The sequence below is a fragment of the Daucus carota genome, chromosome 3 (genome assembly GCF_001625215.2).
Source record: "Daucus carota subsp. sativus chromosome 3, DH1 v3.0, whole genome shotgun sequence".
Taxonomy (NCBI): Eukaryota; Viridiplantae; Streptophyta; class Magnoliopsida; order Apiales; family Apiaceae; genus Daucus; species Daucus carota.
The window spans coordinates 36401032-36473120 of NC_030383.2; the positions used below are offsets into that span (position 1 = coordinate 36401032).

The 72089-nt window shown below is 35.0% G+C and overlaps 4 protein-coding genes and 1 long non-coding RNA gene across 5 annotated transcripts; 3 read left to right on the forward strand and 2 right to left on the reverse strand.

Annotated features, from left to right (window-relative positions):
* Positions 1-13182: 13182 nt before the first annotated feature.
* On the forward strand, positions 13183-37759 carry LOC108214547 (uncharacterized). Its single transcript, XM_017386609.2, has 11 exons — positions 13183-13338; positions 13548-13922; positions 14518-14732; positions 14891-15220; positions 15426-15630; positions 16017-16109; positions 16212-16303; positions 16496-16613; positions 16719-16804; positions 36911-36962; positions 37092-37759. The coding sequence occupies exons 1-11, from the start codon at positions 13330-13332 to the stop codon at positions 37605-37607; spliced, it is 2091 nt and encodes a 696-aa protein (XP_017242098.1). The 5' UTR covers positions 13183-13329; the 3' UTR covers positions 37608-37759.
* Positions 20389-25788, forward strand: LOC135151099 (uncharacterized). Its single transcript, XR_010289608.1, has 2 exons — positions 20389-21362; positions 22708-25788. It is a non-coding gene; the product is annotated as an uncharacterized LOC135151099 (long non-coding RNA).
* Positions 37760-38024: 265 nt separating the features above from the next.
* LOC108213882 (uncharacterized) lies at positions 38025-39544 on the reverse strand. The gene is made up of 3 exons (XM_017385671.2): positions 39406-39544; positions 38396-38549; positions 38025-38315 (listed from the first exon to the last, which is right to left on the reverse strand). Exons 2-3 carry the CDS (start codon positions 38546-38548, stop codon positions 38268-38270), a joined length of 201 nt encoding a protein of 66 aa, XP_017241160.1. The 5' UTR covers position 38549; positions 39406-39544; the 3' UTR covers positions 38025-38267.
* A 1584-nt stretch (positions 39545-41128) lies between these two features.
* Positions 41129-42530, forward strand: LOC108213432 (uncharacterized). The gene is made up of 4 exons (XM_017385223.2): positions 41129-41452; positions 41702-41812; positions 41889-41969; positions 42057-42530. The coding sequence occupies exons 1-4, from the start codon at positions 41243-41245 to the stop codon at positions 42129-42131; spliced, it is 477 nt and encodes a 158-aa protein (XP_017240712.1). The 5' UTR covers positions 41129-41242; the 3' UTR covers positions 42132-42530.
* A 935-nt stretch (positions 42531-43465) lies between these two features.
* LOC108212411 (uncharacterized) lies at positions 43466-44362 on the reverse strand. Its single transcript, XM_017384137.1, has one exon. The coding sequence runs from the start codon at positions 44360-44362 to the stop codon at positions 43466-43468; it is 897 nt and encodes a 298-aa protein (XP_017239626.1).
* Positions 44363-72089: the final 27727 nt, after the last annotated feature.

The window sequence follows — 72089 nt, forward strand, 5'->3', positions numbered from 1 at the left end:
CAGAATCTCTCATCTTTGATCTACCTCAGCTGAAACTGCTCAATTTATTCTTGAAATTATGTATCATCTCTGTCCAGCTACTTCTCCCCCTGCCGTGCACTCGATGCGTCGCCCACTTTCTTCTTTTGACAAGGGCTAATCTGTATCCCCCCCTTAAAGGTACAAATTCATGTCACTCTATGTATCACTTCTGTGCTTATCTTCGTGGCAAAGTGTATGGTTGTGTTCTGTAACAAATTTGTAGGATTCAATTCCATGGACTTGTAAAAGTAATTGCAAATTTTAGGTTTCAGGACATGGAGCTCATTTGTAAACCCTGGCTTTGGATCTCTTTAGAGCCGCTAGAGCGTTTGATTTGTTTCTGGTGCCTTCGTTTCCAACAATGTACGGACGCGTCAGCGCGCTTCTGTTCGGATCAGTGCTCCCGTCAACTTTATGTGTGCTGCTCATAAGGTATTAACGAATGTGTTTTTGAGTGTGTGTGTTTGTTTTTACACAGGTGTACCTAATTTAAAGTATCAGTATTAGTTTATTTGAACAATTACGAAAATCTTAAGTTCTCGATAATGTGACTCTTGTGTGTTGTAATGTTTATTATATTGTGTGCTTGTACATGTAAGTTGCTTTGTTTTAGAACATTTTAGCGTATGATCTTGGGATATAGCTGGCCATATATCAGTAGGTTAATTGAAATATATAATGAATGTGTGATTATTATATGAATTAGAATAGATTTTGAGTTCTCATTGATCTCGATATACAGTACAATGAGTAGAGTAACTAAAGTAATTAATGTACTTATGATATAAATTTTGAATTTTGAAATATGGATTTTTGAGTTCTCGGTGTTCCCGCTAGAGTGGTACTATGTGTAATCTATATAAAATGGATAGTGAAGTTTGCCTCATTCCCCTGCTTATGCAGTGAGATGTATTTGGAGGATTTTTTGGTAGTCCTATACTTGTAATTTGTGTTTTTGTTAGTTTCTCACTTTCTCTGTGTGATTGGTCCACTATTATTTTTTGCTGAGGTACTGACCTGCCTTTTAGCACATCTATTGTTTCATTCCGTACGATTGATCCTTTAAAATTATGTGTATAGTTATTCTTGTCCATGTTTTTAAATTAATTATAGGCTTTCTTTTAGAATTATGACTATTTAAGTATGCATTTTCAGGTAAAGTATATGCAGTTTATGTTATTTATTCCATCTTTTATACTGGTCATTATTCTTACATCAAATATAGTGTTACAAAAAGTGACATGGTGATTAACCTGTGTTGCAGAGCCTATGTTGAGTGGCGAAATAGAACCTGGCTCAAGTTTGAGATTTTCGAAGTCATAACTTACATATATGTCAAAACCATCTGTAGTAGTGTCTGTAATGAACCAACTCAACCACAAGCACAAATTACTGGAATACTAATTAATTGAAACGATAGAGACGATGTTTAGGACTCAATGGTACGGAATACAAACTGGGACATTCGAGAGGCCCTCTCTCCTTAACTAACTTTTGCACCCAAAACAGATAACCCTCACATCTTTTCCTCTCACTACATATTACCACTACTGGGATACAATTCCCTTAATTGCCCTTTGACTCCCTATACTTCCATTCCTTGACTTTTCTCTTGTTACATTTACTCTTTCGCCCCTGCTATTCCTTTGTTGCTCTGTTCTTGTTCCTCGCATATGTTAACACCTTTGGTGGCCCCTTGTCCAGCATTACAGTACCCCCGCCCCAAAAAGTCACCTTGTCCTCAAGGTGGAAAATGGGAAATGAATTGGCCACCACTGACACATCCTCCCATGTGGCTTCAAACACAGGCAGGCCCTTCCACTTGAACAAGGCCTCCTGTCGAACTGCATTTCCAAGCTTAACCTGGCGAACTTCTAGCAACTCCTCCGGCTCAGTTACCATTTCCAACTCAGAAGACAACTGGGGGGGGAATAGATGGAGATACTTGAATACCCAACACGGTCCGTTTCAGCTGAGAGACATGGAACACCGGATGTATTTTGGTGGATTCAGGGAGCTGTAGGCGATAAGCAACCTTGCCTATTTTCTGCAGTATACGAAAAGGTCCATAATACCTGGTAGCCAACTTCTCAAATGGCCTGCGTGCCAAGGATTTCTGTCGATAAGGTTGCAGTCTCAAGTAAACCCAGTCATTGATTTCAAAAGATTCATCTCGGCGTTTTGAATCAGCTGTAGTTTTCATCACCTGTTGAGCTTTGAGCAACTGGAAGCGAAGGTCATCCAAGATTGCGTCTCTCTCTTGTAACAGTTCATCCAGACTACCAACAGGAGTATCCCCCTTGTTGAATTTCAGCAATGCAGGTGGATCTCGTCCATACACAGCCTTGAAAGGGCTGATTTTAGTAGCCGTGTGGGGAGAAGTGTTATACGAATACTCTGCCCAATGCAGCCAACTCGCCCACAACCGCGGTTTCCCTCCAATGAAACATCTGAGGTAAGTCTCCAACCCCTTGTTCACAATTTCCGATTGGCCGTCGGTTTGGGGATGATAAGAGGTACTCCGCTTCAGTTCAGTGCCATGAAGTTTGAACAGTTCTCGCCAGAAAGTACTCATAAAGATCTTGTCCCGGTCCGAAATTATCGAGGCTGGAAAACCATGTAATTTGACAATCTCCTTCAGAAACACCTCTGCCACCTTAAACGCATCAAATGGGTGTCTCAATCCCAGAAAATGAGCGTATTTGGACAAACGATCTACCACCACCAAGACTGTATTATACCCTTTCGATAGTGGAAGGCCTTCCACAAAATCCATTGTTACATCATTCCAAATCTGCAACGGAATGGGTAAAGGCTGCAAAAGCCCAGCCGGAGATAATTGCTGCAGTTTGTTCTGTTGGCATACATTACAATTTTTAACATACTCCGAAACTTCTTTTCTCATGCCCAACCAATACCATTCGGTTGCTAAACGAAGATAAGTTTTTAATTCTCCTGCATGTCCTCTAGTAACCGAATCATGGAATTCCTTGAGTAACTTACTACGGAACAGTGATTGGCGAGGGATGACAACCCGGCCCTTGTACAACAGTCTGCCTTCAACCATATTAAACCCAGGGTGCTCTCTTTCTTGGGTGAGTAAATCGTGGCGAAGGGTCTGTAACACCCCATCACGTGAAATTTCCTCATCCAACTCTGCCCAAGAAATGAGTGGTGTGGACAGCATTTCACTCAGTACTACTTCACCTTCCTGTTTTCGAGACAAAGCATCAGCAACTCGGTTCGATGCTCCAGCCTTGTACATAATTTCGAAGTCAAAACCCAGCAGCTTCGTGACCCATTTCTGATAATCATGATTGACCTACCGCTGTTGGGTGAGGAACTTGAGACTCTGCTGATCACTCCTGACTATAAAATGTCGGCCCAGTAAGTATGGTTTCCACTTCAGAATTGCAAGACATATAGCAATGAGCTCTTTCTCATACACTGATTTGTGTTGAGCCCGTGTACCCAGTAACTTGCTAAAATAGGCTACGGGCCTTTCATTTTGTAGCAGCACCGCACCAATACCGAACCCTGATGCGTCGGTCTCAATAACAAAAGGCTGGCTGAAATTGGGCATAGCTAACACGGGCGGTTTTGTCATTGCTTCCTTGAGGCGTTCAAAAGCTGCACCTGCCTCGGGACTCCACCCAAACTTGTCTTTTTTGAGTTGCTCAGTCAAGGGACGGGCGATTTGTGCATAGCCAGCTACGAATTTCCTGTAATAACCCGTTAATCCGAGGAACCCACGCAGATCACGTAGATTCTGGGGTTGAGGCCAGTCTAACATGTTTGTCACCTTAGCCGCATCAACAGCAACCCCTTGAGCCGAAATCACATGGCCCAAATACCCTATCACTGTCTTGCCAAATTCGCATTTCTTCTTGTTCAAAAACAGCTGATTCGCGGTCAGTGTGCTTAAAACCAAATCTAAATGCTGCTGGTGTGCATCAGGGGTAGGACTGTATATTAAAATGTCGTCAAAGAACACTAAAACAAACTTCCGTAAGAAGGTTCGGAATATGTCATTCATTAGAGATTGGAAGGTGGCTTGGGCGTTCATTAACCCGAATGGCATTACTAGAAACTCGTAATGGCCATCGTGGGTTCTAATAGCGGTCTTATGCACGTCTTCTGGCTTCACTAGTATTTGGTGATAACCCGAACGTAAGTCCAGTTTGGAAAACACAGCGGCCCCGTGAAGCTCATCCAACAATTCCTCTATAACAGGAATTGGGTACTTGTCGGGCACGGTCTCCTTGTTCAAGGCTCTATAATCCACACAAAAACGCCATGAACCATCCTTTTTCTTAACCAATAAAACGAGACTGGAAAACGCACTAGTGGATGGTTGGATAATCCCTGCGGCTAACATTTCCTCAATCAACCGTTCGATTTCGTCTTTCTGATGTTGGGGGTACCTGTACGGGCGAACCCCCACTGGGTTACTATCAGCCTTCATTTTAATCGCATGCTCATGGCCTCGCACAGGGGGTAGACCCGAGGGCATATCAAACACTTGTTTGTATTTCTCAAGGACAGGAGCCACACTTTCTGGAATGGACTCAGTCACTGGAACTTCTGTGGTGACACCCGAAGCACTGCACTCCACTAGAAATCCACCCCCCTGTTTCCGTAACACTCGCCTCATAGCTTTGAGTGATATCTGTGCGTGAACCAAGGAAGGGTCGCCCACCAGAGTAATGGGTTCACCCTTTACTTCGAACTTCATTACCTGTTGTTTCCAATCTGTCAAAACCATACCCAGCTTCTCCAACCAAGCCACGCCCAAAATCAAATCGGAACTGCCCAAGGTCAGTGGAAAAAAATCTTCTACTACTTCCAGCCCTCCATCCAATTGCACCCGAACCCCACGACATATACCTTCACCCTTAATTGCATCCCCGTTACCTAGAGATACTCCAAACCCAACTGAGTTCTCCACCAGCAAACCAGTACTTGCAACAGTCCCCAACGAAATAAAATTGTGGGTTGCGCCTGGGTCTATCATGACCACCACGACCTGATCCCCTATTATGCCCTTCAACTTCATTGTCTTTGGGTTCGAAATGCCCACTACGAGTTGAGTGACACCTCCGGAACCAGTTCGGTAGGGGAGGGTGGCCCTTCACTGTAGTCACCTTCGCCTTCCTCCTCCTCCTCTGCAATTAACATCACACTTAGCTCTTTCTTCTTACATCGATGACCTATGGCCCACTTCGCATCACAACGGTAACACAGCCCCTTGGCTCGCTTCTCTTGTAATTCCGTCTCACTCAACCGTTTAACCTCAGAGTGAGGCTGGTTTATAGGGCTGGAAGCCACACTAGAGGTCGCCGACACATGTGAGCTCCATTGACGAGAGCCCGTAGGACTCGTAGGGGCTCCACTGGAAAATGACCCCATGGACAGAGATCCCTTGTTGACCTGAGAGTACCCTCCAACCCGGTTGATGGTCCAACCCGTCTTACGCTGCCCCAATACGCGTATTTTTTCTTCAATACGCAAGGCTTGCTCCATAGCCTGTTCGAGACACATTGGGTTCAAGAGATGAACCTCTGCCTTAATATCTTCCTTTAACCCATTAATAAAATACCCCATTAACCCTCCGAAACTCGCTCCAACGGCCCAGCAGTTTCGATGAACTTACGCCGATAATCAGTCACCGATGTCACCTGAGTAGTGGACAACCACTGCTCATATAAGGATCCCCCGTTCACCGCCCTAAACTGACGAAGGATAAACCCTTTCAGATCAGTCCAACGACGCACCGGATGGCGTTTATGTTCCCATTGGTACCATCTCAGCGCGTCCCCTTCCATAGCAACAACCACCGCCTCCAACATTTCTTCTTCAATTAAGCGGTAGAACGAAAAATAGCGCTCAACCCGCATAATCCAGCCATCCGGGTCGGTGCCGTCAAAGATGGGCATGTCGAGCTTACGATATCTCCAATTCCCGGGTCCTGGACCCTGACCCGACCCAGCAAAAACCCGGTCCACCCCCATCACGACCGACTTTGCTCCGAGACCCCCTATACCAGATTCTGGGTGTGCAAACAACGAATCGCTCCGAAATACACTGCCCTCCCCCTTCTCTGTGCCTGAGTTCGGGATCGAATGTAACCCTGTGAGAGATGATCTGATCTCGGTTTGAAACTTCAATTGGTCGTTGCGGATTGTGTTAATTAGGGTTTCGTGGAACTCGCGACTGCAATTGACGCGCCCATCGAGCCGAGTGGCTAGGGTTTCAAATTCCGTCCCCATCTTCTGCGTCGCGAGGGTTTGACCTTCCAGTAAGACCTCTGTCAAAGAGTGGCGCATAGCCTCCATGGCTTTCTCGACCGTCGTCATCACCATCTCCTTCAAGGATGTCTCCATATCGTGCAATTTCTCCTCGATTAGATCCACTCGTTGGGCGACTGTCGGCGGACCCATCGGATCTGGTGCTCTGATACCACTTTGTAATAAACCAACTCAACCACAAGCACAAATTACTGGAATACTAATTAATTGAAACGATAGAGACGATGTTTAGGACTCAATGGTACGGAATACAAACTGGGACATTCGAGAGGCCCTCTCTCCTTAACTAACTTTTGCACCCAAAATAGATAACCCTCACATCTTTTCCTCTCACTACATATTACCACTACTGGGATACAATTCCCTTAATTGCCCTTTGACTCCCTATACTTCCATTCCTTGACTTTTCTCTTGTTACATTTACTCTTTCGCCCCTGCTATTCCTTTGTTGCTCTGTTCTTGTTCCTCGCATATGTTAACACCTTTGGTGGCCCCTTGTCCAGCATTATAGTGTTATTGGGTAAAAGTTAATGCATTCCTATATTCCTGTACCCGAAATCTACTATATCTATTATACGAGAACAGGTTTTTTACCGGAGCAAATTTATTCATCATAAAATTACATAATCACCCCTCCAAACCAGCACCACTTTTGCTCCAACATATTCATTTGTTATCAAAAAGACTTAATTACCCGTCCAAACCTGCTAGACCTGGCTCCCTGGTAAAATCTCTTTGCTCCTATCTTCAGTCCCCGTCTCAGTGTCTCTCCTCTTCGTCTACTGAAATGAGTGAAACTGCTCAAATCTTCTACTCCAGTTATATATATTTAAGCAGGATCCGGTACAAAATATGCCATGAAATTGAATGTGAGATAACCTATAGACCCCTGGCAACCATCAACTTATAAGCATGCCATCATTCATCGTGTTTTGTCCTGCTGCAGCCTCTTTTTTATTCCATCTTGCAATGACGCATGAAAAGAAGCTCCATGGAGAGATCACATGATTGAAAGCGGCATAGATGTATTGGGTTCAATTCTGATTTGGTTTTGCTCCAGTTTGTGAGTGGAGTCAGGGGTTCGACTTTTATTATAAATAGGTAAAAGAAGTTGAAGGGAGTGACAAATCTGTTGGAGACAGGTATTGTGATCTTCTCTTTTTATCTGTCTCTGAATATGTGCCATTTGTTAGTTACTATGCTATGATGTGATGTTTGTGCTGCCGATTCCCCATGGTTGATTAGCTGTTCCGTGTTATTCAATGTTTGATAAAAGTTCTCTTAGAGTTATCCGCGTTAGGTTGTTGTTTTCTGGCTTTATACTCAGGTAAACTGTAAATATGCTTCTAAAACCACTAAAAGAAACTTGTTTAGTGAGCAGGATAGTGAAGAAGTTCCAACTCTGGGAATGTTTGAAATGCATAATCATGTATCAGCATATTGTTCAGGCTTTAATAGTGCCTCTTCTTTACACACAAATAAATGTCCATTTAATAGTATTCTCGCTTATATATCACTCCACTTCAGAATCAATCCTATATACAACAATAATGTGAATTTCCTGCTTATCTGTAACTTTTATAGTAGGAGCTTATCGTGGGAGGAAGTGTTGTGCTTTTTTCATTGTGTTTGTCGTGTACTTGCTCAGTTCTGCTCCATGCAACTTTAGTAACTTTTTAACCCTCTTTTTTCTTTATCTCAAATATTTAAACTTTTAGAATATAGTATAAGATCAGGAGTGTCAATGAGTGCTCCAACATATAGTATTTAGGAGTTAAAATTTGAATTGAATTAAGGTATGCAGGTTGAATAATTCATTTGATCAAATAATTATTTATGCTTTATAAAATTTCATGTTTATAATATAAACTTTTTTGATGTTTCATGAGAAACACAGGTTGGAATAGAAAATAAATTATATTGGAGATTTAGAGTCACGCTAGCATTGGACTTAACACAGTGTCTTCTGTAATAAACTCACTAGAATTTGGAGATGCTCTAATTTTAATGTATAAATAGAATTTGGAGATGCTCTAATTTTAATGTATAAATATTTAATTATAGAATATTACAAACATTCTATTTCTTTATTTTATTATAAATTGCATTTATACTCCTGGAACGTTTTTTTAATATTAAAACATTAAATAAAAAATATTTCGATATTGTTTTAGATGCACTACCTATCTATTACTCTATTACTATATGTTAAACTGCGACGAGGGGCAAAATGTGCCGGTTTATTACTCACGAAAGTACTCATTAACCTTATTTTACTGGTAATAAAAGGAATGCCCCTGCTACTATTTATGACACGGTGTGCTCATTCCATTAAACAATTTCTTGCTCAATTTCATCGGCGGTCCGAGCACAATTAATGCCTCAGCTTACAAATTTGGTGATTTTCTGTTTAGGTTCATATGATGATGCAATTGTTATTGTCATCGGAGAACGATGGATTCCTTTGTCCTATTCCACAGTACCACTTGTATTCTGCTTCAATAACCCTCCATGGAGGCACTCTTGTATGTTTTACTTCTTTTGAGATAAATTTGATGCTATGGAGTAGGTGTAGAAACTTGGAGACTTGTAGTTAGCATTTAGCTGATAAGCTTCAAGTTCAACCGGGGAATGAACTTTGTGATGTTCTGCAATAGCACACAATATGAAATGAAAACTGTATTTATGGGTTAATATGTTGATTCTGATTCCTTCCCTCATTCCAATCTTACTTTCTTGACAATCTAAACTAAAGATCAAATCAGCAATTGGAGAAGGAATGTTCCATTCTTCTATCAAGTCATTTTTCTTACAAACTCTATCATAGAAAATTTGCATACTCATTTTGGTCCACTCTTCCCTCTGACATCCTTTCTTTTTTCCTTAAATTTGGACCACAATATTTCTTTACATTTCCTTGATCGGATAGAGCATAACTGCATAAGTTAAAGCTTTTAATATGACAGTAAGTTGATATATACAGGTGCCTTATTATCTTGATGAAGCAACAGGCTGGGGACTAGAGATGTCTGAGCTCAAAAAGCAACTGGAGGATGCTAAGTCCAAGGGAATTACTGTCAAGGCATTGATTTTTATAAATCCGAGCAACGCAACTGGGCAGGTAACCGCTGGTTGCTATTTATAAGAGCAGTCAAGTACATAATTGTATTTTAAGAGCTGAAGAGTGCTTTGTAAAATCATAGAATAATATTTCAATCCTACATCAGGATGTAAATTTGTTATATAATAGTCATCATAAATCTTTACATGTTCTTTCTGAGGAAAACCAGCGGGACATAGTGAAGTTCTGCAAGAACGAGGGCTTGGTTCTTCTGGCAGATGAGGTATGTGATTTAACTTAGCCCTGCAGCCTCTGCTGCCTATCACTGCCATTCGAGATTCGAATAGCCCAGAGTCCATTACATATAAAATAATATTAGACTGTCATCGTATGTCTACTCAGTTTCAACATTGTCTTCCACCTGTTTATTTACAGGTACATCAGGGAAATGTTTACGTTCCTGAAAAAGAAATTCACTCTTTCAAGTTTCAAGAAAGTTGCCAGGTCGATGAGTTACAGAGGGACTGATATTCCAGTAGTATCTTTCCAGTCTGTTTCAAAGGGTATGTTATCTTATACACATTTGTTCTTCTTTCTGGAAAGCTGTTATCATATTTATTAGTGACCTATGGTATGTAAGTTATAAAATGTGAACTTATAAAGCTTTACCGTGGATAAATTCTATTTTCTCAGGCCTTGTTAGAGCCCTGAGAGTGTGGAGCACAATAGCAGATCTTATTTAGTGTGAGGGCTTGGGTTTCAAACATGTTGTGGCCTAAATTTATTATCCTTGTTTTTATGGATAATAATATTTGTGGACCTCCTTGATTTTATAAAAGAATAACTTTTTCTTTGTTAATTACATGTTGAGTAGTATCTTCTTCTATTTCTATCATTGCTAGAGTGTGTTAGTTTTTTAGTTGACTTGTGCATCACGATAACTTGACAGACCAATAGATTATAGTTGTGCTTGCTATTACCCTTTCTTCGTCAACTCCTAAGAGCAAATGTATAGAGTTCTAGTGTAATCAATTGTGAAAATGGTAAATGAGAAGTTTTGTCTATCCGAAGCTTATGATATTGTGAAAATGGTAAATGAGAAGTTTTGTCTATTCTAAGCTTATGATATATATACTTGCACATGTCATATAACAATTTCTTTTCCTTTTGCAAGCGTAAAGGACTTGACAATAAAGGCTTGAGGGGTTCGTTACCACATGACATGTCTCGGCTGCATATTTACAAAATATACAAGTGCTTCACTTTCGACCATGAATACCTCTGTTATAGGCTATAGGCCCCCGTAAATGGATACATCTAGCGGTGATTGCTATAGAGTCTAAAAGACTGCACCTTTTTAAGATTTGCAATTGTTGCCTTTAATTCTAGCATCAACATGACGAGTGGACTTGCTATCAGCCGATTTCATTCTATTCACTTTGTCAGTAGCCTTTTTGTTATTTAATTATTATTCTTTATATTGTTTCATGATTATAGCTCAACTCTGGTTCATTTTTGTGGAAATATTGGAGTGCCAAACAAATGGTCAAGTAATAATTTGTCACAGAAGAGTGTTGCGTTCTTTGGTAGACACTGAATAAGCGTCTTGTTCTTATTCCGAATGGTATGTCGGACATGCTTTGTGATGCTAACAACGATTGTAGCAATACTTTTGTGGCGCTAACAACGAGCGTACCAATTCCGTTGCATTTCTTCATTGATGTTACACTAATAGGAGCCATGGGATTTTGGTTTATATTTGTTGGAAGCAGATTTAGGAAATGGAATGGATCATTGGCTTAATCTTAAGTTGCTATGCTTGCTATTTTATTGTCTCTATAGCCCAGATATAAGATTCAGAAAATATGATTTATATCGAGATCACGCAGGCACGGGCCTTAATGCTAGCAATGAAGATGAGAAAAAAAATTGTATCACAGGACTCGACCTCTTAACTTGAGGCATGTTTGGATGTGCTTTTTTTTTAAGCACTTCTGGGCTTATAAGTCAAGAGCCAACAGAAGTGTAATGCTAAGTTTTTTTGGGTTCTTTTGTGATTTGTATTTTTTATGAAGTTTTTAAATTTTGAATGGGTAATAAACTTTTATTTATTAATAAAGTTTCTTGTATTCTAATAATTTGATTTTCTTTTTCCCCTTAATTTATAGATTTAAATTGTCAAAAAATCATTTGACTTGTAAGCAAAATCATCTAAACACATTATTTATAAGTCAAATTAATAATCTAATAAGCGGTGCTTGAAAGGTATATACTAGATTCAAACTAGGCCCGTGCCTTGCACGTGCACTGATGCTAGTTAGCTTAAAAAAACCTAAAAATCACCAAGTACACTCCCAATTTTGCTTTGAGCACTCCATAATTGCTAATTACACTCAACTCCATTTTTGTATTTTTTATTTTTTTTAATTTCTGGGAGACCCACCGCTGACGTGGCAACATGCCTGGTGCTAGCGTGGCGGGACTGCTGACGTGGCAGGTGCCACGTCAGCACTTGCTGACGTGGCAGCGACGTAATGCTGACGTGGCATTTTGGGGTGACCCCAGTGCCGACGTGGCTCCCTGGGTGGCCTTAGTGCTGACATGGCGGCCTGGGTGGACCCCTACTACTTATGTGGCAGTGACATGGCGCCTGGGTGGGGTCTCATTGCTGACATGGCATTTGGGCAGAAAGTGTAAATTTTTGGAAATCGATGACAAAACTAGGGCGTGTATATTGTAAATTTTGAAAAGTTTGAAAAGTTATTTGATCATTTTAAACTAGTTTTTAGGTTTTTGGGTTAATAGTGGTTTGTATCTGAGTATATCGAATTTCTATTGAGTTTCTAATTCTAGCCTTGTTTGGATCAATATTCAGATTGATCTAATACAGCCCATAACAGATAAAAAATGAAGAATTAAGCTTGGTATTGGTTCAAAAAATTTAAGATTTAAATCTAAATCCGAATTCTTTCGAATCTAAAATCTAAGATCCGATTATTCGAAAATTTTTAAGAACATATTTGTCTTTTATCGTGTCGAATATAATTTACATCCTTGAAAGATGTAATTATTAAATATTCATGATAATATGAAAGCTTGTAATTGGAAATAATTTGTAATGTTTAAAATATTAATATTGTGAATTTTTTAAGAAAGATAAATTATTTATAATGAATTTTTTATATTTGTATCATCCAACTAATAATATTATACTGTATAAATATCTTACCACCATATTAGTGATTAATTTATTTTAACATAGAAGATTAGGATACTTAAAAACTTATTTCATATTTGATAATATTAGTTATAAAAATAAATTTAATTATATTAATCATGAACTCAATTTATGAGACTTGTAAACTATAATATATGAAAAATATCAATATAAAATTAAAGCTAGATTGTAAAGAGTTCGCATTGAAGTTTCGATCATAGTTTTTTAATTTAATTAGAAATGATTTCTTTGATTAACCACACACACATATATAAATTGTTATTTATAAGTAGTCGTAAAAATAACTATCGATTAATCATTAACATATTCTACTTTAACGATCACGGAAATCATTTATCTGCTATGTGTTATATTGTTCAACATAATATTCTACGATTTATAAAAATAATTATTCTATCTTTTGATTACAACAATTATGTGGTAAAATGGATTGTCAGATGTTTAAATATTGTAGAATGTAGAATAAAAAATAAAAATAAACGATTAGATTTTATTTTTTTCAATTTCAAACTCTACTACTATAATATTATTTTGTGGATTGTGGATTTCTGTCCCCTTTTTTTGTTTTTTTTGAAAGAATGGATTTCCGTCCCTGATAATAATGTCATGAAAATCCTTTTTATACTGATCCCCGCCCAACGGGTTGTGACAAACCCTAGCTCTCCAATTCTTGCTTTCTTGAATCCATCTACAGATCATTCATGAAATTTGTAAGTATGTAACTACAATAAATCTCCTGTATCTATTTATCATATATTATCTCTGCAGTAAAGAGCTGTGCTTTCTTGTTCAATTTGTGTAAATATATTGTTGAAATTCGTCCAATTAACTTAAAAAATTTGTAAATGTATGATGTGTGTGTGTGTGTGTGTGTGTTTAGAATATATAAATATTATGTTAATTTGAAATTTGAATGCAGACAAGTTTGAGCCAAGGCAAGGGATTCTATTTCCCTCCATGCCAAATACTTAATATTTGCGGCCTTCGGGTATTATTTGATTGCCCCTTGGACCTTTCCGGGCTCTCGATATTCTCCCCAATTGGTTTTGATGAGGAAGAATATAAAGTTAGTTCGTGTAACGAGCTTAGGGAATCTGAGTGTTTGGATAGAAAGAGGCAGAAAGTCGAGAAACCCCTTGATGCAAGTAATTTGATACATTCTGAACCATATTATAAAACAGTCAATGATTTGCATTTGTGGAATGCTTCGTTCATAGATGTTGTGGTGATTTCGAGTTATATGGGTATGCTTGGTTTGCCGTTTCTTACTCGACAAAAAGGATTTTCTGCCAAGGTAAGAACTAGTTATGCTCTTGTCCTGTTGTTCGAGTTCCATTTTTCTCACTGTTCCTTTTTAAGAAAATTTATACATGTAAAACTCAATGGGTTTATTGATTTATAGTTACGTAATTGGTTTGAACTTAATTATGCTCCGTTTGGTTGGAGAGTAGGATATAGAGGTAATGAATGCATTAGACACGAAAGAAGGATGGATGGCATGGTTTGTGATAATTTCATGAAAATGCTGTTGGAGAATATGAACATGAGAGAGAGGATTAAGCATTCATCAGTAAAGTGTAAAACTTGAAGTACAATTTAAAATCGTGGAATGGGGTGGAGGAAGGAATGAAACTTATGCCTAAATGACTACAACATGGTTTGAAATTTACTTCTGTGTAACCCCATTGTAGTCCTTCTCACCTTACAGAGTATTAAAAAATATCAATTTTTGAAATTTAGGAGTTCCTTTATTCAACAAATAAAAATAATGGGTCCATTTATGTGGAACAAGGAACATTGATAGCATGTGTGTCCAGTAAAAACATCTTTAACTTAATATTCTCAGTTGGAGTTACTTAATGTATCTGAATCTTTTATGAACTGCATAGATTTATGCAACTGAAGCAACAGCAAGACTTGGAAAGCTGATGATGGAGGATCTAGTTGCAATGCATGCAGAATTTAGGCAGTTATATGGACCTGGGGAGTCTGGTTGCACACAGTGGATGAAATGGGAAGAACTTGACATGCTTTCATCTGTAATAAAAGACATTGTCATCGGCAAAGATGGGACAGAGCTAGGTAGTTGGATGCCATTGTACAGGTACTTCAGTATTGCTTAATTTATTTAATCTTTTGTAAAACCTAACTGCTACTGAGTGTCATGCATTTTGGATCCTCAAAATAACAGTTTTGCGGTTCACTTTCTATATTCCATTAGAAAACTCTTTTTCATTCAAGTTAATAATGGATGCCTCTTAGTGCAGCAGACGTGATGGATTGCATGCAGAAGGTTCAGGCTCTTAAGTATGCGGAAGAGGCCTGCTATAATGGGACATTGCTCATAATGGCATTGAGCTCTGGTTTGGAAATTGGCACATGTAATTGGACCATATGCGGCCCAAAAGGAACTGTATCTTACCTTTCAAGCTCTTGCTTTGTCTCTTCAACGTCAATGGATTTTGATTATCATGGTTTTCAAGGAAGTGATATGATTATCTATTCTGATTTTACCACTTGGAAAAGTGGGAACGATGTTGATGATTACAGTAGTTACTCAGCTCCATCTACTTCCAAGCTTTCAGATTTCAGGTGTGGCATGGTTCCTTTCATGGTTCTTATACACACACACACACTAACTTTCTAATATGAACTTGAGCTTTGTGTTGCTTTTGCTGAATGAGCATCGTGTTTTAGTGCTGCCTAAAGATATATAAGGGGTCTCTGTTTTTTCCCTGGCTTGTTTCAATTTTGTCTATGATGAATGACATGGTTTACTAATATTTGAAAATAATAGCGAGGATGATTGGAAAGTGAGAGCTGAATCCTTGCTGAAACTAGACGAAGGCGAAGAGGAGGTAGAGAAATTGAGTTTTCTATGCACGTGTTGCATCGATTCTATCAAATCTGGAGGTTCTGTCGTCATACCCATAGGACGTCTCGGAATCATCCTGCAGCTTCTTGAGCAGATAGCAGATTCCCTAGAGGCATCAAATATAAAGGTGAGTAGAGCTGCAGTGCCACTATTAAATTCAGTCATTTTCTATGCACTTGCACATAAAAAATGACACATGGGACTGAAGCTTAGACATTGCGAAACAGAAAGCTATAGTTTAATGATCCCATGTTACTCTGATTTATATAGAAATTACATTAGCAACAAAACAATCTAAATTTTTATATATATTATGATATTATGATATAGTGTTTCTCATATTATGCAGTTGCCACATGTTTCATGTCCTACATGAGTATTGGATAATTTTACATTTATACTATTAATCTCTTTAGGATCTTTTTACTGAAATCCTCAACTTAGTTTTTCTCTCTCTAAAGACTTACTCCTTTTTTCACTTCATTAAACTTTCATATTTCTGTAATTGTGTAGGCCCCAATATTTGTTATATCTTATGTAGCAGACGAGTTATTGGCATACACCAATATCATTCCAGAATGGTTATGCAAGCAACGGCAAGAAAGGGTACATACAATATTATGATAAATTATCATGGCCAATTCTAATCAAAATCGTGATATATAGTTTTTAGCAACTATAGCCTTTTGGTTACTATATACTTTGCAGATGTATTCCGGTCAATCTCTCTTTGGTCATGTTGATCTTCTGAAGAATAAAAGGCTTCGACTCTTTCCTACTCTTCATTCACTTGAGTTACTGTAAGCTATCTCCTTCCTTTCAGATTTCATAGGGGATATGTCATGTTTCTGAAGTTGTCAAGTGGCATCCTAGATACATTGACGAGCTAATTCAAGTATAAAAATAATAAAAAAAAAGAACTCTGCAGCTGCAAATTACATAATTTTTGAGATTTTCATTATTTATCTTTTTGCTAAATCTGGTTTTCTTAGAAAGAGTTGGGAGGAACCATGCGTAGTCTTTTGTCCTCATTGGAGTATGCGACTTGGCCCTGCTGTTCACTTGCTTCGGCGGTGGTGTGGGGACCCAAACTCTTTACTAATTATGGAGGTATAACAATTCAAGTGGTTATTGTAGTGACTATTCTTGTATCTGCTAATTTCAATTGGGATATTCAGTTGTACTTGAGTTGCATATTTACTATAACATGTGCAGGATGGAGAAGATACTGAATTGGCATTCTTACCTTTCAAACCTATGACAATAAAGGTCCTTCAATGTTCTTTTCTCTCCGGAATAAAGTAAGTGATTGCTACCTGCTAGTCTCTAATAGAAGAGTACAATTTTCTGCCATTTCTTGTCCATATTTATTGCTGGGAGATATAGGCAGAGCTGGAAAGGATAAGCTGCTTTGTATTGATAATTTTACATTTATCCTGACCATGTTCACATGGGCCAGTGTAAATATTAATTTCAATGAGGTAGGAAGTTTTTCTGCAAAGTTTTAAACGACCAAAGGGCAGCAATTTACCTTTCTGTTCAAAAGATCCTTATTGCCTCTCAGGTCGGATAACAACCTCAACTTCCAGTTAGAACTTGGAAACTCTTTTTATCTCTCTCCGTGTCTCCCGTATGCTGTTTATATTGTTCTATGTTAGAATTAGGGATGGCAACGGGTTGGATCGGTTCGGATATTTGAGATATCCAAATCCAAATCCAAATTATTTTTAAAATCCAAATCCAAATCCAAATCCAATCGGGTTTCACATATCAAATCCAAATCCAAATCCACGGGTTTCGGATCGGGTTCGGGTTTGTTCGGGTTTATCCAAAACCTGAATTCCGAAATTTATATAGTATTGTAAAAATATTATTTTTGATTTTTTCGCCCTTAAATTTCATTATATTTAAAGCTAAACTACTTTAATAATAAAGTATTACACATTAATAAAATCTTGAAGCGTATTTAATAATTTCTAAACACAAATCTTCACTATATGGAGTATGAAATTTTAAAGTAACTCATTAGTTAAACAAAAAAAGTCACTATAACCTAAGAATATACACATTCACAGTCTACCTATATATATATATAAACAAAATTTAGTAGATTTAAAATTGAAAAAAAAATATATTAATATACATATACATATACATACATACACACACACAGATATATATATATATATATATATATATATATATAGGGGAGGGTTCTGGTACAAACTTACAAACTTACAAACTTTTTTTGTTCAACGCATATATAACTTGAGTTCAACATTTTTTCAACATTTTTTGTTGAACATTGACTAAAATAGTGGTGGAGAAGTACATAAACCAATTTTTAAATGTAAGAACTAAGGTAAACATGTTATATAACTAATATTTATGTTTCTAGACCCTACCCAAACCCTAGAGGTATAGTTTAAACATATTTTTAGATATATTCAACACAATGATAATTAGTGTTCAACACCCGATGTTGAACCCCAGTTATAAATGTGTTGAAAACGCGATTTATTTATGCGTTATTTTTAAAAATTGTGATGTTTTTTGAAAAATTTTCAACATGGATACTTTATATAACTAAGGATTAACACGATAGGAGAATAAAAAAAAGTTTGTAAGTTTGTAACTTAAAAAAGTTTTTATTTGATCCTATCCCTATATATATATATATATATATATATATATATAATTTCAAACATTCTTAAACTCATAATCTATATTCTCTCATAATCTATTTTATTGCATATATATTGCTATTTTATTGTTGCTGCGTAGTTGGTATCAGAGCGAGGTTGGAAGAAAGGTACATAATCTTTCTTTAAATTTACATTATATTAATGTATAGCTAAACTGCAGTTGTGGTTAGTAAGATAATGTTCTAGAATCAGAGGGAAAAAAAAAAGAAAGTAAAAATTGAATAATTTGAAATGCTTTTAGTGCCTTCCTGAAAGTATCATCTTTTTAAAGCCGTAAAGAAGAAAAGGCGATTTGTTTGATGAGAAATATAGGAATGTTTTTGCTAAAAGTATTTTATTCATCTTTGTTTTCGTTGGATTTTTTCCTGTCTATCCCGTTAGGTTGATAGTGAAAACAAAGAAAACCAAAAAGATTTAAATTTTATGTTTTTCTTAATAAGTCTTGATTCTAGAAACAGTTAGCTTACTACCACAACGCTTTTATATTTTGGGATATATGTCTCAAGGTGACTGGGATGATAATGATCATCAAAATGATTCTGTAAAAAATGCAGAATTAATTGAATATCCAAAGAATTTGGATAAACTAAACAAGTGGGTAATACCCTCAGTTGCTCCTAATAAGATTTATGAAATAGGATTTCTAGATTTAAAAGCAAGATTTGCTATTAAGACTTTAGAGCAAACTATCAGAATATCTGATAGTTCTCAGACAATTAGGTTATTAACTAAAAAGGATTTAGCTCCTTTTAAACAACACAGATTTATCCATATTGGATTAATCCAAGTAGCTTTTAAGCCCTAACACTGTTAGGAGTAAACTCTAGTATCATGGCATACATAAGAGATGGTAGATGTAGAGACTTTAAACCCTCTCTAGCTGCTTTAATAGAAACCAGCTTATGTCACGGACCCGTCTATTTTGACGTATCTCCAAACTTAACCCTATCTTTAACAGATAGTAATTTGTTAGATGCTATGCAACTATCAATTCATACCAATGGTTATAATTTTAAACCAGGTAGTGAAATAATAGCTATATGCTATAGAGTATATTATAAGGTTCTACAAACTTTGAACCCTAATATCAATAAAAAGATATTAGCCCTTCCAGGAACTACAACTGTAGTTCAAACTAATTTGTTAACTTCAAACATAGCCACTAATAGATTGATTAAGTGGAATGAAATCAATTTCCCTGAGACTTGGAATCTTCCTCAAGAATTAGAACCCAAGCCGATAATAAATCAAGAAATAGATCAAATTGTTGAGACATCAGAAGGAGATGTCGAAGTAAGATTTGGTTCTCAAAAAACATTAAGACTTCCTAGGACTACATCCTCTAGGTATTCCACTCACTCTATTCCTAGTGAGTATTATTCGGTCCCTAACCTACGGAATAAATATTAATTATTCCGATTTAACCTACGGACAACTAATTGTTAGTTGTATTAATGAAGGATTAGCTTTATGTAATGACATTAAGCTAAAAAACCAATTAAAAAAGCAGAAGTTATCAGAAAAACATCAACTTGGTGAATTACCAAGGGGGGTAAGGGGATCGGCAAAAGGGGATCGGCTGTTCACAAGTCTTGCACTAAAGAACAGGCTTAATAGTAAATATAGTATAATAACAAACCTTTTATTTTTCTGGTATTTTACAGATTGAGAGAGTAGTATTTGAGATGAGTTCTCGATGCTGCAACTCTATGAATTACACACTTATTTATAGCTAAGAAATCAATAATTCCGGGTGCTCATTAGGCCCCATCGACGAATTATTAAGATTCCTCCACTATCTTTTGATAACGCGTATAAGCGTTGAGTCATACAAAGGACAAGCTATTAAGACTGAGTGGGCTAATAATTCATCCCACTTTTACAAACTGACAAGCATCTTTCTGAAAAGTAAATATTCTTATCCCAACTTTTGGAAAAGTAAGATAAGAATCTTGAAACCGGCCGACATACTTTAACAGAGGACGTGTGCTTTATTGACACGGTTCATACTACTTGCATTATTATTACCACCCGTGAGTGCGGTCCTTCAGAATCTCAACTTGATCCATGATAAAGCTTATTTTATCCACGTGTTCTGTACGCGTAGGTAAAATATCTCTACTGGAATTATTGCTTCCTCCGGATTTGTACCAGGTGTACTGTTCCTTTTGGCCCGGTGGTTCAATATTCTAGCCCAAAAGGAACAGTACACCTGGTACAAATCCGGAGGAAGCAATAATTCGAGTAGAGATATTTTACCTACGCGTACAGAACACGTGGATAAAATAAGCTTTATCATGGATCAAGTTGAGATTCTGAAGGACCGCACTCACAGGTGGTAATAATAATGCAAGTAGTATGAACCGTGTCAATAAAGCAGACGTCCTCTGTTAAAGTATGTCGGCCGGTTTCAAGATTCTTATCTTACTTTTCCAAAAGTTGGGATAAGAATATTTACTTTTCAGAAAGATGCTTGTCAGTTTGTAAAAGTGGGATGAATTATTAGCCCACTCAGTCTTAATAGCTTGTCCTTTGTATGACTCAACGCTTATACGCGTTATCAAAAGATAGTGGAGGAATCTTAATAATTCGTCGATGGGGCCCAATGAGCACCCAGAATTATTGATTTCTTGGCTATAAATAAGTGTGTAATTCATAGAGTTGCAGCATCGAGAACTCATCTCAAATACTACTCTCTCAATCTGTAAAATACCAGAAAAATAAAAGGTTTGTTATATACTATATTTACTATTAAGCCTGTTCTTTAGTGCAAGACTTGTGAACAGCCGATCCCCTTTTGCCGATCCCCTTACCCCCCTTGGTATCAGAGCGAGGTTCATCAATCAAGATAATGGCTGCCTAAGCCACCCTTAAGGAGGCTGGCACTCTAAGTATTCATAATCACTTGGCTACTGCAGCAGTCCAACTCATCCTAAAAAGACGATCAACGGTAGAAGAAATAAAGAAGCACAGTAAATCCAGCAGTTCAGGGAGAAGTCAAAACAAAAGGGCAGACCCAATTAGTAAGGCAGAGGAGAGTAAGACCTGAAGTGGGTGCATGAGTCAGACAAGCTCTAGGAAGCAGGATAAGCTGGTGCCTATTTATGCCAAGCTGCTGAATGTCTCAAAGGTTCGAGGAGGCTATTAAGAAGTGGTATGATACTAGACCCAGTCCCCTTAATTATTTAAACCTTGAATTTCCAAAGCCAATATTATTTAGTAGAGACAAGGAGTTTCAGCTTTATTGTTTCACAAACCAAAAACACCAAAAACATGAAGCACATACAGACAATAAACAATTAAACCTTATAGTTGACCAAAACCATCAAACCCTTTATAATTGTGAGGTTATTTGGGATCGACTCTCGATCCTAAGTAACGTAACCCTTAAAAATTTCCATAAAATCCTAGAATTTCAGCAACAACAAGGTGACCAGTTGGAAAAAGTAAAGACGCAAGTTCATAAGTTGTCTAAACACCTAGCCAGCCTAGATCTAGCAGTCACAAACCATCAACCCTTAACCAAGACAGAAGTCAAGGACCTTGTCTTAGAAATTGCTGAACAACCCAAGTTAGTAGAAAAGGAGGCTTTACTACTAACTGAGGAACTCAAGAAGCAGGTGCTAGAAGTAAAGCACGCTGTTTCTGACTTGAAGAAGTTCATAGCTTCATGAGTAGCTGGACCCAGACAGTAGAAAATCCAGATTACCAAGACGCACTTAGAGCCACAGAAGGACTAGAATCCCCAGCTCAAGGATTCATCAGGCCCTCAAAAGTCCAAGGAGGCCCTACTTCATTATCTGCGGTAATTCTGAAGCAGAACAACACAATCATACAACTCCTAGTTAAAGCCTGCGAAAAACTAGAAGATTGTAACACAGAAATCAAATCCCTCAAGGAAAAAGCTCGAAAAGCGAAGGAAGAAGACCTTGAAGACTCTATTCAAGGGCTAACAAAGAAACTAGAGCAGATATCTCTGGGATCAAGTTCCAAAGAGCCAGTAAAGAAAGCTAAAGGTTCCTTTTTCGTGTTTGAAGATCCATTAAAGATCTACGAAAGGGAGAAGAAAAAGGCTCAACAATGATGAACCCAGCAAGACCGAGCATATCTGAAGGCTCAAGCCAGACTCTGCCAACACAACAAGATCAAATCCGTGACTATCGATTTGCGAGCAGAATAAGGCATGATGTTCAAAGGAGGCTTCCTCAATCACTAAGAGGAAGATACAAAAGAACTCTGGAAAGACAGCTAAATCCAGAGGAAGAACTCAGGCTATCAAGAAATAGGCAAGCCAATTTGGTACATGCTGAAACCTTGTATGAGGATAACTGGAATACCTCAAGAACAAGAAGAGTCTATCAACAATATATGGAGGAAAGAATCCTCTGTATAGATGGAAGCAAATGGAATCGGGATTACTGTTCACTTCGAGCACATTGATGGGCTTAACAATGTCCTAGCAGACTCTTTATCTAGACTAACTAGTTTCTGTTGTGCAGATAAGGAATGTCAAGCGGACCGGAATATGAAACAGAGTTTGATACTAATAGACGAGGCTATGGAGGAGTTACGAGACCAAACTGGAAGCCCAGTTTCGAAAGCCCATTTAGACGAAATATCCCTTATGGCCCAGAAGTTGTCATGGACCCTAATGTCAACAACCATCTATCCAGCCTCAGGCAAACATTCAGAAGCCCAGTATCCATTCAAGTCAGAGATCAATTGGAGGAACAAGCCTGAGAAGCAGAGCAAAAAGCAGCCCAAGAAGCCCAAAAGGCTTTGGCCCGGTAGTTCAATATTCTAGCCCAAAAGGAACAGTACACCTGGTACAAATCCGGAGGAAGCAATAATTCGAGTAGAGATATTTTACCTACGCGTACAGAACACGTGGATAAAATAAGCTTTATCATGGATCAAGTTGAGATTCTGAAGGACCGCACTCACAGGTGGTAATAATAATGCAAGTAGTATGAACCGTGTCAATAAAGCAGACGTCCTCTGTTAAAGTATGTCGGCCGGTTTCAAGATTCTTATCTTACTTTTCCTAAAGTTGGGATAAGAATATTTACTTTTCAGAAAGATGCTTGTCAGTTTGTAAAAGTGGGATGAATTATTAGCCCACTCAGTCTTAATAGCTTGTCCTTTGTATGACTCAACGCTTATACGCGTTATCAAAAGATAGTGGAGGAATCTTAATAATTCGTCAATGGGGCCCAATGAGCACCCGGAATTATTGATTTCTTAGCTATAAATAAGTGTGTAATTCATAGAGTTGCAGCATCGAGAACTCATCTCAAATACTACTCTCTCAATCTGTAAAATACCAGAAAAATAAAAGGTTTGTTATATACTATATTTACTATTAAGCCTGTTCTTTAGTGCAAGACTTGTGAACAGCCGATCCCCTTTTGCCGATCCCCTTACCCCCCTTGGTATCAGAGCGAGGTTCATCAATCAAGATAATGGCTGCCTAAGCCACCCTTAAGGAGGCTGGCACTCTAAGTATTCATAATCACTTGGCTACTGCAGCAGTCCAACTCATCCTAAAAAGACGATCAACGGTAGAAGAAATAAAGAAGCACAGTAAATCCAGCAGTTCAGGGAGAAGTCAAAACAAAAGGGCAGACCCAATTAGTAAGGCAGAGGAGAGTAAGACCTGAAGTGGGTGCATGAGTCAGACAAGCTCTTGCAATACTGTATTCTAGACTAAAGAAAAATCCTCAGCCATGGACTGAAGAACATTCTCTAGCAGTAAGGAGAATAAAAGCAAAGGTAAAATGTTTACCTTGTTTATCTTTGGCAAATCCAAAGTATTTTAAAATTGTTGAAACAGATGCTTCTAATATAGGCTATGGTGGAATTTTAAAACAAATAAATCCAAACACTTCAAAAGAAGAGCTTGTTAGATTTACTTGGGGAAAATGGAATTTCACTCAGTCAAAATACTCGACTATTAAGAAAGAAATGCTTTCTATTATCAAGTGCATCTCTAAATTTCAGGATGACTTATTAAATAAAAAATTCTTGCTTAGAATTGATTGTAGTTCTGCAAAATCTATAATAGAAAAGGATGTCAAGAATCTTGTATCCAAGCAAATATTTGCAGGCTGGCAAGCTCAGCTTTCAGTCTTTGAATTTGATATTCAATACATCAAAGGAGAAAATAATTCTCTTGCTGATTATCTAACCCGCGAATTTTTACAGGGTGAATGAGTACCCCTAATAGGGGCAGAGGCCGCGGCTATGGCCGAGGGCGAGGACGTGGGAGTAACAATTTGCTACCCCATACAGAATCAACTGTTCCTCTAATTGGAGACTGGACAGTATACCGAAATAATCGGGTAAGAAATGTGCAACAATTGCCTGCACCTCCTAAAAAGGAAGATATACCTTCCTCATCATCAAAAACAATGACTTTTAAAGAGGCAGCAATTACTGAAACTCCTCCAGATCAAGAATACTTTGAAAATCCGATTACAAAAAATATTCTGTATCTTGAAGAAGAAGATATTCTTATGACTCCAAATGATGGATGGTCATTGAAAACCAGGTACCTTGAAAATAGAGGGTATGCTGCTTTGCAAAATCAGCCCAGATTATATCTGGAAATTCTGTTGACAATTACCGAATCGGTAACAATTGTTCATCATTATCAGAATAATAACCCTGAAAGTTTTATAAACTTCAGCAAATGCCACATCAACAAGGTATTAACTCCCAGAGAATGGGGATTGAATCCTAATGAAGGTAAAGCAATAAAAATTGCTGAAGGTAAATATATTTATTTTAATTACTGGGATTATATCCAAGCTTAGTCTAAAGCATTTTATTATCAAAATCCCAAGAATAAACATTCTTGGTTTTTCTCAGTAAACCCTGAAGTGCTTAATAAGCACATACCAAATTGGTTTTATGAATGGTGGTCAAAATTTGGCCCTTCTCTTGAAATTCTACCAGAAAAAATTATGAATTTATATAACTCCTGGTGTGATAACAGCCCTCTGGTAACACGCATTAAATCTAAAAGATTAATTTTTGGACAATGTCCTTTCATATTTTTCTCAAAATTTCAAATTCCTTGGATTTGGAGATGGACAATTTCTATCGATAAAGACAAGCTAGGAATTCCTCTGCTACAAAGGAATTTCTTCTATAAATGGTGGACGAAGATGAGTTCTGAAGATATTCAGAAGATAGAGTCCAACATCAAGATGGTAATAAACCATGATGAAAAACAAATCCATGATGGACAAAGTTCACAGCAGACTCCAATGGAGGACCTGAAAACTTATTTTCAGAAAAAGTTCCCTAATGAATCAGATCAAAAGATCATGAAGAGGGTTTTAGACCATATGAAGAATCAATGCTTCAGTACATTTTCATTTCCTAATGAAGATCAGTCAATGAAAACGGCATCATCACCAGGATCAATGGATTCTTATAATTCTTTTAATGTTTTAGCAGGTGAATCTCAGGAAGAAGAATATACTCCTACTCCTGAAGATTTCTGGGATGGTCTAATTGCATCCCTTACAACTTCAAATTTTAAGGGGAAAGGAAAGGATCCAGAATTATAATGATACCTTTTGCCAGAGAATTCAAAGAGATAAAGAGATTAGACTGGGAAATTCTCAGAATCAATGCTGAAAAGGATAATATCTATAAAATATACAGTCAAGCCACCCCAGAGGAAAAGGCTAAAAGAACAGTCAGAGAAATCCAAGAAGATTTCGAAAATTACAAGAGTCATTACCTCAATCTAAGGAATATTAAACTCTTGAGAGACTTCTTAGACGATCGAATTCTAGAAGGAAAAAATATCACAGGGTAAAAATTATTGCCAACGAGATGAAAACCTCAATCCAAAAAGATTTCAGCCAGCAATAATACTTGCTTTATTAAAGTTACTTTAGTAAAGTTGTTTGTTATTGCAATATGTATAATCAATTCTTTAGTAAAGTTATTTTATATATGTATAAAAGGCTGAAAGTTTAGTAAACAACTTTAGTAACTTTGTACATATTTATAATCAATGTACATATGTACTAAAGCCTTTATATATGTACTAAAGTTGTTTACTAAAGTTTATTACAAATATGTACTAAAGTTGTTTTAGTACAAAGTTACTAAAGTTGTTTACTAAAGTTACTTTAGTACATATTTGTACTAAAGTAACTTTAGTAAAGTTACTAAAGTTACTAAAGTTTGTACATATATAAAGGCTTTATATATTTGTACATATACATTAGTACATATATAAAGGCTTTAGTACATATGTACAAAGTTGTTTACTAAAGTTACTTTAGTACATATTTGTACTAAAGTAACTTTAGTAAAGTTGTTTGTTATTGCAATATGTATAATCAATTCTAATTATACTTGCTTTATTAAAGTTACTTTACTAAAGTTCACAACTTTAGTAAAGTTGTTTGTTCACTTTGGGCCCCATCGTCACATCTCATAATGTTCACTTTGTACAAAGAAACAAACAGCTTTACTAAAGTAACTTTAATAAAGCAAGTATTATTGCTGGCTGAAATCTTTTTGGATTGAGGTTTTCATCTCGCTGACAATAATTTTTACCCTGTGATATTTTTTCCTTCTAGAATTCGATCGTCTAAGAAGTCTCTCAAGAGTTTAATATTCCTTAGATTGAGGTAATGACTCTTGTAATTTTCGAAATCTTCTTGGATTTCTCTGACTGTTCTTTTAGCCTTTTCCTCTGGGGTGGCTTGACTGTATTTTTTATAAATATTATCCTTTTCAACATTGATTCTGAGAATTTCCCAGTCTAATCTCTTTATCTGTTTGAATTCTCTGGCAAAAGGTATCATTATAATTCTGGATCCTTTCCTTTCCCCTTAAAATTTGAAGTTGTAAGGGATGCAATTAGACCATCCCAGAAATCTTCAGGAGTAGTAGTATATTCTTCTTCCTGAGATTCACCTGCTAAAACATTAAAAGAATTATTAGAATCCATTGATCCTGGTGATGATGCCGTTTTCATTGACTGATCTTCATTAGGAAATGAAAATGTACTGAAGAATTGATTCTTCATATGGTCTAAAACCCTCTTCATGATCTTTTGATCTGATTCATTAGGGAACTTTTTCTGAAAATAAGTTTTCAGGTCCTCCATTGGAGTCTGCTGTGAACTTTGTCCATCATGGATTTGTTTTTCATCATGGTTTATTACCATCTTGATGTTGGACTCTATCTTCTGAATATCTTCAGAACTCATCTTCGTCCACCATTTATAGAAGAAATTCCTTTGTAGCAGAGGAATTCCTAGCTTGTCTTTATCGATAGAAATTGTCCATCTCCAAATCCAAGGAATTTGAAATTTTGAGAAAAATATGAAAGGACATTGTCCAAAAATTAATCTTTTAGATTTAATGCGTGTTACCAGAGGGCTGTTATCACACCAGGAGTTATATAAATTCATAATTTTTTCTGGTAGAATTTCAAGAGAAGGGCCAAATTTTGACCACCATTCATTAAACCAATTTGGTATGTGCTTATTAAGCACTTCAGGGTTTACTGAGAAAAACCAAGAATGTTTATTCTTGGGATTTTGATAATAAAATGCTTTAGACTAAGCTTGGATATAATCCCAGTAATTAAAATAAATATATTTACCCTGAAGAATAATACTTGCTTTATTAAAGTTACTTTAGTAAAGTTGTTTGTTATTGCAATATGTATAATCAATTCTTTAGTAAAGTTATTTTATATATGTATAAAAGGCTGAAAGTTTAGTAAACAACTTTAGTAACTTTGTACATATTTATAATCAATGTACATATGTACTAAAGCCTTTATATATGTACTAAAGTTGTTTACTAAAGTTTATTACAAATATGTACTAAAGTTGTTTTAGTACAAAGTTACTAAAGTTGTTTACTAAAGTTACTTTAGTACATATTTGTACTAAAGTAACTTTAGTAAAGTTACTAAAGTTACTAAAGTTTGTACATATATAAAGGCTTTATATATTTGTACATATACATTAGTACATATATAAAGGCTTTAGTACATATGTACAAAGTTGTTTACTAAAGTTACTTTAGTACATATTTGTACTAAAGTAACTTTAGTAAAGTTGTTTGTTATTGCAATATGTATAATCAATTCTAATTATACTTGCTTTATTAAAGTTACTTTACTAAAGTTCACAACTTTAGTAAAGTTGTTTGTTCACTTTGGGCCCCATCGTCACATCTCATAATGTTCACTTTGTACAAAGAAACAAACAGCTTTACTAAAGTAACTTTAATAAAGCAAGTATTATTGCTGGCTGAAATCTTTTTGGATTGAGGTTTTCATCTCGCTGACAATAATTTTTACCCTGTGATATTTTTTCCTTCTAGAATTCGATCGTCTAAGAAGTCTCTCAAGAGTTTAATATTCCTTAGATTGAGGTAATGACTCTTGTAATTTTCGAAATCTTCTTGGATTTCTCTGACTGTTCTTTTAGCCTTTTCCTCTGGGGTGGCTTGACTGTATTTTTTATATATATTATCCTTTTCAGCATTGATTCTGAGAATTTCCCAGTCTAATCTCTTTATCTTTTTGAATTCTCTGGCAAAAGGTATCATTATAATTCTGGATCCTTTCCTTTCCCCTTAAAATTTGAAGTTGTAAGGGATGCAATTAGACCATCCCAGAAATCTTCAGGAGTAGTAGTATATTCTTCTTCCTGAGATTCACCTGCTAAAACATTAAAAGAATTATTAGAATCCATTGATCCTGGTGATGATGCCGTTTTCATTGACTGATCTTCATTAGGAAATGAAAATGTACTGAAGAATTGATTCTTCATATGGTCTAAAACCCTCTTCATGATCTTTTGATCTGATTCATTAGGGAACTTTTTCTGAAAATAAGTTTTCAGGTCCTCCATTGGAGTCTGCTGTGAACTTTGTCCATCATGGATTTGTTTTTCATCATGGTTTATTACCATCTTGATGTTGGACTCTATCTTCTGAATATCTTCAGAACTCATCTTCGTCCACCATTTATAGAAGAAATTCCTTTGTAGCAGAGGAATTCCTAGCTTGTCTTTATCGATAGAAATTGTCCATCTCCAAATCCAAGGAATTTGAAATTTTGAGAAAAATATGAAAGGACATTGTCCAAAAATTAATCTTTTAGATTTAATGCGTGTTACCAGAGGGCTGTTATCACACCAGGAGTTATATAAATTCATAATTTTTTCTGGTAGAATTTCAAGAGAAGGGCCAAATTTTGACCACCATTCATTAAACCAATTTGGTATGTGCTTATTAAGCACTTCAGGGTTTACTGAGAAAAACCAAGAATGTTTATTCTTGGGATTTTGATAATAAAATGCTTTAGACTAAGCTTGGATATAATCCCAGTAATTAAAATAAATATATTTACCTTCAGCAATTTTTATTGCTTTACCTTCATTAGGATTCAATCCCCATTCTCTGGGAGTTAATACCTTGTTGATGTGGCATTTGCTGAAGTTTATAAAACTTTCAGGGTTATTATTCTGATAATGATGAACAATTGTTACCGATTCGGTAATTGTCAACAGAATTTCCAGATATAATCTGGGCTGATTTTGCAAAGCAGCATACCCTCTATTTTCAAGGTACCTGGTTTTCAATGACCATCCATCATTTGGAGTCATAAGAATATCTTCTTCTTCAAGATACAGAATATTTTTTGTAATCGGATTTTCAAAGTATTCTTGATCTGGAGGAGTTTCAGTAATTGCTGCCTCTTTAAAAGTCATTGTTTTTGATGATGAGGAAGGTATATCTTCCTTTTTAGGAGGTGCAGGCAATTGTTGCACATTTCTTACCCGATTATTTCGGTATACTGTCCAGTCTCCAATTAGAGGAACAGTTGATTCTGTATGGGGTAGCAAATTGTTACTCCCACGTCCTCGCCCTCGGCCATAGCCGCGGCCTCTGCCCCTATTAGGGGTACTCATTCACCCTGTAAAAATTCGCGGGTTAGATAATCAGCAAGAGAATTATTTTCTCCTTTGATGTATTGAATATCAAATTCAAAGACTGAAAGCTGAGCTTGCCAGCCTGCAAATATTTGCTTGGATACAAGATTCTTGACATCCTTTTCTATTATAGATTTTGCAGAACTACAATCAATTCTAAGCAAGAATTTTTTATTTAATAAGTCATCCTGAAATTTAGAGATGCACTTGATAATAGAAAGCATTTCTTTCTTAATAGTCGAGTATTTTGACTGAGTGAAATTCCATTTTCCCGAAGTAAATCTAACAAGCTCTTCTTTTGAAGTGTTTGGATTTATTTGTTTTAAAATTCCACCATAGCCTATATTAGAAGCATCTGTTTCAACAATTTTAAAATACTTTGGATTTGCCAAAGATAAACAAGGTAAACATTTTACCTTTGCTTTTATTCTCCTTACTGCTAGAGAATGTTCTTCAGTCCATGGCTGAGGATTTTTCTTTAGTCTAGAATACAGTATTGCTGTATCTTTAGCTAGGTCTTTATAATAGTCTGAAACATAGTTCAAACTTCCTAGAAACCTTTGCAACTGTTTTGTATCTAGAATATTATCAGGAAACTTAGAAGCAAATTCTATACTTCTTTCAATTGGAATAATCTTTCCTTGACTAATCATATGCCCTAAGAATCTGACTTGGACTTGAAAAAGTTTCATTTTTGGGGCAGATATTACTAACCCATTTTTTTTAATTAAATCCTTAAAAATTTTTAAGTGTTTTATATGTTGATCTAATGTTTTAGAAAATACTAAAACATCATCAATATACACAATTATAAATTCGGTGTAAGGGTTGAATATATCATTCATAATATTCTGAAAATCAGAAGGTGCATTTTTTAAGCCAAAAGGTAGGACATTCCATTCATACTGACCAAATGGAACTGTAAATGCAGTTTTATATTTATCAGATTCATTTATTTGAATCTGCCAATATCCAGACTTCATATCGAATTTAGAGAAAATTAAAGCATTATTTAATCTATCTAATAAATCTTTTTTATTAGGAATTGGGTATCTCACCCATTTCAATACCTTATTAAGGGGTTTATAGTTTATAACTAACCTGGGAACACCTCGTTCCTTTTCTTCAGCATTATTAACATAGAATGCTGTACAACTCCAAGGGGATTTAGATTTTCTAATTAATCCCTTTTCTAAAAGAGAATTTATCTCCTTTTTACACAGCTCTAAATATTCATTATTCATTTGAGCTGGTCTAGCTTTAGTAGGAATTTGGTTTTCACTAAAACCATCTATGTAAGGAAGAGAAACGACATGTTGTTTTCTATTCCAAAAAGCATCTGGTAAGTCATTGCATACTTCACTAAGGAATTGCTTTTCAATAGTTTTAATTTTTTTTTTTAACTTCGCTTTTATTAAGCTGTTCTTTAATACTTAAAATATTAATTTCTTCTTTAAGAAAAATTTAATTGTTTTTCTTTATTAAGAACATCTTTTACCTCATTAAGCATTTGCGTCTGGGGGTCTGTTATGAAGTTAAATTTAACTTCTTTTCCATTTATGGTAGCTAGAATTCCTTTAGTGTCGATTTTATTAATTGGCATTAGCATATGCAAAAAAGGAGTTCCTAATATTATCCTATGAGTAATATTTTTTACAAGGATAAAAAATGCGGGTAAACAAACATCTTTGTTACACACATACGCATTAGATAATTTATAATTTATATCTAACTTACTTCCTCCTGCTGCTGTAAGCGATCGGGTAGTTTTTTCAAAATACTTAGTAGGAATTATTCCTTCTTTTATGCAGTTTAAATCCGCACCACTATCAATTAAAGCAATTTCATCTTTTAAAATGAAATTTTTATCAATTACTAAAGTAATTTTTACAAACCATTTTTGTGAAGTTACTTGATTTAAAAGATGTAAGTATTCTTCATTTGAAGTACTTTCTTCTATTAGGTTTTTATCTTTTATTAAATTTTTATCTTTATCAGAGGATTTTGTCTCTAATAAAGTTAATCTTCTTAATAGATTAGAATTATTTTGTTTTATATCAGAAATTTCTGATTTTAAGAAATTAACTTCTCTTTTGAGATCACTAATAGAAACTGGAGTTTCTTTAGTGTTAGATTGTTGAAATCTATTTAAAACCTCACTTAATTGGTAAGGTGCCTCAATTATTTTAGGTGTTTCTGAGTTATCTCTTATTAAGGCTTCGATTAATTTTCTTTTTAATTCGGAGTCCTTAATTAACTCTAAAGCTTTTAAGACTTTATCTTGATCTTATGAAAGAACATTTAATCCATTCATTTCAACTATTGATTTCCAATAGTTTATTTCGTTACATTAACAATCATTATTGTCAGAATCAGAGGAAGATTGCTCAGCTAACTCTAAATTATCTTCTTCAGAAGATCTTTCTGAATCAGAATTAAGAAGAACTTTCTCTAATTGCAACCTTAGTTGCTCATCCTTAATCTCATTAAGGGCTTTCTTAGTCCAACATTGGTTGGCATAGTGACCAACTTTGCCACATTTATGGCAAGTTATGTCAAGCTTTTTAGCTTTTCTTTTTCCTGGCTTAGGCATAAAAGATTTTTCTTTTGGCCTAGACTTATTATAAAATTTTCTTTTATAATTCTTTTTATTAGAATTGTCATTTTTAAACTTATTTTTATGTGGTTTATATTTTTTAGAAACTATTTTCCTTTTATTATCTATCCTAGGAGGTTTTCCTAAGTCGAAAGCGAATTGTTCACAAAATTCACCAAGTTGATGTTTTTCTGATAACTTCTGCTTTTTTAATTGGTTTTTTAGCTTAATGTCATTACATAAAGCTAATCCTTCATTAATACAACTAACAATTAGTTGTCCGTAGGTTAAATCGGAATAATTAATATTTATTCCATCGTTCTTATTTCTAAGTTGTTGCCGAACCTTTTCAGCAAAAAGATGAGGTAATCCGTCTATAAATTTAGACTTCCAATGAATTGAATTAGGGTTTCTTAACTGATAAACCCTTGATAAAAAAGTGTCTTTATACCATCTAAAATGAGTTAAAGATGGACATCTAAGGTTTTGTAAAAGAGTTTGAATTTTCTCTCCTATTGGGGTTGTAGTTCCTACAAAATGTTGTAGAATAGCTAGACACAGTGTATAAACCGCATCTTCTTCCCCAGTAGTAGTTATACTACTACTAGCATTGTTAGGTTCTATTTTTATTAATTTCTTATGATTAAGAATTTCTTCTTTTTGGATATCATTTAAGTAATGATCCCACCATCCTCTTAACTGGCCTATGAAGCCAGTGGCTATAAAGGATGCTATAGTGCTATCACTATTTCCATGTTGTTTACAAACGGTAGAATACATAATAATTCTATGTATTACATCAACTATCTGTTTATCATTCAAGCCATCAATGTTCCATTCATAGATAGCTTTTCCTGAATAAGAATTTTGAAAAGATTCAGGTTCTTCAAATAGAAGATCCTGCGGGGAAGGTCTCTTGTAATAATATTTTTCAAGAGGTTTTGGAGTATAAATAGGATTTATACTTTCATAATTTAAATTCTGATTTCCAAACATTTCAATTAATTGATTGGCATCGCCTATTTGGCTGTCATTCTCAGAGGCTTCTGTTCCATTAGAAGATTCTACTTCTGACTGTTCCTCTTCAGAAACAGTTCTAAGACTCGTTTCTTTGAGTTTTTGTTCAAGAATTTGAACAAAATTATCTTGATTTGTTTCCATCTTAAATCCCTGTATGGAAACAGGAGGTTGAATCATGGGAGTTTCTTCTTTCGAAGAACATGACTCTTCTTTCTTCTCCTCAGTTTTACTAATTTTTTCTAAGATTAATTTTTGTTGCTCAATTTGAGTCTTAATGAGTTTTTGAAGATTACAAACTTCTTGCTCAACAGAGATTAACTGATCTCCTAAGCAATTCAAATAAGTATTAGTATAGTTTTGTGACCTAATAATCGAATTTAATTCTTTTAGGGTCACTTGAGCATTCTCAACCTTTTGTAAATTTAAATAGGCTGTAGCCTCAGTATTAGTATTTAAAAAAATTGTTTTTTCTGGAGGAAACCTGGATATGGTTTCTCCTTGATTAGTCTTCCAAGTTTTTTGTAAGACTAATATTTCACCTTTAAGGTTATTAATATAATTATTAATAAACCATCTGACAAAAAATATAATATCATTAGTTTTTGTCATATAATCATAATATTGATTTTTAAAATTTTTTAATTCTTCAGGATTGTATTTATTAAAATACCAATCCCTAAATTGTATATTATCTTCTCCTAGAAATTCTCTATTGAGAATTTTTCTAAACTCACTTCCTGGGTTTAAATTAATCATTTAAATGGAAGCTCATTTCAGATTGAGTAGGCGACTGTCTACTCTGATTATAAATTCCTTCTGGAATTTTATTTTGACTTATTCGTATTGTTTCTACAGATCCTGTTTCTTCTCTTATTTGAGAAGTAGAAGTCCTAGCTGATTCGTTAGGGACCGAATAATACTCACTAGGAATAGAGTGAGTGGAATACCTAGAGGATGTAGTCCTAGGAAGTCTTAATGTTTTTTGAGAACCAAATCTTACTTCGACATCTCCTTCTGATGTCTCAACAATTTGATCTATTTCTTGATTTATTATCGGCTTGGGTTCTAATTCTTGAGGAAGATTCCAAGTCTCAGGGAAATTGATTTCATTCCACTTAATCAATCTATTAGTGGCTATGTTTGAAGTTAACAAATTAGTCTGAACTACAGTTGTAGTTCCTGGAAGGGCTAATATCTTTTTATTGATATTAGGGTTCAAAGTTTGTAGAACCTTATAATATACTCTATAGCATATAGCTATTATTTCACTACCTGGTTTAAAATTATAACCATTGGTATGGATTGATAGTTGCATAGCATCTAACAAATTACTATCTGTTAAAGATAGGGTTAAGTTTGGAGATACGTCAAAATAGACGGGTCCGTGACATAAGCTGGTTTCTATTAAAGCAGCTAGAGAGGGTTTAAAGTCTCTACATCTACCATCTCTTATGTATGCCATGATACTAGAGTTTACTCCTAACAGTGTTAGGGCTTAAAAGCTACTTGGATTAATCCAATATGGATAAATCTGTGTTGTTTAAAAGGAGCTAAATCCTTTTTAGTTAATAACCTAATTGTCTGAGAACTATCAGATATTCTGATAGTTTGCTCTAAAGTCTTAATAGCAAATCTTGCTTTTAAATCTAGAAATCCTATTTCATAAATCTTATTAGGAGCAACTGAGGGTATTACCCACTTGTTTAGTTTATCCAAATTCTTTGGATATTCAATTAATTCTGCATTTTTTACAGAATCATTTTGATGATCATTATCATCCCAGTCACCTTGAGACATATATCCCAAAATATAAAAGCGTTGTGGTAGTAAGCTAACTGTTTCTAGAATCAAGACTTATTAAGAAAAACATAAAATTTAAATCTTTTTGGTTTTCTTTGTTTTCACTATCAACCTAACGGGATAGACAGGAAAAAATCCAACGAAAACAAAGATGAATAAAATACTTTTAGCAAAAACATTATATATATATATATATATATATATATATATATGGATTTTTTTTCGGGTTTCAGGTTTGGATCGGGTTTGGATTGGATTCGGATTTCGGGTCGGGTTTCGATACGGAATACCTAGTATCCAAATCCAAATCCAAACTTGTTCGGGTCTAAAAATCAAATCCAAATCCAAATCCAAAATATCGGGTTCGGTAAGATCCATTCGGGTCGAAACGGTCGGGTATACATTCGGATCGGTTTTTTCTGCCATCCCTAGTTAGAATGCACTGTGGCGCTACATCCCAACTTCCTAACTTATATAATTTAATGATTAAAGAAAATGATAGATGTATAATATATATGAGAAGTGTTTCTTCAAAATAGAAACAACTGTTTGTTTTTGTGTATGACAGTGATTCAATGTTGTTAGATGAGTTTATCTCAGATTACTAGATATTAGGTCCAGGGTTTTAGATTTTACCAAATTATTATGCATATCTTTATATTTTGTGATGATTCACTTATTTTATGTTTGGTTGGGGAATGAATGGAATGGGTTGGAATGAAGGAAGATTGTGAAATAAAAAATGAGAGTGCAAACTTTGTATTGGGAAGAGAATGGGTATGAGGGAGGGAAGCATTTGTTTTGAAAATGGAAGGTTTGAGCTGTAGTTTGGATTTTTAGGATCAGATTGGAGGATGGTAAGAATTTTTTAACATTTTACCAATATGTAGCTCAAGCCTCAAATCATTCCATTCCCTCCCATTTCATCATACCAACCGAACACAACATTACATCCTGAAAACTAAAAAATTCAGCAGGATCCGGGGTTTGAAAATAAAAATCTGGTCTTGGCTCACACTATTATTTAACTTTTAGGGAATTAGTAACAGTGTTATGTACCTCAGTTAACATGAGGAAAGGTGATCTGGACTATGGGCTGAGCATAGCATGGGTGTGGAAAAATACTCTGCTCAATAGTTAATGAGCGTTATATATGTGGAGAGAAAAGTGAATAGTCGTCTATATTGGGTAACATTAGAGTTTAATTAACACTTGATTGTATATTATGGCATGCAACAAGATAGTACTGATTTTTTTACATTGACAAGACATAGTTTCTTACACATTTCATGTTTTGTAGGTTGCAGAATATTCAACCTTTGTTAGATATATTGCAGCCAAAAGTTCTTATGGTAAGTTAATTGCACTACTGTTTGTGTTTCCTAGTGGTTTTTATATTTTATCAAGCTTTTAAGGCTTATCATGTTTATGCTGAGATCAGTCTCATCTAACTACTGATATTCTATTTTGTAATCTGACAGATCCCTGAAAATTCAAGGCAATATATACCAACATTCAACACATCTATTTCATTGAAATATTTCCCTGAAAAGGAAACGTTGTGCATACCAAAAGTGAAGACTGCCTCCGAATTAAACATTGCTGCAGACTTGACTATGCAAATCCTATCGAAGAATTTGAAACATAAAGAAACAAGTATAGCAAGATTGAAGGGAAGCCTTTTGTTGGAGCATGGCAAGCAACATCTAATATTTCAGAAGAATCAAGAAGCTTCTTCGCAGACCAAGTCATTGCTGCACTGGGGCAAGCTTGATCCTAAAGATCTTTTAGTGTCATTGCAGAAAATGGGCATAAATGGATATGTAGAGCAAGAAAACAGTGACACTGAATCAGAAAGTCTCACTATCATGCATATATCAGAGCCGAGGAAAGCATTGATAGAGATGAAAGGGACAAATACAGTTATTAGCACTGATGATGAAGATATGACGGCCCTGATATGCGAAGCCATAAGTAGCAATTTGGATTGTATCTGAAACTGGTTATACCAGATACACATGTAAATAAATTGAATAGAATGTAAATACATCTTTTGCTTGCATCGGTTCTTTAAGAAACATCAAAACTGTTCTCAAGTTCTATTTTGGGAAGAAATAGTTATTTTCTTATATATAATTTAACACACTCATGCACCCGACTTGTTTTTATAACATTCGAAACTTCAATCTCCGGGTAAATGGTCCTGCCCTAATACCTTGATGTTCATCATCATTCCCTTACCCTAGCCAGACCGTGGTTCACATCCCTTTTAGATGAAATATTAGCATTTAGAAGTAAGCATAATTTTACTATGTAGTATTATGAAGACACCAAGCTTGTGGATAATTTGTCACAAATTCATTACCCCTAACCAGAGATATACGATTAGCACTAAATCAAAACAAATAACAGGCTCAAAAAAATGTCAACAGGTAAACTGTGCTCTTCACACTCCGCCATGATTCTAAGCAATAGCGAAAACAGTAAAAACAGGCTAGTGCCACATTGTTAAGTATGGAAGCCATATACCTAGATGGCGATATGAATGAAACTAGGCAATGATTATTGAACAGCAAAAGACCTCAAACTTTTTATGGTCATGTGGCCAAAAAGCTAAAATTTCTTCGAAATGTCATCTTCAACGCATCAGAAATAAATCATTCTTTCTTTCCGATCCCATGGGACATGTTATAGATACCCCTTCCCTGTTAAAAATACTGAGGGGGGTCATAATATGGTCAAGAAAAGAAATGAAGAATGATAACAATAATGAAAGAGTCCTTACAATCATGATGAGACAGGAAGCTGCTAAGAAACCAGGAATGGCAACAGAGGTAATTTTATCCCCAGGGGCTTTAAGATAAACAAATTTGTTAACACTCTGAAACATTTTTTGCTTCTCAAAGAGCTTTTCTCTTGGTCTGAAAGGAGTTTCCATCCTGCCACAATTTTATAAATAAGTTAGCAATTCTTTAAAAGCATCTACAAAAGAGGCACCCTTTCCGGTGCTAAACATTGCACCCTGACATGCTTCTGCAGAAACTATCTTTCATGTACTGGTAGCCTGGTAGGGTGCTCATCTACCATAGCATGCTGGAACCATTCTCGGGTTCATCTGGTCAAAGTTAATATCGACAAAGCAATTCTCCAGCAGGGAAGGAGCTTTGGAGTTGGGTGCCTAACCCGGGTTCATGATGGAATGATTATTGAGGCTCTCTTTTATGGGATACTTGGTTTTGTTAAGTGGTGCTTGGGGAGCTTAAAAGCTCCATATAATGTCAAAAATTCATACATGTTTTAAAGAAGCCAAACACCACTCACGACCATGGACAGAACTAGGAGAGGCTACCCCACGCTGAAGCGTGGCTCGATCAGAAAAATCAATAATCATTTTTCTTTCATTTTTAGTAGTGTTTTGTTCTTATATAATCAATATACATCTTCATTAAAGCCCTCCGCTAATCTTTAATGATCAACATATAATTATAATTATTATTCCAGATTTCAATCCCACTCGCTACGAGTCCTGGTTCTGCCACTGGTCATGGCTTTGTTTTTGTCACCTGAATTACATTGCATTGTAATGGCCGATTGTCCTCATTTATAAATTTCTACATATATTAAATCAAACGAAATTCGAAATGAGATCTAAAAATCAATGATACAAAAGCGCTCAAGACTTTGATGGGATTCTTACAAGGCAATTAAATAGACTTAAATACCACACATGCATGTAACCATAATGTGTAGAGAGAGAGAGAGAGAGAGAGAGAGAGAGAGAGAGAGAGAGATGACCTGTGTGTGTAGGCTGTAGCAGAGAGAGCGCTTGAGCTTTGGAGAAATAATAAAAATGAGTTGCAGAAATGGTTCGTCCTGTATTTCTGCTATTTTTAGGCTCTCTCTCAAGAATCCTCAATTCACGGAAAATATTGTTTACTTTCCATCCTTTTCTCTTCTGCACAAGACCACTGCGTCGTATTTGGCTTGACAAAACTATTTAGTGAAAAATAATTATTAATTTATTGATAAATTCAATTATAATTTTTAATTTATAATTATTAGATATAAAATTGTAATATAATAATAAGATATTATAAATTATCTTTTAAAGTAGAACATAAAAATACGCAGTCGGATTTCAAAAATCAAAATAACTCGCCGAAAAAACTAGAATTTTTAACTAGATCTTGTATTATTCAACACTATTATGATCCATTATGCCAATTCTTTTTACTTGGTAAATAAAAACTGGTTGCCAGAATTAGAATTTATTTACTTTTGACCTGCAGATGTAGAAAAAAAGTTGCCAAAACTTGTATTCTATGAAGTCATATGATTGTGTTTAGTTGACCAATTATAATAACCTCATCAAGGCCTTTTTTTTGTCCCTTGAATAAATGATTTTGTTTCTTCTTTGCAGACAGCTAGAAGATCTACCAGGGCCACTCTTACAGAAGAATATGCATGTACAATTGAACAGATGTACTCAATGCACCATGAGTTATTAATCCAGTTTACGTTTTCTTAACGTACAGATTTACAATACTCAAATGGTTTCACTAGTCTACAGAAGACCAAAATGAACAGAGACCACGTGAATTCATACCATAATTATGACAATCATGCTGCATATCACCCATTTAAGGCTCAGACTTCCAGATTTTTAATTTGCCAGTAAATTTTTTGTGTATATTGTAAATTCTTCTGGCGAATTGCAGAAAATCAGTGACTAAATCATACTGAATGCAGGGGGAGGCTGGTGGATAATCGAACTCGGAACCTTTAGCCACAAAGTAAAGACGAAGTAGTGTTATCAACAAGACTAACAAGTAACAACTACCTTTAGCCACAAAATAAAGACGAAGTAGTGTTATCAACAAGACTAACAATGAATTCTCATATTTATTCTTTCCTACTGATGGTTTCGAACATAGATTTCATAAAGGAGATAATTCTAGCCGTAAAAAGACATAAAAAAAAAGGAAATAAAAAAAGGACAGCTTTTGCACTCAGTTTTCCTGCCTTGTCTTGGCCTCTAAGACTCTCATCCATCACTATTTACTTTGAACAATTCTTGCAAACCAAGCACTCTTTCTGATCTTTTTTGACAGACAAACCAAGTAGTCTTACTTCATGGAAAAACAAGATTTACCAACAGTTTCTGGGGACCTCTCAACCATATTAAAACGTATTTCTAAAACACCAACCTTAACTAAATCTTAAAAGAAACAAAATCTTGATTTGATTGGACTAACCAGGTTGCTCAACCAATATAAATACATAAAATATTCAAGAAACATGGGAAAAACAACCCTTTTCAAAGGTTGTTAGTCTGCATGTTTGATGAAATTCAATGATCAATTACAGTTCCTAAAATGTGTTATTACCAAGTTAACTGATTGATTAGTTTGCTAATGCTGCTAGAGGATAGGCTTTTCGGTCTTTTCATAGTTGCTGAAGATTTGTTGTAAAGGCATTAGTAGTAGCTAGTATGTATAAAACCATCTAACCAACCTGCAGCATTGTTTATAAGCATCTATAACAGGGAAAGGAGAATAATCATTGTAAAGTTTAAAGGGAAGGAGAGAAAAGATAAAGAGATTGTTCAAGAGCGTGGATCAAGGGCTCATCAATGGAGCAGCAAAATTCGCAGATGGTACGACTGATCAGTTACAATAGTAGTCCTATGGCTGAAGACAAGGAGGAAGACATTTCGGCTCTGTCTGCATTTCGGACTATGGAGGAAGAGATTAAGAAGAAGAAAATGGAGGTTAGCATGAAGGTTCAGGCTCAATTGGGCCGTGTTGAGGAAGAAACCAAGCGATTGGCTGAAATTCGCGAGGTAAGGATGACAGTTCTTCAATTTTATATGAACTTACATGCACATTTTCTTTCAACCAAGAATACATCACATTTCAATAATACTACAAGTCTACAATAGTATCATAACTAATTATGTACATATGCATAACTAATTGTTCAAGTCCTCTGAGACTAACTTACCAATTCTCCAGTAGCCTTGTGATGAGAATGCAAGGAAACGACTTGACATTTATATCGTGCTATGTACTAAATATAATCATATATACAGGAGCTTGAAGGTCTCGCGGATCCAATGAGAAAAGAAGTTGCATTTGTACGTAAAAGGATTGATTTGGTTAACAGAGAATTAAGGCCACTAGGACAAAGCTGCCTGAAAAAGGTCATATACCATTTCTGCTTTATTCAATCGACTGCAATCTGCAATTTTGGATTAATCAATAGCATTTCCATTACAGGAAAAAGAATACAAAGAAGCACTTGAGGCTTTCACCGAAAAGAACAAGGAAAAAGCTCAACTAGTAACCAAACTGATGGAGGTGATCATTACACTCCCTTCTGCCTTGAATTTGCAGGCTTTTTTTTTTGGCTACTGATATTATTATTTCCTGCGTAAAAATATCCAGATGGTGAGCGAAAGCGAGAGAGTGAGGATGAAAAAGCTGGAGGAGTTGAGCAAGAACATAGATTCCCTTCACTGAATCTTGTCCAGGGCAACCAGTTAACTCAGTACCCTTTGCAGTATGTTATATTAGTAGAGATGTTTCTTCATTGTATCGTGTATTCGTCTGCAATTCCATCCGAGGTGGTTGCTTTTATTTTCTTTGTCTTCTCGGATGACACTAATCCCATTAGAGTCTGAACCAGATTTTTTAGGTGTGCGTCGCCTTGTTTTGAAATTTTTCGTTTTGTTTTTACTGCAACAAAGTTGTCAAGTAGTATCAACCTATTCTCAGAATAAGGTGGAGCAAGCACTGGTGTGGATCTTCATGAAGTTGTTGATGATATTTTCATTTTGTTTAGTTTTCTTTTGTTACATTCTTCTGATGTTATTGTATCTGTATATAATCCTAATATATTTCAAATCCTTTTTATGATAATTACCATCTTTCCTCGTCTTTACACAAGTAATATTTCTGTTAAAACAATATCTACCTTGATTAATATAACATCTCCTCGAATTATGATTTTAACTTATTTAATAATTCAGGACGGACCTAAGTAAAGCCTTCCTTCACTCGAATTTTGTAACACTTTAAGCAAATCCAAGAATCTGGCCTTCTCCCGGACTTCATCTTCGTTGCTTCACCATCTAAACGATTGATAATCTTCTTGTTTATCATCCCTCATAAAATTAGCTTTTTTCTTTATGCACCTTGCAGGCTCCCATCCTTCATTATTTACTCTTTTTTCTTCTAGTAGGCGAATAATCTTTAAAATTGCATAGAGACTTGCCTCAGCCTCTACCTCTCAAGCAGTTAAGTGTTTCTCCTCGAAGCCTGCTTCAGTGGGGACTCAGCTTCAAGTTAAATCCTCTCTTCATTCTCTGGTTTACCCATTAAGCACTTAAGTCTCTCATCAAAACCTGCTTCGTTGGGGGCTAAGCTTCAAGCCAAATCCTCTCTTTTCTCTGGCTTTTTAACTTAAATACATTACATTCTTGGACACAACTGGTACATATCTCAATCACCAATAACACATTATTTGACAAATCAGTGATCTATTTAAATTACTAAGGACAGTATGAATCAGTGATCTATTTAAAAATTTTGCATAGACAAAACAACCACACCACCGCAATTAGAACATGTCTTACAGTCGTATTGCCATTAGTTATCTCGGAGAAGCCTAAGCAAGTTCTGAAAACATTCATTTATTTCTAAACTGGTAGTAGTACATTCATCCCAAGTAGGCCTTTACTTGTTATTGGACTAGTATACAAAGAATTATTTGACTGTAACAAGATTCAATATACAAGTGCAGATCTTTTCAATGAGTTATGCTAAAGGTAAATAAATAATGATGATATGTTTCTTCACCTTCTGTTACAAGCATAGATTAACAAACAAAACTCATTTTCCTCTTGCACATCTTTGTGCATCAATCTCTCCTCTAGCCACAGCCTTCTATCCCTTCCACTTCTTGTCTTGAACATAAACACCGCGTAACCAGAGCCCGGACTGAAGAACCAATCATGAACATCCCAGAAAAGATCAACCATCAAACCATCCACAAAAATGGACTGATTGCCCCTGAAATTCAAATGCAGTCTTTTCACCCTCAAGACCATTTTCTTGTCTATACAAACCGATAGCACAGGGCACTTTAGGCCTTCGTGATCACCACTACACCGGATGACAATGTCGTGGGAGATCCCAGTTTCGCAGAATTTAGCCTTGGTAGAGTAATATGTATTGCCAGAGTAATGCTCTTTTCTGGAAACCAATGTGAACTCAGCCAAATGTGTGCCATTCTTGACTTTCCTGGAGGCTGCTTCTTTTGCCATGTCTCCGAGAACCAAGCCGAGTTCTGAATCAACCATGATCAGTATGTAGTAGCCTTGGACCGGCTCTGGACCGGTTTTATACTGAGCAGTGGATAAATCCCAGATGATCTCACACTTGGAATTCCTCAAATCTATCCACTTACTGCCTTTCTTCCTCCTAAACAAGCGCGAATTCGGGTTAAGTTTGAAGGTTGTGGCAGAATCATCTCCAAAACTTATGCTCAGGCCTTGTGACAAGTTGTTTTTGCACCAAGTGACCGTGATCAACAGAGAGCTGTGATCCGAAAGAATTGTTTTGTATAGACAAGTGACTGCAATCTGCACTGAAGGGATGAGGCTTGGAGAAATGCATGAATGGTTCGTAACTGTGGAACATGATGCATCGGATATCACTTGTGTTGCATATTCACTAAAACAGGATGCCATATCCCTCGTTTCTCTCTCGGTTTTCGGATTTCGGATCGGATATCGGAGAACAAAGGGCAAGAACAGGACAGTATATGTGAGATACCAGTTACATTAAAAAATAAGGTAGGTTGTATATAATGGAATTTAGATAAGCGTTTTCAGTGTAAGAATAGTGTTATTAGGTACTTTGCGATTGTAATATTTGACTCCAAGAGAAAACATGGCAAGTCTGATTTATTCAAAGTATTTGGCGTGTAATAACGGATGCAACGTGGTAAGAAATTATTATTATATTACTTGAATAGTCAAGCACAAGGCAGTTTAAAATCCATTACAAAAAGCGCAACGTTAGTTACAAGTTCTCCGATAAACTTTAGTAAATTACTCTAAAAATATTATATAAAAGGAAAATGTTAGGTATTCAAAAGCGATACGTAATATATGTATCGTAGTATGTTTCATTTATTTATGTAAAAACTATTTTTTGTTTATTAATATAGATTTGACTTCATTAAGGTTTTTTATATCTGTATAAATTAGAAAGAATAATAAAAATATAGTTATGATAATTAATTTTCAATAGAATAAATTTATAACCGGTTATAATGTTACGTATCACAGAATTGAATCGAGAAGGAAGAATCTTCAAGTGCAGAAGAAAGTAGAAAAATAATGGAGACAAGAAGGGGGATGATGAACGATAGTGACACGGCCCTCGAAATTAAAATCCAACTGTTGACTCAACAACTCTGCCATCACTTTATCAAAAAAAAAAAAAAAAAAGTCTGAAAAAACACAAGTGAAATCTTAGAAATAACACAAACGATCCAAAATCACAAGGAAAAAGGAAAATGATTTCCAAACGGTAATTTCAGGCGGTCTCTCCTCTCTCGTATATAATATCTGTTTCGTAATACTTAATTTGAAAAAAAAAAAAAAATCGGTTAACGATAATAGAATTTTAAAGATGCTATTGATCATTCCAGATTCTTTAAGATAGGAACATAATTTTGACTAAAAGGATCCTAATGCCTAAGAGCATCTCCAACGGTGTTGGCTATGATCGTTGGCTAAATTGGACCTGTAAGACATTATGTAAAATTTGCTGAACCTGTAAGACATTTTGCTTCGACGGTATTGGCTATATTGGTTGGCTATAATTTAAAAATAGTATGTTATTAATATTTTAGTTTGTTAAAATAGAATATATCAGTTCAGTATAGTAATAAATGATGTGTAATCTTCCTACAGATTTTTTACAGACCTGCAGAGGTTCGACAAATATAGCCATCCATAGGAGGTTGGCTAAAATTATAGACAACAGTCTCATGTGGTTGGAGTGCGCTTTTTTCAACAGATTGGCTATATTTTTTATATATGGTATGCCAACTCATTTTTTACCTAAGGGTTTTGTAAGGTTGGAGATGCTCTAACGAATTAAATAATGCATGTACACCAGATTTCTCACGGTTATGCAGTTGGGTCATAATTACGCACGCTCAATAAATTAAAAGAAGTTATGTGGCATTCGCTTGCGAATTGAGAAAACATGAATACATATATTTACATGTATATTTTTTTTTATCTTTGTACTAGTTGAGAAGCCGCGCGTTGCGGTGGGTTATAAATATTATATTAATGATTCAATACTAAAATTTATATAATAAAATAAATTTGCGGCAGCCTATAAAAATTATATTAATGATTTAAAATTAATATTTATATAATAAAATAATTTTATATTATAAACATCTCGATACAATACCAATATTAATATATAAATTGCAAAATTGGACTATAATTCATGAGTGGAAAAATGAAAATAAAAATCTGCATGTAATTAACGATTCAAAGCACGACAAATCTTAATTTTGGTTGTGTTTAACATAGGTGCATAAAAGTCTAAAAGATACTGAGATACAACTCCAAAACTATCCCTAGTTTTAATAAGAATTAATATTAGGTTCTAGTTGTAGGAACATTAATCTTACTATAAAAAAAAAATTGTAGGAACATTAATCATCTCGCCATCTCAGACGTATGAACTCCAATCCATGCACGGGGTATTAGTGATTCCTTCCTTTTTTTTATTGATTGACCGCAAAAACATCAACTTAAATCCACGAGATTTCGGTCTATAACTACCTTTGCAACAACCTTTATTTATGCTGTATAAACAGCCTTCACTTAAAAGGTGCTTAAAATGAGCAAATAGATATTGTGAAAGCGTTGCATGAATAATCTTTCCTGTACTATACAAAGTAAACCATATAAAAATTAACAATAACAAACATATACAATGAGCAAAAAAATATATTATAAAAAAATAAATAACAAACATATATCCCTTAATCCATTAACCTTTTCATCCATCAATATCATGTCAAGACTATATTGTTCTCCGGTGTTTGAATTTGTCAACTATCACATCCGACAAACTCTTACTCTTATCAGCCGATAATCTCGGCCGTCATTCAAAACATCCAGAATGTAACTAATTACTGTATTGGATGGTGAAGACAAATAAGCTCTAAGAAAAATTATGTGTGTTAAATTTTATGAAGTCCGACCTTAATTTATAGGGGTTGATTTCAGATTCTGATTTGATTTTGATATTTTGAAAAAGGTAGTTCTGAAACTTTCTTTCAATATATCCGAAACTAAAAAAAAAACAGTTTTTATTTTTAATATTTTTTCATCCAAAAATTTTAGAAAATTAGAAAAATAGAACGGAGCTCTCTGAGAGGCGCCACCCACACGCCCCATGCTTCTCCTTTATATAAGTATATTGATATTGATTGTGTGTATGGATTTTAATGTAAGCAATTTTCCATAAGCAAAATATTAAATATTTTTGTGCACTCTGATTTAGATGAGATTTTGGAGTCCAAAATTCAGCCATATTTGAATTATGTGATTTGCTAAACTTTTTTTTTTTTGTTTTTGAAAATGAGAATAAATCTCACAAAAATGAACCGGCAATTGACCGTGATAATTCTTTCATTCAAGAAAGCTTATTATCTAACCGTCGGACATGCAAGATGACCGGGGAAATTTAGATAATAAAACTTTAATGTCCGAAAAGAAAAACCCTTCTTCTTCCAAGTATCCTGAAAAATAAAACAAAAGAAACAAGAAGAATATAAGTCAGTATATAACAAATTATATATATTATAAAAATAAAAATTATATCCGATGATTAATTATTAATAAAATCACGTGTATATGCATGTGGTGTTTAAAATAATCACACAATTATGATAACTCATAATTGAGACAATTAAACTCTTAATTAAGGCACAATTAATAAAATATTAACTCCCTTAATTAAGACACAATTAACGCCCCCAGATAAGGCACAATTTACGTCCTCAATTATGAGGCACAATTTACGCACTCAATTACGAGGCACAAATAACGCCCCCTCATTATGAGGCACAATTAACGCCCCAATTAACGTCTTCTTTTCCGAAACCGAATCCCATGCTGACCGTACTGCAACCCTCAGCCGTCACCGCCGCGCTATCTCTTCCGCACACGACCGCCAAGAGAATGATGACCACCCGAAATATATCCATCTCCATATCATTCCAAGCAGCTCCGCTATTCGCCACGTTCGCGACCATGTCACGTCAACAGCGCCGGAAAATCAACGAACTTTATCGGAACAACACTAACAGTGCGCGAAGCTGTTAACAGAATTGCCGGAGATTTTTTGCCGGAAAAACAAGGCGTTTTTCGATGAGGAAATGGCGGAGGCAAGCAAGAATATCGATGTGTGTGTTGTGTGTGTATAGGTGAGAGAGAGAGAGGAAGAGAGAAAATAGGCTGTCACAGGTTAATTAGATCAGTGAGTTCTTTGTTTAAGTGGGAGTATATCTTTTGGTGATGAATAGGAAGAAGAAGAAGCAAACAGCTGGGAAGGTGGAATCCGGGGGGTGTTTATTTAATAAAAAAGAGTATAAAATATAGAGGTAATTGTGATTTGCTAAACTTTGTAATCTTTAATTATGATTTTATTCTATTTTTAATTCCTGAATTTTGTTTTTCCTAACCAAGAGGTATTTAATTAAAATATAACTGATATTTAGAGAAAAAAAAATTCCAAATTAAAAAATTGGTGTAGTTTTTTGAATGTTATATATTTTTTATACTTGTGTAGTTGTTTGACTCTAGGTTTTTACATCTTCTATTTCAGTTTTGGACTGCTTTTTCAAGTCTTCTCAAATAAACTTAGGACAATCCACGTATAATAAAAACCAACTAAGATTTTCATATAGGATTACAATTTCTAATTCAAAAAATCTTTTAAAATCTAAACTTAATGGGAATAGAAGTAGAGAATACCTAGATTCTTGTTGGACATTTTTATATACATTTTAATATACATTGGAATATTAGTTGTTAGTTTGTGGCCTTGAATTACAGGGGTGTATTCGATTGGAATTTTAATGGATTGTTTTTAGTCCATGGATTTTAATGGATTGCATGTGATTTTGATTTTGTGCAGATTTTTGATAAAATGTCACATAGTTTATAGGATTTAAGCACAATGCTTCAAGATCCCATTGATTTTGGTTGGATTTCAAAAGAACTTATAATATACTGAAGAATGTCACAAAATCCATCATTTTATGAAATCTAGAAAAATCCATTTGAATACCATCAAATTTTAATGGATTCTAAACAATCCCAATTGAATTCCATCAGATTTTAAAGCATAATTTAAAATCTCAATTGAATACCACCAGATTTTGTAGCATAATTTAAAATCCCAATTGAATACCTCAAGATTTTAATTGATTTCAAACAATCCCTATCGAATACCCTTGGATTTCATGAATGAAATAAAATGCTTTAAAATCTCAATTCAATACACCCCTCTTAGTGCTTTTTTGGTATACATCGATTTATATAGAAATTTTGATTTCCTTGAAATTAATTAAAGATATGGTTTTGTGGTTATCAAAATTATAGGAAATAAATATTACCCAAAAAATTGCACTATCCCTAAAATATAGGAAGTTATTAACCTACTCACTCTTGGTGACTCATACTTCCCGTATTGTGCAACACTTAACTGACATAATTATCCGTAAACTTTGTTAAAAAAGAGGGTAATATCATCAAGAAAATGACGCCCGGTAAATATCAAGGATAGCTATATCAATTCTAATATATATACACATGTAACCTTAAATATTCATCAGTTACAACTCTTACAATCACCAACTACAATTCTAAAAACTCATTCTCCGACCTTACTCGAGAAATCTCAGGTATGTGAATTTTTGTTCTTCATACATATGAATCGTATAAAATTTAGATTAGTATTGTTATCATCTTTAATTTGTATAAAAATCTTATGATCGATCATGTTTATGGATACGATACAGTGATGTAGCTTGATTAGAAAATCTTAGAATGGATAGAGCTTGTTGTTATAAGTTATGTGAGATGTTGGAGGATTACGTGAGACAAGAATTCGAGTTTAGAGGAAGTGATTACAATATTTTTCTTCATCCTTTCTCATGATACCAAAAATCGAAGAACACAATTGTATTAGAAGAAGTGTTGAGACTATATCTAGATATTTCAATTTGGTACTTCAAGATGTTCTTAAATGTCATCATCTTTTATTGAAAAAACCTCAGCCAGTAACACAAAATTGTCAAGATGAGAGATGGATGTGGTTTTAGGTAATTTCAAATTTCTATACATATGAGTTTATTGACATAGCGAAATTAGGCAATATATGTAAAGATTTTTTCATATATATAGAATTGTTTAGGTGCTCGGGATGGCACACACATTAAAGTTGGGGTTGGTTATATAGATAAATCTGGATACAGTAATAGAAAGGGAGAACTCACTACCAATGTGCTAGCAGCTTGTACTCGTGACATGCAATTTATATATGTCTTACCGGGATATGAAGGTTTAGCACATGATAATAGAGTAGTACGTGACGCACTTTCTAAAAAAAAATCTTTAAGAATCATTCAAGGTGATGAAAGTCATGATAATGTTTGTGACAATGAGAATCAGATCATCATTATATATATTAATTTGGACTATAATTATTTTTATGTACTTTATTTTTGTAGGAAACTACTATTTATGCGATGCTGGATATATAGATTGTGAAGGATTTTTTTAACTCCATTTAGAGGTCAGCGATATCATTTGAGTATATGGAAGGATGGTTACTCAGCCAACATCAGCTGGAGAATATTTTAATATGATGCATTTTCAAGCTACGAACGTGATAGAAAGAAGTTTCGGATTGCTTAAGATGTGATGGGGGATTTTAAGAAATATTACTTGGTATTCTAGAAAGAATGTTGGTAGAACTATCTTGGCTTGTTTGTTGATGCATAACTTTATCCGTACACACATGGCTTCAGACCCCATGAAACATGTACTTAGAGATTATCTAGAAGATTTAGAAGAAAATAATATTGGGATCATGGAGAGTAGAAATTAATGGACTAATTTTATAAATAATTTAGCAAATGAAATTTACAATTCACATGTATACACGAAATGCCTAGTCCTGATGTTCAGCTAGTATTGTCGAACTCTTTTGTATTATTCTAGTCAGTAGTATTTTGGATGTTATTTTTATATGTTAGGATGTTATCCTTATGCCTGCATTTATGATGTTATAACTATATCTTTAGTGACTACGAAACGCTCTCAAAAAAGCGGTAAGCATGTGCTGCAAATGAAGAAAAAACATCGGGAAGCTTTTGAGATGGACACCTACAGAGGATCGTGCACTTGTCACTACAATCAGCGATCTATTGGATTTGGGAGGTTGGAAAGCAGATAATGGTCAATTGAAAAATGGTGCTTGGGCCAAAGTGGAAAGTATTATGCAGCTAAAATTATCTGGTTGTAACAAGAAAGCGAAACCTCATATTGATTCTTGCGTAAAGCTTCTGAGGAAACAATATGATGCTATTACAGAGATTTTAGGTTCAAGCGCCAGCAGTTTTGGATGGAATGATGAAGGAAAGTTTGTGACATGTCCGCAGACAGTTTGTGATGATTGGGTGAAGGTAACTATCTTACCATCATTTATTATTACTAGGATAGTGCCCGCTGCCGCGAGCTTAAATGTTAAACAAATATTTTTTTGTTCGGTTCTAAAATATATTATTTTTGTTTTTTAGTTTTGCTGATCCATCAGGATAGATTAACATTAATATAAACGATTACCATATTTTTCAAAAATATTAATAATTTGATACAATAGAATCGAAATCATTAAAAAAAAATCACATAATGTTTTTGGAAAGATTTTGTTTTTTTCTTTGCTAGTATTTTTATAATTACCTAAACAAATTATAATTATATTTTGTAGTTAAAATTCTAAATATTTCATGATCATTGTAATAAGAAAATTTTTATCCTCAATGCTTTTAACTAAACTTGAATGTTTAAGAATTCATATAAAAGTGCCTCTCATTATATTCAATTTTTTTAGTATATATTGATTTTTACTTTTACTTGACGATTATAAATTGGATCATGAAGTAAATTTATAAACAAATTAAAACCAATTTTTATTATATTTTGTTCTTTAGGAATTATCAACATTTTCAGTGGGAAAGAATATAATTTTAAGACTATAAATTTAAACAAAAATGATAAAAAAAAACCTTGTCAATCAAATAACTTAATGGAAACGGGAGATCCTGCAACACAATGTTTGCATGCAGCAACTAATCCTTTCTTAGTCGTAACAAATTTGTTGCCTGTCAGAGTTGAAAAGAAGATAGATGGAATGTAAGCTTAAATATGCAGAGAACGTAAGCCTAAAAACGATGGAATTCTGTGAACAATATAGGGATCATACCTCTGCTATGAACACTTAGTGGAACAGTCCCCTGCATGTTGAATTTAAATGTCTGTCATGAACTAAGCCACTGTAAAAACTATAAATAAGACTGAATATTCTTCATCCCTTCATACCTTGTGCGGGAGAGGTGAATACGATTTGAAGACGTTAAGGCCTGATACATTTGTAACATCACCCAAGGGCTTCCTTGGCGATTTACCTAATGATAGAAAAATACTCTATTGTGTATAACAAACACATGGCATACATCGTAAAATGAGAAAATGAAAAAAGAGAGAACTAAATAACTTACCCTTTCTGGGTTGGTTTGAGGAACCGACAACAGAAGCTAAAGCACATCCATCCTCAAATTGCCACAGCTAATTCACACATAGTAAATTGATTGAGAAAAGCCTAATTGAGAGAAGAATCATGGCGAACAAAATAGATAAACACAACTTGGCAAAACAAACATAAAAAATATGACCTCATCCATGAAAATGAAGAGCGCGAGAGGAAAATCAGAATGCATTGGATTGATTGAAAGGAGAGGAAAAAAGAGTCCCTGGATTTCAAATTCAAATTCAAATTCAAACCATCTATCTAAAAGATTTTAAGTACATATCACTGTTAAAAAGAGGAATATAAGCTTTGTCCGAGAGTATGATCCATTGCCCAGCAGTTTCACCCGCCATTTCTATATATTAAAGTGTATTGTACAATCCCTAGCTACTTGGCACGTGAAGACATCTGTTGTAGCCGGCGCACGTGTGATTCAAAGAAAAACCAATGGCAGGATCATGTAATTAAGAGGGTGATGAAGGGCAGTGGTAGTGAAAAGCCATCAAAAATTGGAGGATTAACTATCTATTATAGATTTGTGTATTTCTCTAATTTGCTTAAAAGTTGAAGGCAATTTTTTGAGTTTGGTTTATGCTGAGTAAGTCTGTAGGGATTGTACAAGGAAATTTTTGTGGCTGAACTAGCTCGCACGTATGTGTACTTCTGTCGCTCTGTCATGTAATTCAAAAACAATATAAGCAACCTTGACTTTTTTTCATTCCCATGTATGTATGGATGTGTCAGTACTTTGTATTCCCACATTATTGAGTTCTTTTATAGCATTTTTGATTAGATTGATAAGATTGGTCTTGAGAGTACTTATCTGTTTATGAACTTAGTACTCCATCGAATACTTGGAATTGATATAAATATGTTATCAACTTGACTCTTTTGCATTGTAGAGTCACCCAAATGCTGTAAATATGAGAAACAAGCCTTTTATATTCTTTGATGAGTTGAGCAGAATTTTTGATAAAGATAGAGCTACAGGAAATGAATCTACAAGTGAACTAAATGCACTCGAAGAACTAGAAGAAGAAGTCAAAGAACCTGAATCAGATCAAGTATATAACGTAAGTGCTGGAAAATAAGACCACTTTTAATGCACAAAGGAGTCAAATGGAAACTCCACCTACCACAACTTTAAATAATAGGACGAAGAAGGCAATAATCGAAACTATTGAAGCTTTAAAAGATTTCTCTAGCAAACTTGAGAAAATGAGCGGTGTGATGGAAACTGCTAGTGAACACATAGGAGGACTTGCTAGTTGCTTTTAACATGAATCTGAATCTGCTGAGAGAAGGATGCAGGTCACTTCGGAAGTAATGAAAATTGAAAAACTTACGCCTACTCAAGTTCTTTTGCATCAAAGAAAATTGCACTAAATCCTTTGAAAGTTGATTTTTTTTCTTTAGCCTCCCTGATGATTACAAGTATGTTTATGTTGAAGGTCTGTTACTTCCGGAGCATGCAAATCAGTAGCATTTTCAGTTTCTAGTTATGTGTAGAACTTCAATTCTAATCATTTGTCTTCCTACGAAATATTGTATTCAGACTTCCAACTATTTATTTTAGTGTTTGCATTTGAGATTGTGAACACTAGTATTTATTCAAAATAATGTTGCTTCTTCTTTTATAGTTTTTATTTATTTTCAACATATATTAGTTAAGTGACTTGTAGTTCTTGTTGAAGCAGTTAATGATCTTGTTGAAGCTTAGGGATCGAGTTGACAGGTATTCATTTCTTATATTGAATTTCAGATTTTGATTTAGATTCTATAAATTTCAGATTTCATTTCTTGTTTTGGTTTCTTGCTGTATATCTGGAATGTACATGTTCAATTCATTGGTCAACAGATTAAACATGGTACTACTGAAGAGAAAACTGAGGCCGATCAAATTATGTTGAATATCTATGCAAGCTATTGTGTTTGTTTGTGTAGTTGTGAATGAACTTCCATTTTGCAGCACCGAGGAATCAGACTCCAACTAGTTATGTTAGTTCATGATAGTGCTTTTATCTTTAGAGTTGACTTCAAAGATTGGAAGGCAACATTCTTCCATATTGGCGAGTTTCTGATTTTGGATCATACTAATCTAATGTGAGTGTAATGTGTCAAATAGTTGATGAGGGATCAGGTGCCAGCTGAGGGAGATGAGCTGATGCCTAACAGGGGGAAGATACTTGTATCGCCTTCTAAAGTTGAAACGACTACCAAATGTTGTAAACTAGAATCTGATACGATGTATCATAAAGAAGGAACATATACAATCTGTTCTGAAGCTGCACTGGCACATGAAATAGCAGGGATCACACAGCTTTGAAGATGTATTCAAGGAAACATGGTATGGTCACTGTCACGAGACCGAGCTGTAAGTGCAAACTTAGGGTTTCACAGTAGTAGAGACTCAAATATGTTCTGAAATGAGGACATGTTTTTCTTGTCTTTGGATTTTAGTTATAACTTACTTTTGAAAATGTGCAAGTTAAATGTCCATAGATGATTAGGTGGATTTCAGTATCAATCCCATTTATTGGTTGTGCCAGGTTTATATGAAGACCACATGATTTTGGACTCAGTATTTCAATAGAGTGGTATTTTATATACAAATCTAAAAATTCTGAATATATATACATTACTTATGTTTCTTGAGCCATATAATTTTCGCGAAATGGTTCCTGAATTTATTCCCGAAACAGAGTCAACTATGCCAATGATAAATTCATGTTGAAAGTGAGATTTGATTATTTAAAATTTGATGTTGAAGCTCATATTGGAAGGGGGACTTTTCCTTCTTTTTTAGAGTTAAATATATGAGTTCTCAATTATAATATACTCTTCGTGTTAATCCAATTATAATCTCTCCCACCGTTCAAAATCATCTTAAACAGGTTCAATCTCTCTCTCTCTCTCTCTCTCTCTCTCTCTCTCTCTCTCTCTCTCTCTCTCTCTCTTGCTCGCTCCCTCTTGTTGCTTAATGAATTAGATTAATTTTTCTGATCCCTGTTCATGTTTAATATTACAGATTTTCTTGTTGATTTCTGTCAATTTTATATATAATTAATCTATGTTTTGTGATTAATAATGATCATCGCTGTTCTGTATGGATTTATATTTGTGCATCCGGTCATTTTCAGTTAAGATCTGAGATCGTGCTAATTAAGGTATTAGATTTTCATACTTGTTTTTGATAAAGATGGGTTGTTGAAATTCTGTCACTTTTGGGTTCAAAACTGCCTTGACCTGCACAATAAATTCAGGTCTAGTGTTGAAATTAATTTGTGTGATAGATTATTGAACTAGTTGTTTCGGTTTGATGAGGTTCACTGGCTGTAATCCGCAATCTTTTAGGAGGGAAACTTGATTTTTCCCAATTTTTATACATTACCTGTGAAGAAATTGTTTATTTCTTGATCTTAAATTCTTAATTGGTTCTCATGCTTCCGACCCGCAAAAACCTGCAGCGGTTAGATTTTTTACTCAAGTATTTGATTGGTTTTTGTTTGTTTGTTGTTTGGGATGACTGTATCGGGTGTCAGGTCGTGTTGGTTTTTGTTTTTCTACTCTAGTATTGTTACAATTTTCATATCATGTTTTTTGGAAAGACGAAAAATTAGCTTTATTTTCTTTTATGCTAATAATGATATTTTAGGAAAGATATTATTATGATTTATATGTCTTAAATATGTATCTACTACTCTTTAAATGTGTTAAAAGTTGGTCTGATATATATGTTGTAATCAGTTAGTTTCTTAATTTGGGAACTGATTCCTTTTATTAAGTTTCTAAGTTTCAAATTTTGAATTTTGAATTTTGAATACTCCTAATAAATGTTGGTTAATTATTAAAGGGATATTCTCTATGGTACACTTATGGAATTGGCTTTTCTCGATGGTACCATCACATTTTGACTTCTGTCTCTGCTAACCCTGTACTTATGATTTTTCACTTATAATACCTCCGTATTATGTAAAACATAATAGAATTGATTTCAGATTATAAAATAAATTGTATATTTGAAATCCTTATTAAAATATACATGAAATAGACCTTTGAATCATATAAATCGAAGTTAAATTGAGTGTGATATATTTAAACTTCATAACCGAACTTTGATCATTTATATCTCACTTGGTTCGACTCCGATTTATATGATTTAAGAGTGTATTTCATGTATTTTTTTACAAAAATTTCAAATATTCAATTTATTTTACAATTAGAAATCAATTCTATTAAACTTACTTTTGTAAAAAGTACAACTAAATACACGGATGAAAACAGCCGTTCTACTCAGTGGGGGCAGAGTCTACTGGTTTGTGGATCAGAACTAGTTCTTGGTTCTTGGAATGTCCAAAAAGGTGTTTTGTTGAGCCCCTCTCATCATGGTGATGACCTTATTTGGGGTGGAACTTTGACGGTTCCAGCAGGATTTGATTCGGAGCATAACTATTATGTGGTGAATGATAAGAGGACTGTGCTGCGTTGGGAGGCCGAAAAGAAAAGGAGACTCGTGCTACCAGATGATTCATCTCATATTCAAAGGGAAGTGATTAGATGGTAACTTGTTTTTTTATGTTTATATATATCTTTGCTTTTGTAATGTTCGTAATCTTTCCAATCGATGTGATTTTATTTTTATTACCATCTCACATATATTTTCAATATCCAGAAGTATATTTTTAGGTTTATTGTGATCATTCAGTGGCTCCGTGTTGATGGTATCTCTCGTTTGTAGTTTACGAGAGAGGCTACGGTGGTGGCCGAAGAGGATGACGGTGGCCGAGGTTGTTCCGGGTTCCGTGAGTCGGTTTCAGAAAGGAAACTATTAAATGTGCCTTATTTGGGGCCCTTAATTGTCTCTTTATTAAGAGTTAATTATGCCTTAATCGAGGCGTTTTTTCTCTCTTATTTAAGAGTTTGACTTTTTTAATTGTTCCTTATTTGAGGATTTTATTGTCTCATTTATGAATTATCAGGATCGTGAGAATTTGTTGACTTGATGTATATTTTTAATTAATTGTCATTTATTATGTGTTTTGTTTTAAATTTCTATATTATTTTTATCTTTTACGGTCATTTAACGTCTACAATTATTCTGCAGGTTCAGCATTAAAATATTGTAGTTTACGAAATTTTGAGGATAGCCGATTGAAAAAGATATAAGTGTACACATCATTGGATGCTAACTGGGCGATAATTGTACCTTAATTAAGAATATTTAATATTCTTAATTAATGGTTTTTGTACCATTTATGGCGACCATGATTGGGGCATTTATGGCCCATAGAGGCATTTAAGTGCCATAATGTTGGCTCATTTATGTCTTTATTTTAATTTTTTCAAATTCGCTCACTTTCCTTCATTCGATTTTGTCTTATTTTCAGGATGGTTGAAAGAGATTTAAAGAATTTACTTATTAAGGCTGCTTCCAACAAGACGCGAACTTTGGTGTCCTAGACAATTGAGCTACAAAAATTGATAGAAAGGAATAAAGAAGACATCAGTTTTTAGTCTGTTTTGTTATCGATGTAATTTTTGTAGGTGAAAGGCATATGTTAAGCCTATTTGTATTTAAGAGTATTAACTCAACTCTGATAAGAAAGAAAGTAAATTAGCAAGCTCTATTGAAGGAATCCGTACGAAGAACGTCAAGTGATTTATTAAAATCATATGTCTGAAGAATTTCAGGATGCTGCTGCACACCACTGATAGAAGTTCATTAATATGTTCAAGCCTCAGTGTTCAAATAATATTTTGTAGCACGTCCAGAAGTCCAGAAGATATAAAGTTTTAATACTTTATTTATTCAGAAGATTCCAAACTATTTCTACTTATGAAGATGAACTACGAAGACAAAGACTCGATGAACAAGCCACTTCTCAAATGTTTATTTGATAAAGAATATTTGATTCAGCTAGATACAGATGAACCAGACAGTACATTTGTGTGTCAGCTACTCCAATTAAATATTCTGCATCAACAATAGGTGGTCGTTCAATCAAGACAAAGAATCAGATCTTTTAAAGGATGTCAGAAGACCTGTTACTGAAGACTGTGCTCTGTATAATTATTCTTTTAATTTATTCACATCTCAAAATAATTATATAAGTTATGTAATTTATTTATTAAATTGATTCACACTTGAATTAATTTAATTTATGAATTTATATGATTAATATAATTAAGTGAATAATTATTGAATTAATTATATTAAAGTAAAATCAATTTATATTGATTTTGGGCACGGTATGACAATCATATAGATTGTCATACCGCACCTGGAAGGTTCCATTCATCAATGGCATGACAATGTTTCAGTTTGTCATACCGTTCCAGGTGGCATGACAATGACTCAGTTTGTCATACCGAATTGAACAAGGCATGACAATCTCCTTGATTGTCATACCGAGTTCAAGTGGTATGACATTACTAGAGATTGTCATACTGTCTCAACACTTAGCCACCAAGTCTTATGTCATATTCAATTGTCATACCGAAAATTGTATAGTATGACAATGCTTCAGTTTGTCATACTGATTCATTTGTAGCATGACATTAGCTCCTATTGTCATACTGATTTCAATTGAAGCATGACATTAGCTCATATTGTCATTCTGATCCTTGTAGCATGGTCATACCAAGTTTGTCATACAAGTTCAAGGTGTTGCCTATAAATATGGCTTCAACCTCTTCATTAGTTCTTGTTCAAAGTATTGTAAAGCTTTCAAGTTGTGCTAAACTTGCTATTCGTTAAATCCACAGTTTTCTGTGCTTTGATCACTCGGTTGTTTTAATCACTAAACTAGAATACATCCTGTCGAATTTATTCTACGAACTTTAGTGGACATTAAAACGAACCTTATTAATTATATAACGACTTAAAACATTGTTATATTAATTAATTAAAATCTGATTAACAAGTTAAACTCCGATCAGATTATTCCGCCGCGATTATTTTGTGACGATTGTATTCAACCCCCCCTTCTACAATCGTATCTGGACCTAACAATTGGCATCAGAGCGGTTGATACCATTTTCCGTATCAGATCCTATACACACTCTGTAACGTCCAAATATTTTTTATTCGAATTAATTTTATTCCAAAAATTAATTTTGATTTAAAATATTTTTCTTTCAAAAATCCAAATCTCTCCAAACACTATTCACTTTAAATTCTTAAAAAAATGAGTACGCAAAAGATCAGTAGCATTAAAATCCCACCGTTTAGCCAGGAACACTTTGGCCTATGGAAAAGGCACATGTTCCTATTCCTCCGAACCGCGAACAGAAAATACATCGGGATTTTGGACAAAGGTGTTACTACTCCGATGAATGTCATATTAGCACACGAAGAGGATGGTGTGTTAATACCTCATCAGGTCATTCCGAAAGAACTTTCTGAGTACACAGATGAAGAGAGTGAACAGATGAACTTAGATGACGCTCTTCAACTAATTTTGGTTGAATCTCTAAATCCAGTGATGTACAATGCTGTTGTAAATTGTACGAACGCCAAGCAAATCTGGGATACATTAGAGATTATCAATGAAGGCTCAGAGGAAGTTAGGGAAAACAAGAAAGAGATACTGATGGCTCAGTTTGAACAATTTGGTTCCAATCCCGGAGAAGGGATTTCAGAAGTGTTTATCAGACTTAACAATTTGATAAACAATTTAAATCTGAATGGGAAATTCTATGACAAGAAAGTGGTCAACATGAAGTTTCTTTTAACACTTCCCGAACATCTGGAACACAGAATCACTGCCATCAGGGAAAGCAGAGATCTGAATGAGATTTCTCTGGAAAGACTCTACGGAGTTTTGAAAACTTATGAACTGGATCAAGTTCAGAGTAAACAGAGATATGGCTGGGGTAAAACACAGAATCATTCGAGAGCTCTAGTTGTTGAGTCACCTGTACCGGAAGAAAAAAAGGATGTTGTTGTTCCTTCTAAGACCACTCAGGAATTTGTTGTACCTGAGATGGGTCAGACTGCTTCTTCCAGTGGTGACGAAGAGTTCTATACAATGGAAGAGCTTGAACAGTTAGAAGATCAATCTCTATCACTGTTTGCCAAGAAGTTTGGAAACATGAGATTCAGGAAGAACCCCTCCTACAAGTACAAACCTACTGTCAATAGGTTTCAAAAAGGAGGTTACTCATCTTCTACAAGCAAAGGAGGATACAAGACTGGGATGGTGGATAGAAGCAAATTCAAATGCTTCAACTGTGGTGAACCTGGACACTTTGCAACTGAATGCAAACAGCCCAAGGTTCAAGGAAAGAGAAAAGATTCGTACGATGAGCTAAAGCAGAAGTATGATGCATTGGTTAGAAAGCATCAGGGTACTTCTGGAGGTCAAAGCTTCAAGAGCAAATCATATCTAGCAGAAGGGAAAAGCTGGGATGATACAGATAGTGATGAAGAAGAGCAGATTGGGAATGTTGCTTCCATGGCTAATGCTGGATCATCTTCACCTACTCCTGCTGGAAGCTTTCAGGTAGATCTTACATGCCCTAAACTTTTTATACAATTAGGACTTGAAAGAGATGATGCTATTAAAAAGATGAAAGCTGCCAATCTTAAAATTGATACATTAGTCTTAGAAATTCATGCTTATAAGATGAATGAGATGAAAGTATTAAAACCTAAAATAGAACAATTGACTATGGATTTAGGATTACAATGTGCTAAAGTCAAAGTTCTAGAGAAAGGTGAGATTGCTTTAAGACTTCAGCTAGACGAATAGAAAGTGAAATGTAAAGCCTTTAAGGATGCCTCCACGATAGTCAAAGAACTTAATGATAAACAAGAGATCAAGAGAACTGTTGGAATAGGTTTTGACTATAACAAATCTGTAGGTAAGGCTAGTAACATTACTCCTTTTAAGAAGAGTGCTGAGGAGAGAGGGATTCCTTTTGTTTTGAAAGATTCCTCTAAACCTTTGTTTAAAACCTCAGAAGCTGAACCTCTTTTAGAGACTCCTGTTGTCATTAGATATGAACTCAAACAGGAAGACCTTAAATTGAAAGAGAGTAATGAGAAGAGAGATGAGATCCTGACATCACTGAAACCAATCAAAGTGAAAGGCAATGTTAGGTTGTCTAAAGCTGGTTTAGGTGTCAACTCTGAGAGAACTAAGTTCAACAAGCCTAATAATTTTGTGAATAGTAAGAACAAGAACAATAGATGTCATTCTACTGAAAACTTTAAATCTGATAACAAGGTTAGAGTAGAATCTATTGATGTTCCTACTACTATGACTGATACTCCTGTTGTTCCTGCTTTTAATGCATGCCATAAATCTTGTAGTGTTGATAATTGTATGACTTGTGCTTTCAATCTGATGTCTGCTTATTTTAAAAATTTGCATGCTAAAAATGAAAACACATCACCTAGACAACACACAAACAACAAGCATGCTAGATCAAAGACTGCTAGTCCTACTCGTGTTAGGAAGGAGACTTATGTTCCAAAGCCTAAAACTAAGGTTTATAAAGCTGTTGTCAAGGAAGTAAGTTCAGTCAAGTCTGAACCAAGTATCAGTCCAAGAGGCTCTGTTGTTACACCCGATAGAAATCAGTTCTTTAAGTTTGCTGGACCCAATCAAGTGTGGGTCCCAAAGAATGTTTAATCAAGTTGTCTTTTGCAGGGTGCCAGTGGAATTGTTCGTGTTACCTGGGTGCTTGACAGTGGAGCGTCAATGCACATGACTGGCAATAGATCCCTGCTGGAAGACATAAGAGAAGGAGCTGGCCCTACAGTCAGTTTTGCTGATAATAGCAAAGGTCGTACTGTGGGATATGGCAAGTACAAAATAGGAAGGATCATCATAGAAGATATTGCAATAGTTGAAGGACTTCAACATAATCTCCTGAGTGTCAGTCAGTTTTGTGACAAAGGATATAATGTTCATTTTGAAAAGGAGATATGTATCATTAAACATATCAAGGATAAGCGTCCTTCACTATGTGGCATAAGTAAAGGCAATATATTCGTAGCTGATTTGTCTTCAGGACCTGGAAACGAAGTTCACTGTTTCTACGCCAAAGCGTCTGCTGAAGATAGTTGGTTATGGCATAAGAAACTCTCACACCTCAACTTCAAAACCATGAACTCTCTAGTCAAGAGAGATCTAGTGAGAGGTTTGCCTTCCCTGGAATTCTCATCTGATGATCTTTGTGAAGCTTGTCAGAAAGGAAAAGCGAAGAGAGCATCTCATAAAGGCAAAACCATCAATACCATTACAGATCCACTTCATTTGTTGCATATGGATTTGTTTGGCCCCGTGAATGTTGCATCAATTGATGGAGGAAGATATGCCTTAGTCATTGTGGATGACTTCTCGAAATTTACTTGGGTTTACTTTCTGGCTTCTAAAGATGAAACCCCGATGACAGTGATTGATCATATAAAGTCAGTTGAATTAGAAAAAGGCATGCCAGTGAAAGCTGTAAGGTCAGATAATGACACTGAATTCAAGAATCAAACTCTAATCAACTTTTATTCTGAAAAAGGAATTATAAGGCAGTATTCAGCACCAAGGACTCCTCAGCAGAATGGAGTCGTCGAAAGGAAGAATCGTACATTGATTGAAGCTGCAAGGACTATGATTGCTGAATCAAAGCTTCCACTGTATTTTTGGGCTGAAGCTGTGTCTACAGCCTGCTATACCCAGAATAGAACTTTGATCAACAAGGATTATATGAAAACTCCATTTCATTTGTATAAAGACAAGAAACCATATGTCAAACATCTTCATGTCTTTGGAGCCAAGTGTTATGTTCTCAAGGATGGTGAAGAGAACTTGAATAAGTTTGAGCCAAAGGCATCTGAAGCAATTTTTGTTGGTTATACAAATAATGCTTATAGAGTTTTTGTAATTGATACTCTGTCAGTGAAAGTTAGTGTCAATGTAACATTTGATGACACTAAACTACCAAGTTTACAATTTGTTGTTCCATCTGAATCTCTGAAGTTTGACAACTATCCAGATTCTGATTCAGATGATGATGTGCCACCTGAGGTTGCAACAGGTGATGACAACAATGATAATGATCCAGGCAATGGTGGAGGAAATGGCAATAATGCTGGAGATTCCACTGATGCTAGTGGTGGATCATCAAGTCAACCTGGCAACAACTCAGGGGGAGCTGGTGGATCAACTAGTCATACACATCAGCTTAATGATAATACAGCTGAATCATCAAGGACACAACTTCCAAGGGAAAGGATTTGGAGCAGAGATCATCCCTTTGATCTGATTATTGGTGATCCTGATGTTGGTGTAAGGACTAGAAGTGCTACGACAAATGAATGTCTATTCTCTAGTTTTCTTTCACAATTAGAACCAAAGAAAATAGATGAAGCACTTGCTGATCCTGATTGGGTTCTTGCCATGCAAGAAGAACTTAATCAATTTGAGAGACAAGAAGTCTGGGCCCTGGTTCCAAGACCAAAAGGGAAGTCTACAATTGGAGCTAGATGGGTCTTCCGTAACAAGTTAGATAGTGATGGCATTGTTGTAAGAAACAAAGCCAGACTGGTTGCAAAAGGTTATTCTCAAGAAGAAGGAATTGACTACGATGAAACCTATGCTCCAGTTGCTCGTCTTGAAGCCATCAGAATATTTCTTGCATTTGCTGCACACTCCAACTTCAAGGTTTATCAGATGGATGTGAAAAGTGCATTTCTGAACGGAAAGCTAGAAGAAGAAGTATATCTGGAACAACCCCCTGGCTTTGAAAATCCAGAGTTTGCTGATTTTGTGTACTTCTTATTCAAAGCTGTCTATGGGCTCAAGCAGTCACCAAGGACATGGTATGACACTCTCACTGAATTTTTAATTGAAAACAAATTCACTAGAGGTGTCATAGACAAAACTCTCTTTTACAAATTGCATGATAATGATATGATATTTGTTCAAATATATGTTGATGACATTATATTTGGTTCTACTAATGATAACTTGTGCAAGAGGTTTGCTAAGTTGATGCAGAGTAATTATGAGATGAGTATGATGGGTGAATTGTCCTAATTTCTTGGTCTTCAAGTAAGCCAAAAGGAATATTCATTTGCCAATCCAAATATGTCAGAGATCTTCTGCGAAAGTACAATCTAGAAGACTCTTCTCCGGCAAAGACACCCATGGCCACTGCCACAAAGCTTGACCAGGATAAATCTGGTAAGAAAGTTGAGATCACAAGCTATCGAGGTATGATTGGCTCTTTACTTTATCTTACTGCAAGTAGACCAGATATCATGTTTGCAACATGTTTGTGTGCTAGGTTTCAGGCTGATCCTAAAGAATCACATCTTATAGCCGTCAAAAGAATCTTTAGATATCTTAAGGGTACACCTGGGTTAGGTATTTGGTACCCTAAGAATACTGGTTTTGACTTAACCGGCTATACAGATTCTGATTATGCAGGTTGCAGGATTGATCGAAAGAGTACGTCTGGAAGTTGTCAATTTCTAGGACGTCGGTTGGTTTCCTGGTACAGCAAGAAGCAACACTCTGTGTCCACTTCTACTGCTGAAGCTGAGTACATAGCTGCTGGCAGTTGCTGTGCTCAGATTCTCTGGATCAGAAACCAATTAAATAATTATGGTATTTCTGTCGACAAAATTCCAATATTTTGTGACAACACCAGTGCCATAGCCATTTCAAACAATCCAGTGCAACACTCCAGAACCAAGCACATAGATATCAGGTATCATTTCATTCGAGAACATGTCATGAATGGTACTGTGGTGTTACATTTCGTACCCACAGCTGATCAAATTGCTGACATCTTCACTAAACCACTTGATGAATCCACTTTCTCTAAGTTGGTTTGTGAGCTAGGGATGTTAAATATGCCATGATTCTCTTTGTATATATTATATATTTGTTCTATATATTATTATATATTTTTGTGAATTTTCTGTGTAATTATATATATATTATTAGATTTTATATAATTGTTTGTAAATTATCTGATAATTTTCAATATAAATATGCATGTACATATATGTCTCTGTAATTTCCTAAGTGCTGCACACTCCCCTGTATTATTTTTCAAGCATTTAGATAATTATTTGTGCCTATTTTGTATTTTTCAAAATTAATTAAGCATAAATATTAGTTTTTAAGTTAATTCATTTTTATGAATTAAAGTTAAATTCATAAATATTTATATTTAATTAAAGTTGAATTTTACAAAATATATGTGTAATATATTATATATTATTTGTATTAGGTTTTTGATTTTATGTGTAAAAGGTTTTATTTCAAAAGAAAATCAAAAATCATAATATTTATATATATATTTCTGTTTTTAATATTATTAAACTCGGTATGACAATCTCTAGTATTGTCATACCAAGTCTGTTTGGCTGGTTTAATTCTCGGTATGACAATTGGTAATTGTCATATTAAGGTCATGTAGCGTGTCTCATATACATTATATCAATTCTCGGTATGACAATCTCTTATATTGTCATACCGAGCACTTCTCACGTCTGTTGAAACCTCGGTATGACAATCGAAGCAATTGTCATACCGACGTTTAAAACCAGTATGACATAGCCTTCTTTTGTCATACCGAATTTTAAAATCCCGTATGACATAAGTTTGTATTGTCATACTGTCCTCTTCATCTTCATCATTCATACACACACACTCCATCGTTTTCTTGCTCTCGGTTTTCAAGTTTTAACCTCAAAACTTGCTGGTTTCGATTTACAAGTGTAAAAACTTGCTGGTTACTCACTTAAATCACGATTTAAGTCGAATTGCTGCCGGATTTTTGAGTTTTTTAAACCCACTTCGACCGAGTCACTGAGTTCGACCGAGTTGCCCCGTTTCTGACCGAGTTTGATCGAGTTAGTGCCGATTCCGTGACCCTGTGACCGTGTATTATCAGTATAGATCGATTTGCACTTGTTTGGATTCGACTGATTTTGAAACCCTAACTACTGAGTTCGAATTTTGAGGGTTTTTAGTAAAGTTAAGGGCTCGTTTGGCTAAATGAAGATTTTGGGACTTTGTTGGATTTTGTGATTTGAAATTGACCATTTACAATTTAATTAATTTTTAATTCGAGTTTCTTCATTTAATTCGAATTATTAATTAATTAGTTAATTGTTATTTAATTATTAATTGAAATTTGCGAGATATTTGAGAATTAACATTTTATTTGAAAAATTCTCGCTTAATTCAATTCTCAATTATAAAAATGGCTGGTCAATTTGTGATCGGGGAGACGAACTATAATGGATATTTAGACCCTGATATTAGTTTAGTGAGATTCAGACCCTGGGTGAGATTCCTCAACAGTCAAAGCTTAGTCAGCACGGCGATCACTGCAGCTGCTGATTTGCAGATTAGACCACTACAGGACTTTTACTCCTCTGCCATCAATACCACACTGCTAGAAAGCTTCGGGGTCTCGGGAAATATTGCTGGTGGACAAAGTATCACTATATATGTGGATGATGTAAATAGGATTCTTGGATTTCCACGCAACAACTTTGCTGAGATTCCTACAGATGCTGAGATTGTCCAGTTCTTTCAGACCATTCACTATCAAGGAGAGATTCATTTACCGAGAATGCTGAAAGGGAATCTTAAACCTGAGTGGGACTTGTTCTTCGATACGCTGGCGAAAGTCTTTTCACCTACCACTCGAAGTAACTACAACATCATATCTTCCCTTCTTCAGATCATTGGATTCTGCATCGTTTACAATCGACCAATCAACTTTGGAAAGTTGCTTCTTCAGTCGATTCTAAAGAAGTTGGGACCACTCAGCAGCCGATCAGTTGCACAGAATGCCAAAGTAGTATGCTTTTTCCCTCGGTTCTTAATGCTCTTTCTGAATGATAAGATGACAGACGCGGAGAAGAACTCATATTTCAATTCTCCAATTGCACCAACTTCGCGTGTCTGTACAAAACTGATGAAATCTCTGACCAACAAGAGAAAACATGAAAATGTTCTCCTTGTCGTAACTCCATACTTGTTGGAACAGTTCAATGCTCAACCTCAACTGCATCAGTTTCAAGTGGCTCAAGAACAAGAACAGCAACAGCAACAACCTCAACCACAACCAGAACACCAACAACCTCAACAACTTGAACAACATCAATCTCCACATCAATCACCATACCAATCACCACACCATTCACCTCTACATCATTCTCTATCAGTTGAAGACTAACGTCAGGAATACAACTTCTTCGAAACTCAACCGTCTTCATCTGAACCACTACCACAACAACAACACACCCACTTTTTACCTCAAACACAATCAACCTCTCAACCACTACTGATGTGCTAGAAAAGAGATTTTAAAAATAATCGCAAGCGCACGATCACCGTTTTAAAATTTAAGATTCGTCCACAGAGATTAAATTAATTTTCGAAACCTTAATCTTTAATCTAGGCGGAATAGAACAATTTTTAGTGTGAAGGGGGTATATTTAAACAAAAGAAAAAAAACTAATTATTTTATTAATATAAAATTTAATGTAGAATCTAATCTAATTAACCTTAGTTACCAAGATTAATTATAACAAAATATGGTTAAACTAACTAGCAGAACATTGAAATGGCTGGCCACATGTAGGGCTGTCAAAAAAATCCGAAAAATCCGATATCCGTCCGTAAAATCCGTTACCGTATCCGGGAAAAAGCGGATATAATCCGTATCCGAAAAAAAACGGATATTATCCGTATTCGAATCCGGAGATTGCGGATACGGATATGGATATAGGCGAATCCGTATCCGAAAATATCCGTATCCGAAAATATTTAAATAAATAAATAAATATTAATATTTATATATATATATACACACACACAATATTTCCTATATAAATTTATTATGTATTTATATATTTTTTATTTTCTAATATAAATTTTGAACAAGAATTACAAATATTTTAGAATAAAAAAACATTAAATTTAAAAACAAAACAAAAAAAAGGCAATAATGAAATGGTCACCACGCATGTGAAGAACAAAAGAATTAAAAAAGTAAAAGAACCAGTAGTCCAGTACCCAGGATACTACCTCGCGCCTCAAAACCTAATCGACCTTCTAACAAAATCTAATCGCGCCGCGCCTCTTCTAACCCTAAACCTAAAAGCAAAATCCGAATCTCCTAATCAGCATCTGATTTCCGAATCTGGCTTTCGAATTTGTCTTCGACTAGGTCCTCGACTAGTTCTTATAAGGTAATTGATTTATGTATTTTCCGAAACTGATTTGATTCTTGTTTCTTAATCTACGAAACAATGATTTGTGATTTCTTTGTTTCTTTGGTTGTAGATTTGATTTAACAATCGTGCTTTCAATTCATCCAATTGTTGAATAATGGAACAAGGTATCTCTTATTCTACTTTTTCATTTATATTATTGTTGTTCTCTAGAGTTTATATTATTCTACAATGATTTGTGGCCCACATGAAGTTAACCAATATATAAAATACTAAATTCTATTTAGAGCTACAGACTTAAACCACCATTTGTAAATTAAGTAATTGCTGCGACTAGCTAAAACAGTTTGAAAACAACTTTATATTACCAACAAAAATCAACACCTCGGCTGGCCAGAAACAAACAGCAGAGCAAACTCATCCAAAACAAACCAACACACTTAAAACTAATTGCAGGGGACTGACTCGGAAACAGGGGACAAACGTCGAACCAACACCCAGACTCATGTGCAGACTCGGCGAATCAACTATCGAATTCAGACAAACTCACACGCAGCTTTTTTTACAATCGACTCGGTGACTCGAACTAGCAAAAGAAAATAAAAACGCAGCAGAGGAACAAACAACGAAAACAGAACAGAAACTAAACTAAACTAAACTAAGCAACAAACCATGGCAGAATATCGACTACACTGCAGCAAAACGAAGCAATGAACAGCCAAGAACTCGAACAAAAACTCAACACAAGACCCAGAAACTCAGCTGAAATTAAACAAAGAACAGAGCTTCGAAACTCAAAACTATGACTCGGACGACAAACAACAGTGAACTCAGCGAAAGCAAAGCAGAAACTCAGTTACGGGGGACTAAACAAAGCAAGACTCGGGAATGACTCGGACAAAACCCAAATTTCAGCAACTCGGTGGAAGAGGAAGAAAACGCAGACTCGGTGATTCAGTACTGGCAACAAAGACAACTCGACAGAACTCTAAACTAAAGTATAGAAAACCCAGAAGAACGCAGCTTAAACAAAACCCAACAGAACAGAACTAAACTCAGTAAAAGGACTACAACTCAGACTCATTTACTCTACTGAAAACGCGGCAACGACGAACTCGGCGAAAAACAGAACTCAGTAACTCAGCTACTAACTCGACGGAAGAACTTGGTTAAAAAAAAACACAACTCGAAATCTATAACAACTACAAACCCAGCAAAGAGACGAAAACGCAGCAGTACAAAAGATGAAACTCGCAGCTAACGGAATAAAAGAAAGAAGAAACAGTAGGCGCGTGCATAGTTAGTAAACTGCAATCGAAAAGGATTTTTAGCTTAGTGTGTTTTCGACTAGAAAACAGGGGAGAGCAATTTGTGATTAAAAACAAAGAAAACTGCTTATCGTTTAAATTAAAAATCAACTGCCGAATTAATATATTGTAGCCTTGATTTCTAACAAGTCAAACCCCCACACAAATCATTTTTTGTGCTAGAGTTTTAATTACTTCCAAAATTTAAATCTAAACATAAAGAGAGCTATCAAAGATGGCCCCTTCCAATCTACAAACAATTTTGATTTTTTTTGTAGTTAGAGGAAGATTTCATAGCCAAAGGAAACATAAAGAACAAGAATGTAAGAACCAAAGATAAAACTTTGCATTAAAATATTAAAGTGTTTACAAAATATGAAGAGAGCATACAAATTAAAACTAGATCTAGACTATAAAAGAGAGGCTACTAAAAAGAGAAAATCCTAGGTTCGTTGAAACATGATGGGGATGTGTGTATTTATAGGGGGAAATTAGGGTAGAGGGGGGGGTGTAGGTGTCCCATCTAGATGCTTCCCATGAGAATATTCCCCTATGATCCTTTTCTTACATCTTTTTCTTCTTTTTGCTTTATATTTTTATTTCTTCAAGCTTTTGCAATTTTCCTAAAAAAAGACAAATAAACAAATAAATAAGTGAGAACAAGCAATAATTAGGCATTTAAAATATATAAAAATATGCACTCATCAAACTTCCCTATACCTATATTTTGCTCGTCCTCGAGTAAAATCAAAAGAAAAGAAAATAAACTAAGAAAACTAGATGCGATTCCTAGGCTCCTTTTCGTAGGCGTGACGGGTGATTTTAGGTTCACCAACCCGTTAAACTCGTAGACGATCTCTACAAGAGGAGTTTCGTCTCCTAAGGGTTTACAGAAGATATACCCATAAAATCTGTGAGACATTCTAGCAAGTGTCTACTCGGCTCTACTCTAATTTCGTTGGTGTTAACAAAAAGCGTTTTTAAGGAAAATATGACTTAAAGACTCATCTACTAATAATCAAGATACAGTCGTCTCTAATCTACTTGAATTGACACAAAAATTTACTAGAAATCCAAGGAGTGTAAGTAATTTAAGGCCTTTGATGGATCCTAATTGTCTAAGAACACTTTCTCTTTTTCAACCAATTTTGAACTGATCCAATCTCTATCGAAACAAATATCTAGCCAAACTTCACAAACTCTTATTCTTCTCTTTTTTTTTTCTCTCTCTTTTTTTTTTCTTTTTTTTTTCATTCGCAAATGTATGATTCGACATTGTTTCAACATGTGGGTTCTCTCTCAGGTATCGAATAATATCACTAGACAATCTCTCCATCAAAGGTCTTGTGCAAATGTGTGTGCCATCTTGGAATTACGAGTACAAATCGGTCGATACAAGCTTCAAAAAGACAACCTTACTCAACTATGTTCAAATTATCTAAAAGACAGTACATATATATACTTTTCGAAAACATGCTAAACACCAACTACTACTAAAGTTCAAGTGAGGGAAAGACAACTTAGCTAAAACATCTCTATTTTTGGAATTTTCTACTTTTTCAATTTTTTTTAGGGTTTTCATTTTTTAGAATTACACTAAAGCCCTCCCCATACCTAAATCATGCATTGTCCTCAATGTATGCAAAAAAGAGAATTGAAATGAGAGAGTAAAGAGAAAAAAGAGAACATGATGGGGATGTGTGTATTTATAGGGGGAAATTAGGGTAGAGGGGGGGTGTAGGTGTCCCATCTAGATGCTTCCCATGAGAATATTCCCCTATGATCCTTTTCTTACATCTTTTTCTTCTTTTTGCTTTATATTTTTATTTCTTCAAGCTTTTGCAATTTTCCTAAAAAAAGACAAATAAACAAATAAATAAGTGAGAACAAGCAATAATTAGGCATTTAAAATATATAAAAATATGCACTCATCAACTACCTGCCGACTCAACTTCAAATCCAGAGTTGCAGTCCTTTAGACAGGACCTACAGGTAGCTCAGGTACTTTCTGACTTCTCTTCTAACATTAATATCGATATGTCA

Coding starts and splice junctions, on each gene's coding strand:
- LOC108213882 (XM_017385671.2), bottom strand. CDS start 38,548: ATGGAAACTCCTTTCAGACCAAGAGAAAAGCTCTTTGAGAAGCAAAAA. Junction 38,316..38,395: donor CTTCCTGTCTCATCATGATT/GTAAGGACTCTT, acceptor TATTTTTAACAG/GGAAGGGGTATCTATAACAT.
- LOC108212411 (XM_017384137.1), bottom strand. CDS start 44,362: ATGGCATCCTGTTTTAGTGAATATGCAACACAAGTGATATCCGATGCA.
- LOC108214547 (XM_017386609.2), top strand. Junction 14,733..14,890: donor AGTTGGATGCCATTGTACAG/GTACTTCAGTAT, acceptor GATGCCTCTTAG/TGCAGCAGACGTGATGGATT. Junction 16,110..16,211: donor GCAAGCAACGGCAAGAAAGG/GTACATACAATA, acceptor TATACTTTGCAG/ATGTATTCCGGTCAATCTCT.
- LOC108213432 (XM_017385223.2), top strand. CDS start 41,243: ATGGAGCAGCAAAATTCGCAGATGGTACGACTGATCAGTTACAATAGT. Junction 41,453..41,701: donor GATTGGCTGAAATTCGCGAG/GTAAGGATGACA, acceptor TCATATATACAG/GAGCTTGAAGGTCTCGCGGA. Junction 41,970..42,056: donor TAGTAACCAAACTGATGGAG/GTGATCATTACA, acceptor AAAAATATCCAG/ATGGTGAGCGAAAGCGAGAG.